Below are 72,089 nucleotides of genomic sequence, written 5' to 3'. Positions count from 1 at the left end.
AAGAACTGCTGACAGTAAAAATGATAAGCCCTAAACAGACATGAGCTACGCTGAAGCAGAATGGGTAGATGCAACTAATGGGATAATCTGAACCCAAAGAACAGATGATAATAGTCCATAATAAACTTGCAAATCAATATGAAAGTAAGTTTCAAATGATCAAAGAAATAGAGAAAACAATAGAAACTGTCAAAAACAGATGATTCATTCTGATTGGCTTGCCCATTCTGCCTGTTGGTCTCCCCAGTGCCCCCACACCCATTCCTAAGAATCCCTTCTTTAAATAAACTAAATGCACACACACACAGATTTTTTAAGAGATTTTTTAAAAAGAGATTCTAGGAATAAAAATATATGATGAATGTAATTTTTTTTAAGTGCTAATGTTTCAGTTCAAAAGTCAGTGCAGCTGAGCAAATGGGTGTCTGTGAAAGGTCACTGAGTGGAGGGCACAGTTACAATGAGAAATGGGCTACATACAGGTAAGACTGGTGCAATAAATAAATATATTGAGGATAATGGGAGTCAGTTTCCTCACTGTTGGAGAATGTAGTGGCAAATGCGGAAAGAGAATAAAATAAAATGTATTGAAAATGAAGGTATCAGTGACTCTTTGGTGTCAATATAGACAATTTGGGAAGTAAATACAGAAGTATGTATACATATGTTGATTTATGTACATGGAAAGACAGAGAATGAAGACAGAGAGACAGAGAGAGAGAATGTGATAGAACTTGGGAATAGTGGCAATCATTATACCTAACACTCAGATCTTAGTTTCTAAATAACCACTCTCCACTGAAAGGAGCCAGGTTCCTTGGAAAAATGGCTGCTTCAAGGACAATGGCAAAAAACAGTATAAGGTGAGTCTGGAACATCTTTAGGACAGAAAGTAAGAAAAGGCTCAAAGAATCATGGGGAAATAACAAAGACAGAGACATCAGTGTAAAGAAATTCCTAGCCAAATTTTGGACAATTTTGACATCAAAATAAAGAATTATTGCAGTGGATTATAATCCACAGAATAAAATAAGAATTCATGAGTCTATACTGCTATAAATAATTGAATATCTAAATGTGGAAAAAAATAAAGCTTTTCCTTACAGTAGACATCCAATGAATAAATGGAGATAGAATAAACAAATCAGCAAGCTACAATTTCATAACCATCAGAGTAATAATTAATTCAGCCAAGAAACATCAATGGCTAAAGCTACTGGGTGTAAGTTTAATGAAGAATGGGGTACGTATATAGTTTCAAAGTATTTCTCCACAAAATCCCTATTAATTACAAAGAGATAAACAGTACCTTAACAGTGGAAAATCCTGATAGATACCACCTTAATCATGATCATGATTCACTAATAACAGGACAAATCAAAACCACTTGCTACCCGATAAGATGCAATGAGAAGAATATGGTATTACTTCTGTGATACTCCTATCAAAATACATATAAGCCTGACCATGATGAAACATCATAGACACAAAACTGAAAGACATTACACAAAATAACTGGACTAGAAGCTTCAAAAGTTTCAACATGAAAGTCCAGCAAGACTGAGGAACTGTTCCACCTCAAGAAGGCTAAAGGGATCTGAAAACTGTACACAGTACATGACTGCACATTCAACCCTTTTACTATAAAGAGCAATTATCAGGGCACCTGGGTGGGTCAGTTGGTTGAGATCCTGACTCTTGATTTCAGCTCAGGTCATGATCTCACGGAGTGTGGGTTTGAGGCCCGCATCGGACTCTGTGCTGACAGCATGAAGCCTGCTTGGGATTCTCTGTCTCCTTCCCTCCTTGGCCCTCCCTGCTCGCATTTGCTCTCTCTCCCTCTCTCTCTCAAAAATAAATAAATAAACTTTTTTTTAGAAGGGCATTATTGAGACAACTGGCAAAACTGGAATGGAGTCTGATTAGATGGTAGTAATGCATCTATGTTAATTTCCTGATTTTGATGGTTGGGTTGCTTGTGATTATGGAGGAGAATTTTCTTGTCTATAAGAATTACACATTGAAATAATCATGTAATACGGTATCACTTACTCGTAAATGTGTCAGGAAAAAAAAGTTCCTTATCCTATTCTTAAAAGTTTTCCCTAGTTTTGAAGTTATTTTTTATTTAAAAAATTGAAATGTTGGAGTGCCTGGATGGCTTAGTTGGTTAAGCATCCAACTTTGGCTCAGGCCATGATCTCATGGTTCATGAGTTCAAGCCCTGCATCGGGTTCTGTGTTGACAGCTCACAGCATGGAACCTGCTTCAGATTCTGTGTCTCCCTCTCTCTCTCTCTGCCTCTCCCCGACTTCCACTCTGTCTGTCTATCTCTCTCTCTCTCAAAAATAAATTAACATTTAAAAAAAGATTTTTTAAAAAGTTAAAAATTGAAATGTTATCAAAATGACACCAGCATTCTTTACAGAGCGAGAACAAACAATCCAGCGATTCATCCCTTATATAGAACACCCATTGCTCATCCCAACAAGTGTCCTCCTTAATGCTCTTTGCCCATTTAGCCCATCCCCTCATCCAAAACCCCTCCAACAACCCTCAATTTGTTCTCTGTATTTAAGAGTCTCTTGTGTTTTGTCCCCCTCCCTATTTTTATGTTATTTTTGCTTCCCTTCCCTTATGTTCATCTGTTTGTATCTTAAATTCCACATATGAGTGAAGTCATATGATATTTGTCTTTCTCTGACTGATGAATTTCACTTAGCATAATACATTCTAGTTCCATCCACATTGCTGCAAATGGCAAGATTTCATTTTTCATTGCCAAGTAATATTCCACTGTATATAAATATACCACATCTTCTTTACCCATTCATTAGTAGATGGGCATTTGGGCTCTTTCCATACTTTGGCTATTGTTGATACTGGTGCTATAAACATCAGGGTGCATGTGCCCCTTCGAAATAGCACACCAGTGCTAAAGGACCAGCCAGTATCCTTTAGATAAATACCTAGTAGTGCAATATCTGGGTCTATTTTTAATTTTTTGAGGAACCTCCATATTGTTTTCCGGAGTGGCTGCACCAGTTTGCATTCCCGCCAGCAGTGCAAAGGGGTTCTTCTTTCTCTGCATCCTCTCCAACATCTGTTGTTGCTTAAGTTGTTCATTTTAACCATTCTGACATATGTGTGGTAGTACCTCATTGTGGTTTTGATTTGTATTTCCCTGATGATGAGCAATGTTGAGCTTCTTTTCATGTGTCTGTTAGCCATCTGGATGTCTTCTTTAGAAAAGTCTCTATTCATGTCTTTTGTCCATTCCTTCACTGGATTATTTGTTTTTTGGGTGTTGAGTTTGTTAAGTTCTTTATAGATTTGGGATACTAACCCTTTATCTGATGTGTCATTTGCAAATATCTTCTCCCATTCCATCAATTGCCTTTTAGTGTTGCTGATTGTTTCCTTCGCTGTGCAGAAGCTTTTTATCTTGATGAGGTCCCAATAGTTCATTTTTGCTTTTGTTTCCCTTGTCTCTGGTAAGGCAGTTGCTGCTTCTGAGGTCAAAGAGGTTTTTGTCTGCACTCCCCTCTGGGATTTTGATGGCTTCCTGTCTTACGTTTAGGTCTTTCATCTATTTTGAGTTTATTTTTGTGTATAGTATAAGAAAGTGGTCCAGGTTCATTCTTCTGCATGTCGCTGTCCAGCTTTCCCAGCACCATTTACTTTATTCCATGGGATATTCCTTCCTGCTTTGTCAAAGATTAGCTGGCCATATGTTTGTGAGTCCCTTGGTTCTCTATTCTATTCCATTAATCTATGTGTCTGTTTTTGTGCTATACCAAATGTCTTGATGATTACAGCTTTGTAATACAGCTTGAAGTAAGGAATTGTGATACTTCAAGCTTTGGTTTCTTTTTCAGGATTGCTTTGGCTATTTGGGGTCTTTTCTGGTTCCATAAAAATTTTAGAATTGTTTGTTCTAGCTCTGTGAAGAATACTGGTGTTATTTTGATAGGGATTACATTGAATATATAGATTGCTTTGGGTAGTATCGACATTTTAATAATATTTGTTCTTCCAATCCATGAGCATGGAATGTTTTTCTCCTTATTCTGTGTGTCTTCTTCAATTTCTTTCATAAGCTTTCTATAGTTTTCAGTGTATAGATTTTTCACCTCCTTGGTTAGGTTTATTCCTAGGTATTTGACGGGTTTGGGTGCAATTGTAAATGGGATACATTCCTTAATTTCTCTTTCTGCTGCTTCATTATTGGTATATAGAAATGCAACCGATTTCGGTACATTGATTTTATATCCTGTGACTTTGCTGAATTCACAGATCTGTTCTAGAAGTTTTTTTGTGGAATCTTTTGGGTTTTCCACATAGAGTATCATGTCATCTGTGAAGAGTGACAGTTTGACTTCCTCCTGGCCAATTTGGATGCCTTTTATTTCTTTGTGTTATCTGATTGAGGAGGCTAGGACTTCCGACACTATGTTGAATAACAGTGTTGAGAGTGGACATCCTTGTTGTGTTCCTGACCTTAGGGAAAAAGCTCTCAGTTTTTCCCATTGAGGATGATATTAGGGGTGGGTCTTTCATATATGGCCTTTATGATCTTGAGGTATGATCCTTCTATCCCTACTTTCTTGAGGGTTTTTATCAACAAAGGATGCTGTATTTTGTCAAATGCTTTCTCAGCATCTATTGAGATGATCATGTGGTGTTTATTCTTTCTTTTATTAATATGATGTATCATATTGTTTGATTTGTGAATATTGAACCAGCCTGCATCCCAGGTATAAATCCCACTTGTTTGTGGTGAATAATTCTTTTAATGTATTGTTGGATCCAATTGGCTAGTATTTTGTTGAGAATTTTTGCATGCATGTTCATCAGGGAAATTGGTCTGTAGTTCCCCTTTTTAGTGGGGTCTCTGGTTTTAGAATCAAGGTAATGCTGGCCTTGTAGAATGAGATTAGAAGTTTTCCTTCCATTTCTGTTTTTTGGAGCAGATTCAAAAGAATAGGTGCTAATTCTTCTTTAAAAGTTTGGTAGAATTCCCCTGGGAAGCCATCCAGCCCTGGACTCATGTTTTTTGGGAGATTTTTTATTACTTATTTAATTTCTTCACTGGTTATGGGTCTGTTCAAATTTTTTATTTCTTCCTCTTTCAGTTTTGATAGTTTATATGTTTCTAAGAATCTGTCCATTTCTTCCAAATTGCCCAACTTATTGGCATATAATTGCTCATAATATTCTTTTATTATTGTTTATATTTCTGCAGTGTTGGTTGTTATCTCTCCTCTTTCATTATTTATCTTATTTATTTGGGTCCTTTCCTTTTATTTTTGATCAATCTGGCTAGGGGTTTATCAATTTTGTTAATTCTTTCAAAGAACCAGCTCTTGGTTTCATTGATCTGTTCTACTGTTTTTTTATTTCAATATCATTGATTTTTTATAGGTTATGTATCGGAGACCTTCTTCCTTCTTTAGGAAGGCCTGGATTGCTATATATTTCCCTCTTATGACAGCCTTTGCTGCATCCCAGAAGTTTGGGGCTGCTGTGTTTTCATTTTCATTGGCTTCCATGTACTTTTTCATTTCCTCTTTAATTTCTGGTTAACCCATTCATTCTTTAGTAGGATGTTCTTTAATCTCCAATTATTCATGGTCTTTCCAAATTTTTTCTTGTGGTTGATTTCAAGTTTCATAGCATTGTGGTCTGAAAATTGCATGGTATGATCTTGATGTTTTCATACTTGTTAAGGGCTAATTTGTGTCCCAGTATGTGATCTATTCTGGAGAATGCTCCATGTGCACTCTAGAAGAATATGTATTCTGCTGCTTTAGGATGAAATGTTCTGAATACATCTGTTAAGTCCATCTGGTCCAGTGTTTCGTTCAAAGCCATTGGTTCCTTGTTGGTTTTCTACTTAGATGATCTGTCCATTGTTGTAAGTGGAGTGTTGAAGTCCCCTACTATTATGGTATTATTATCAATGAGTTTATGTTTGTGATTGATTTATATATTTGGGTGTTCCACTTTGGGGGCATAAATGTCTATAACTGTTAGATCTTCATGGTGAATAGACCCCTTAATTATGATAAATGTCCTTCATCTCTTGTTACATCTTTATTTTAAAATCTACATTATCTGATGTAAATATGGCTACTCCTGCTTTCTTTTGGTGACCATTAGCATGATAGATGGTTCTCCATCCCCTTACTTTCAATCTGAAGGTGTCTTTAGGTCTAAAATGGGTCTCTTGTAAACAGCATATAGATGGATTTTGTTTCCTTATCCATTCTGATACCCTATGTCTTTTGATTGGAGTGTTTAGCCCATTGACATTTACAGTGATTACTGAAAGATATGAATTTAGTGCCATTGTGTTGCCTGTAGTGTTGGAGTTTCTCATGGTGTTCTTTGGTCCTTTCTAGTCTTTGTTGCTTTTGGCCTTCTTTTGTTTTGTTTCATCTTTTCTCCCCTCAGAGAGTCCCCCCTAAAATTTCTTGCAAGACTGGTTTAGTGGTCACAAACTCCTTTAGTTTTTGTTTGCCTGAGAAACTCTTTATCTCTCCTTCTATTTTGAATGACAGCCTTGCTGGATAAAGAATTCTTGGCTGCATATTTTTCTGATTCAGCATGTTGAATATATCCTGCGCCTCTCCTTTCTGGCCTGCCAAGTTTCTGTGGATAGATCTGCTGTGAACCTGATCTGCCGTCCCTTATAGGATAAGGACTTTTTTTCCCCTTGTTGCTTTCATAACTCTTTTCTTGTCTGTGTATTTTGTGAATTTGACCATGATGTGCCTTGTTGATGATCGGTGTTTGCTGAATCTACTGGGAGTTCTCTGTGATTCTTGGATTTTGATGTCTGTGTCTTTCCCCAGATTAGGAACGTTTTCCACTATAATTTGCTCTCATAAATTTTCTACCCCTTTTTCTCTCTCTTCATCTTCTGGGACTCTTATGATTCGGATGTTATTCCTTTTTAATAAGTCACTGAGTTTTCTAATTCTTGTATCATACTCTTTTGCCTTAGTTTCCCTCTTTTTCCCTGCTTCATTATTCTCCTATGATTCGGATGTTATTCCTTTTTAATAAGTCACTGAGTTTTCTAATTCTTGTATCATACTCTTTTGCCTTAGTTTCCCTCTTTTTCCCTGCTTCATTATTCTCCATAATTTTGTCTTCCATATCGCTGATTCGCTATTCTCCTTTGTCCATTCTTGCCACCATGGCAGCCATTCGAGATTGCATCTTGACTATAGCATTTTTTATTTCATCTTGACTAGATTTCACTTCTTTTATCTCCACAGAAAGGGATTGTGTTTTTTTTTAACCCCATCTAATTCTATTTCTAAAATTCTTAATGCTAAGAATTAAAAATTAAATCTTAATTCTAGTTCAGACATCTTGCTTATATCTGTGTTGATTAAGCCCCTGGCTGTCATTTCTTCCTGTTCTATCTTTTGGGGTGAATTCCTTGATTTTGTCATTTTAGAGGAAGAAAAGGAATTAATAAAATTAAAAATCAAAAACAACACAAAAATCAAATAAAGGAAGCTAGATTCTAGGTGTGTTTTCATCTGGTTGTTGAAAGAAGCTTGATAGAATAGAGAAAAAAGTGGGGGGGGAGAAAGAAAAGAAAAGTAAGAGAAAGTTTAAAAAGTAAAAAAAGCATATATAATAAAATAGAATAAAATAAATGAAGAAAGTGAAAAAGAATAAAAAGATTTACAAAAAATAAAAAACATAGTAAAAAGAATTTTTAAAAAATTTTTAAAGAAAATAAAAACAAATTTTTCTCTTTCTGTATCCAAGAAAAAGGGGAAAACAACATTTAAACACAGAAGCAAAAACATGGGGAAAAAAACAAAAACAAATAGATGAACGAGCAAATAGAATGAAACCCAAATGAAGTTATATCCCATTTCCCCTAGAACCCAAACTATAAAGCACTCTACACTCCGTACACTAAGGAGGTGGAGTGACTTGTGCTGGTCTTCTAGGGAGATGTGCTTGGAGGTAACAGTTGGGCGGGGTTTGGTGTAATGGCTCCCTTCTCCACTAGGTGGCACTGCTTAGCTTACTGGAGTGGATCTCTGTGGCGTGCATGTACGTGTGCGGGAGTGGTGGAAATGCCTTCACTCAGCACCCTATTCCCTGGCACAGGAACTTTGCGTTCTCACTGACCTGCAATCAAGCACCCCAAGCACACCTTCTTTATCTCCATCCATTCCTCACTTCTATTCTATCTGTGTCCAAGCTGTCAGCCTGCCAGGTGAAACCTTCCTCCCGAATTCTATCTCAGATAGGGCTGTGCTTCCAAACCCCTCATCTCAGAGAACTTTGTGGCTTGGACCTGCTCCAACTCTCTGGGGAAGGGTCTCACTAAGCAATGGCCTGGTGCCAGCTTGCCCCAGAAAACGTTCATGAGATCTTGCAGCAGCATAGGTTCAGAGATTATGGTAAATCACAACACACGGCCAGCACCAGGTTTCACTGCACTCTGGTGCCTTCGTCCCAATACCAGCAAATGTGGCTGCTCTCTGGGGTCTGCTGGGACCTTTGCCTGTGGTGAGGCTGTATGGCCTCTACCAAATGCACTCCAAGCAGGGGAACATTTCTCCCTGTGTGGCCCACGGACCCTCAGACCTCACTGCCTGCTCCTGGGGATTTGCTCCTCAACAGTGCACCGTCAGGTATTGCGCTCTGAAATTTCTACTCTGTGCTCCACCATTTATAGAATCTTAGTGGTATTGAAACCCTCTCCTTTCTACCCATCAATGGTTTTCGGGAACAGACCTCTTGTTCAGTCCCTTGTGAGTGTTTCCACTCTTGCTCTTTCTCCCCAGTGTTTTTCCTGCATGAACCTGGTGTGCTGCACCCCCCCTTTCCCCTTTTTCTGTCCTCTCTCCAAAAATAGCTCCCTACCCTTCATGGCTTTTCTCCCCCAGTTCACCAATCCATACTGCATACCTGCCCAGTTCTGTGGCTCAAGTTATGCAGATTATTGTAGACACAATAACTTTTGATGCATGAATAAGTAAATTAAGTTTTTACTTTACAAACTATTTTTTTAAATTTTTAACTGTATACCTCTTAAACTCTACTCTGCCATGCCCCACCCTATGGATGATGCCCCAGCCACACTATTCGACTAGCTCCCAAAACATGTCAACCTCTCTCTTGTCTGAGGCCTTTGCATGTGCTGTTACCTCTGTAAACTGGTCTCTCACTGGTCTCCCAGTGGTCTCCCCACACCCCGTTATAAACACACTCCTTTTGGCCTTCCCACAATTGCCACTTCCAGAGAAGTTCTTTCTTAATTCCTCTCTAGGTAGCCTCTCGCAGAAGATCAACTCTCAGATGATAAGCTACACTCTGCAGAAAACTTTCTACAACTTTCTCTCCTAAAACAGAAGTGTAGTGTCACCTTCTTATGTTAATTTTTATAGCAAAGACTTTTTCTTTTGACACATTATATTCAATTTTTTTCTTTCATAAACCAAGCTGCTAAGTGCTACTAAAACATATAATAAAAAAGGTAAATGGCCTCTGTATTAATCTTAAGTACTGCCGCCTGTAATATGATTTTTAAAACTATATTCTCAAATTATATAAACCCCGTGGGGCTGATTGTCAATGTCTTTCATACATAAGAAAGCCTCATTGTGGCTGTCATACGTCATATGCAAAATCTGTTTTCTTCTCTTAAAAAAAAAACACTTTGTTATAAAGAGACTTTTGTGAAATTAGTGCAAGTGAAAGAGCCACACTAACAGTGTTTGACCATAACCACAGAAGAAACACTTTCTTATAGCACTGATATGCCTCACATAAACTTCAGAATATCCACAATTTTCCTGTTAACAATCATCTAATACTGGTGAAAGTTTTTGTCATCCATTTTTTTGCCATTTCCAGTAGGCAGTGACCTGGACTTCCACAAAGCAACCTGCTATAATGGTCCGGTCATGGCTGCCAGGCATGAGCTGGTAAATTATTCACATTACCAGACGTGACTGTCGCACTTCAGTTTTGCAGAGTGTTTTACAATCCTTTTTCTTAGTCATAACTCATAGATTTGTGAAAGAGGCAGTTTCTGTCATTTTTGCTTTGCAACTTGGATGCTGATCCATGGAAAGGTTAAATAGCGTTTCCAAGGTCACCAAGAGTTTTCCTGACAGAGCCTACTTAAGCATTCATTGCCTCTGACACAGGGCTCTGGGGAGAAGGAAACAGACGAGGTGAGGAAAAGCCCTGGGCTACGATGAGAATCCAACATCAGAAGCATATCACTGGGGACAGGGCTTCTCATAAACTGCTAAAGACAACCATACTACAAATGCCCAATTATGTCCAAACCTTGCTAATTTTAAATAACATCCTCAAAATTCCTGAAGCACAGCAAAACTATAAATTGAAGTATCATGAGAAAATGTTTGAAAAAAAAGTAAACTGACTTTTTAAATATGTGCCAAGCAAGATACACTATTTATTTTCTATTTATACCATGTTGGTACTAACAGGTGTAGTTTATATTTACAAACACTAATGCAGTCTTGTTATATGTGCTTGGAAGCTTTAGGCATTGTTTGCTTTTTCTAAGGGTCACAATAGGACCTTACCGTCAAAAGAAGCCTCTCATTTTTCAGAGCAGCGCACTGTGTTCAGAAAAGTTAAGTGCCTGTGTAACATCGCGAAGCTACCCACTGCATCCTGCCCTCAACTCAATGCTCTGTCCCCAAGCCACACTATTTCCCTCTGGCCTTCCTCTGTTGGACATTACTGATGTCTTTATATATGTGGTAAACAAGATCCATGAGGACATTTCAATTTGGGGAACGGCATGAGTAGAGAGAATCAGCAACAAGAGCTACTAATTAACTACAGGGAATTTGGTGAAAATGCTGAAAATACCCTGAAATCACATGATCTGAAGACTTTTAAGGAGAGGAATTCATCCTTGCTCAGTAATCACCAATCCCTGTGTACCATATCCTAAGAACATGGACAAAGAGGAGGCTGATATCCCAGATTAGCTCTGGAGGCAGGCTATGACTCCAAGCCTAGGTTCTTAGTCCTCAATTATTTGTTTAATCAGTCTGCCTTTTGCACAGTGAAAGGTGCAATAATGGCTATTTCTCACAGAAAACAGAGTAAAAGTATACAAATCAAATCTCTAGACTTTACTCTGTTTATCTCCGATAGTATTTCCAGTGCAATATGGTTCATGAATACATTTGATCATAAGAACTTGGCAGCTCTTGGGAGTTAATGTTGCTTAACCTGAAGTAGAATGGATGTCAAGGCAGGGCCTAGAACTACTCAGCAGACTGGGACCTTCAAGAAATTTCTTTCAGTCACACCAACCTCAAAGCAGTCTTAGCATGGCTAAGACTTTTTACTCCTGCCTTCAGCAGCAAGCCACAGACTTCTCACTGTGGGATGTGGGAATTTGGTTTGTTTTCCCTTAGCCCTGTGACTATGACTTTCCTAGTGAGTAAGTTCACTGCCTCTCTGCTAAGTTCCCCAATTGGTCTCCACAGAACAGATTTGGCACCCAAGGCAACACAGTTAGGCAGACCACAAAGTCTCCAGAATGAGGAAATGTTGGAAGCAGATAATATATTCAGCTGAGCATTCTTCCTGGCAGTGTGAGCAAGAGCCTGATTTGGATCTTAAAAGCTTGGTGGCAACAACAAATGAGCATTGGCCTGGAAAATCTGCTTCCTCTTAGGCAAGACAAGGTAGGTAATATGAAAATAAGTTTAACATATTTGCAGAATCCATCTGCATTTTAAGGGGGGGGTGTGATACTACCATATAGGCTACTTTCATGGCATCATTCAGCTCTGCATCCCTTGTGTGTAATCCAAAGCTCTTTGCATCTCTGACTGTTTCCCAGTACCTGAGGGTCAAGCATCCCACTGACAGCTTATAAATAGAAGCCAAAAAGATTTGGAGCTGGTGTGGGTGACTGTCGAGCACAGATGGCCAGTTATCAATATAATCTGTGTATCTGGGAGGCAAGTGCTGTAAGGAGGCAGCTGCTAAACCAAATCAATCAAACCATAGTTCTTAAGAAGAGAGAGTATGTGTATTGGAAAAGGACAGAAGTTATGGATGCATGCAACTGTACAAGGCTATGATCTATGGTTAAAAATCAGGATTATATGCACTAATTAATTGAGGGTTTCCCAAAGGGCAACCCTATCTTATGGAGGGTCAGAGCAATAATCCATTTCCAGGGCAGAGGCTGGGGGAATGTTGTGGGGAGTCATTTTGCAAGTTTAGCTTCAACTGTCTCAATCCATCGTTTTCCTGGTATGCCAGGGTATGTTACATCACTATTGATGCTCTGTGCTTTGGGATAAGACAGCAGGTCCAGGTTTAAAAGAAGATATTGACCTGCCATTTTCCAAAGGAAGGTGAGCATGGAATGCTTTTACTCCATTTATTGATCACTTAGCTCTGTGGATTAATCTGTACAGCTGGATAAATTCTGAATTTTCAATCTATGGTGTAACCCATAATGTTAGTAGTGGAAAATGAGCCAACATTACTTTGTTCTGGCTATGTGAACAGCACTGAACTCTAATTGTGTTGCTCTATCTAAGCCCCAGAATGGAAACTGCCAAGATCAATTCATTTTGATAAATCAACTGTTTCTGATGGCCATCTACACTGAACTACAGCTGCTATGGGTTTTTTTTTCCCCCTAACAAAATGATTATGAAGCAAGCATGTTCCAACTATTCCTCACATTGTTTTACTGAACTAATGAATTGCTCTGGGAAGCCTCTTATGAAGACTTTTGATCAATTATTGCATACAAACTGGTTAAAAGAAAATACATCATCATTAGGCTAACAAATCTGCTGTGATGCTGCCTCTCCTGATGAATGAAATCCTTGGAGATGGGGAAGGGGAGACACAGAGGGGCATTTGAAGTTTTCTATTTATTGATTTTCATACTTTATAATATGATGGATTAACCAACACTGGCTCACAACTGCTCTTTGTCCAGAGTTTAAATGAAGAAAAAAAAATACCTTTTGGTTCCTTTAAAAAAAATCTTCTCCTAGACGTGTGAGAGGAATAAGCATATGGTCTCCAGCAATACTACTGAGAACATTCACGTAGATCAAAATGAGGAAATGCATTTCAGCTGTCACTACCGTGTCATTACAGCCCCTCTTCAACTGCATTTATGTTGCCAACAAGAATCCTCACCAGATCAAAATGATTGGAATCAGGCCCAAGACAGCTGTGGCCTAGATAAAGCAAACCAAATGATTTTCGGTCTCCTAGATACCAAGAAACAAGATATGTCATCGATGGCCAGTTAGTGATCTTGTTCTACACTTCAGTACTGCTCATCTGAGCATGACACTTTCGGTACAGTCCTTGGACTATCGTTGTTGGTTACGGTTTAAAGAGAAAAAAAATAATTCCATTTTATTTAAAGCCTTTCACTGGCAAAGTTGGGGACTCAGACACCAAGTGGCACAGAGAAAAATTCAGGAGCCCATAAAAGGACCCAACGATCTAATCAACTAGAATGTCCTTTTTTCTAATAATTTCATTGTTCAAAAATTGAGGAGACATTGGCCGCAAACATTTTCTAGACTAGAGACGACTAAGTGACATCTGGAGTGTGACTCTGGATTAAAATTCAACCTTACATATTACATAAAAAGGGGGGAGGGAACTACATGAAGAGAAAGTCACCAAACCTCTCACAAAAAGTTTTGTGCATTAATAAGAAATTACCCCTTTTGTAACTACCTATGTTTACAGAGACTGGTAGCATTACGCTCTATGAGATATACAGATTACATGGATAACTGGCCATCTGTCCTCAACAGTCACCCACACGAGCACCATGTCTGCTATAATTGAGTTGAGATGTCTTCAGACGACCAGAGTCTTAAAAGAGTGAAACCACTCTTTAGTAATTTAGATCAGTGTTCCCCAACCTTTCTTATGTCATAGTATACATAAAGTTAATGTTTGTACAGACAAGGCTGTTTGAGGACCTGCCACCCTGGAGACTGAGAGCATAAACATCCCAGGCACGCTATGAACTATTCACGTGTGAAGTTTTCCTGTACAGCAGAGATTTTTAACCTTTTTTGGGCCATAGACCCTTTTAGTATCCAGTGATGTCTATAGACTCAGAATAATATTTTTAAGTACATAAAATAAAATTGAAAATGATTGAAAAGGATACTGATTATATTGAAATACAGTTATAAAATATTTAAAAACCTAATGTATGATATAGTATATGTGCTTTTTATTAAAGCATTAAAAAAAGAAGATCTAGGCAATTCTAGTAAATACTGTAATTTCAAAGTAGTTGAGAATGTAAGTAGTATTTCAAGATATCTATAATAATTCCATTGTGATATGAAAATATTTGTTATTTCTATTAAAGAAATAACATGTTGCTAACACTACAATGATTTCTGGCGTATAGTCACAGTTGAGGAAAATGCCAAATTTCAGTGGAAAGTGAGAGAAAACGAGGATGTAATTTTTTCAAATCCCAACTCATGAACCCCTTGAAATTTCTCCATGGTTCCAAGGTTGAGAATCCTCATTTAGAAGAAGAAAGGTACAAAAAAACGAATCTTCTCTGTTTCTTTCTATTCCTCCCTTTCTCCAGACTTATTCTGAATCTCTTAATCCCCTTCTCTGTCCCCTTTTCCTACAGTTTCTATTTTTTCTTAGCCTGTCTTTCCTTACTATCTCCTCCCATTCTCTTCCTGCACTTCACTTTCTTTTCTCACTTTCCATAATCCACTCTCGGTACACTCAGCATATGATCAGACTCCCCAGGAACAGGCTCTTGAATTGCTCTGCTCATAGCAAACAGTGGAAGTTTGGGCAAAGAGGGAAATGCACCATGACCTGCAGCCAAAGTAGGAGATGGATACAGCTTGCTCCAGGCCAGGCCTCCTCATCATAAGTGAAAGAAAGAAAGCAGCACACAGTTCAGAACAAAATCAGCAATCGTTTGCTCACTTTGGTCAGTATACAACCAGCAAAGTTATCCAATCTCCAAAGTAGACTATTTACAAGCATAAGTTTTATCACTTAAATATCAAGTTCTTCCTATGAAAACTGAGGTTGCATTAGTTAGTTAATCCCATGTCATTATAGAAAGTGGTATTAGCAAACCTAAAAACATTTCTGGACAGTCAAAAAGACTGTAAGGAAGCTCAAACACTTAAAACTATCATCCATATACCTCAAATACACAACTATACACTGGCACTCAAAAATGTAATCATATTTCACATACATACTTGCCACCCTCCTCCTCAAATAATAGTCTAGAAGCATCTTATATGGTTATTCTCTTAGAGGCCACTGAATTATCTGGTCGGTGTTCTGGACCACTGCTGAGTAATCTAGAAAACCATTAAGTCCTCCAATAAGTAGTTAAATTAAAATACTGAATAAACAAAGAAACAATAGGAAAACAAGAGACTCATAAATGAAATTTATTTTTAAATTGTACTGAATAGAGTTACCAATGAGGCAAGGGAATTCATTAAATGTTAAATATTTCACTTCAATAAAGCACGTGTAACATTTCCTGTAATTTTGTATAAGACCATCTGAACTAATTTTGCAACAAAAAAATCAGCCACCTGGGTAGAAAACTGAAAAAATAACAATAATTTATAGGAATGCCAATTGGGAAAAAGCACTTAATACTATGCCGTCTAGCCAAAAAAAAAAAAGAGAGAGAGAGAGAGAGATTGAGAGAGAAATATTCCAATTACTTCAGTGTTCTGACATGAAGCATTCTGCATTATCTTGTTCATAATTCCCCATGAAGAAGAGCCAATCAATCAGGAGGCAGGTAGAAAGAAGCATCTGTGTCAAAGTCACACCTAATTTTGCACACTTCTTTCTCATATGACTCATCCCTTCCCAGACAACACAAAGTCTTCCTGCTTGTTGTTTCAAGTTCAAATAAACATGATGTCTCTGATTCAAATCTTGGCTCTCCTGACCAATTGTGTGACCTTAAGCAGTTACTTTTCCTAAGCCCCAGTTTCTTCAAATATAGAGTAATTCAAAGAGCAATTATGAAAATCAATATAAGCAATCCACATTAATTTCTTCTATGCCAGGCTTAGAAGAAATTCTGGCATAGAAGAAATGCTCAATAAATAATATGATGAGAGTTTGTATCTGACCCACTCAACTGACAAGATCATATTTTCAAACTATGAAAAGGAAGCAGAGCTGAATTTGGTATAATATGGAATGCTGTTTACCTGTATCAAAATCTATTTTGTTCTCCTTATACTTAGTGAAATACATACCAATGGTGTGCCAATGCTGTGCTATTTTTCATACATCAAAGTTAGTAGAAGTATGATTTTAACTTCAAGTGTAAGCAGCTCTTATTGTGCCTAGGACTGTAGCATCTGCCTTGATACACAGAAAGAAAAATCACATCCATGTAGAGGGAAAACAGCTATAGCATTGTTTCTATTAGAGAATAAGTTAAATTTTGTAATTTCTGTAATTTGAAATCCTAAGCATATTGGCTTAGCTTGAGGATTTCCAAAACAATATTTTTTAAAGTAATAGTAATCTTTAAAACTGCAAAAATGTTTAAATTCCCATCTCCTTTATTTAGCCCATTCAAATATGATATCTATAAAAGCTTTGTGTTGTGGTAATAATCCCTTACTATTTCCTCTCTCTCCTTGGTCTTTTCATTTATTCATTTCCCATTAATCGTAACATTGAAATAAAAAGAGAATGAATTTTTTAAAGTCACTTTCCATTCTGGAGCTTTGTTAATTTCTTCTAAGTGCACTTTAGTGCTGTTTAATTTGTATCTAGGGGTAGCACACTATGACTGCACTATTTGCTTATTCCTCCAGACAGAAGCAATTAGTTGGGCTAGCCAAATCCTCCACCTGGCCACCATCAGCATATGCACAGCACCAGGAGAAAACAGGAGGCTGAGTGTTCCTTAGGGCCTGTTTCCTTTGGTATTCAAAACCCCCACTTTCTCCAATGGGCCTGTGGTTGTAGAGGCGTATTTATGGAACTCCGATCTCTCTGATCCTAATCCCAGAAGACGATGAACATAGCTGTATCTCTATTCTAATATTTCAGTACCAAATGCAATTTTTTTTCTATTTAAAAGCTATACTGACAAATAAGGAATCTTTAAAGCGCAATTACTAGTTTGGCACTGGTTGATATTTCTGATGTGTGTGTGTGTGTGTGTGTGTGTGTGTGTGTGTGTGTTGCTAATACCACCAAGCAATTTTCTGTGACACCAGCTGGGTGTCCTACAATTTAACTCAATTCTGACACTATCTACTTGGAGATAACATCAGATCCCACTGTGGTCCTAGGGGGCTAGAACCAAGGCTAGGTTAAGGGCTCAGCCCCACAAGATTGCCCCACACCAATTCTAAGTCCAGGCTCTCACCTGTGCTTCTGGCCAACTGGCTATAGATCACAGGTTCCTATGCCTTTCTCCTTGGGCTCAATTAATTTGCTAAAATGGCTCACAGGACTCAGAGAAACACTGTACATACTAGATTATTGGTTTGTTATAAAAGGATATAACTCATGAACAGCCAGATGGAAGACATACATAGGGCAAGGTATGTGGGAAAGGGATCAGAACGTCCAAGCTCTCTGGTCAGACCATTCTCCCTGAATCTCCACATGTGCTCCAAACCTCAACCCTTTGGGGTTTTATGAAGGTTTCATTATAAAGGCACAACTGATTAAATCTTTGTCCATTGGAGACTGATTCAACCTCCAGCCTCTCTTGCCTCCAAAAAAGGTCAGGGAGATGGGACTGAAAGTTCCAACCCTCTAGTCAACCCCCTGGCAACCAGCCCCCATCCTTAGGTGCATTCCAAAAGCCACCTCATTAACTTAAATTCAGATTGAAAGGGGCTTGTTTTGAGTATCAAGACATATTTATCACCCTTATCTTAGGCAATTCCAACGGTTTAGGAGTTCTGTGCCAGGAACAGGGACAAAGACCAAATATATATTTCTTATTATAAATCACAGTATCACATTACTGGAACTTGATGTTTGTTAATGTTATATAAGAAAAATCTAGAAAGAAAAAGTAAGCTGCTAAATACCAATCACAGCTCAACCATGATTATGTATGTCAACACTTTGGAAAATACATATATTGTACTATGGTAAGACTGTTTTTGCAAGGTCACTGGACAACTCCATACCCCTTTGAATTAGAATTTGTAAGTCTGAAGTATAACTTGATAAATACCTATGTTGAAAATTGCTTTTCTCTTAGATGATAGGATCATTAGTTTCTAGACTTTCTTCTCAATACTTAAACTAGCATTTTCTCTAATTTATAAGAAATTTCATTCCATACTTGTCATGTGATTAGTGCTCATTGTGATTCAGGAAAGTCTGAATTTAAAAATTAAATCATGCCTCATCTGGGAATCTGGTACCCAAGCAAGTAGCCTTTTTTTTTTTTTTTTTTTTTAATTTTTTTTTTCAACGTTTTTTATTTATTTTTGGGACAGAGAGAGACAGAGCATGAACGGGGGAGGGGCAGAGAGAGAGGGAGACACAGAATCGGAAACAGGCTCCAGGCTCCGAGCCATCAGCCCAGAGCCTGACGCGGGGCTCGAACTCACGGACCGCGAGATCGTGACCTGGCTGAAGTCGGAGGCTCAACCGACTGCGCCACCCAGGCACCCCGCAAGTAGCCATTTTTAACTAAGTAATTATCATATCCCATTCAACTAAAGCAAACATTAAGCATCTTGTACTATATCAATAGTGTGAGAAAATGTGCAAGAATTTTAAATGTGTAGGACACAGCACATACTTTTTATTCCATATAAAGTGCTTATAATTAATCTAATATTTTTATTTTGAACAATATTTACACCTTTCTACTTGGGTTTTAACAAGAGACATAGTGTTCAAAAGAGCTCCTCTTGGAGGTCTTGAAACTCTCACCTTAGAGAATGATTCTTCTAGTTCTTGGGTCATTTTTTTCCTAGTTTTAGAAGCTGCTAAATACCAAATGCACAGGTGATTCAGGAAAAATACCCACCAAGTTATTCCAACAAACAAGCAAAGGGAAGTCCCAAAGATCTTTAAATCAATTAACCAAAAGTTGCCATTTCTTCTCCTAAAGCAAATTAAGTTTTTTTTAATTAGTTGTGAAAATCATCTGCTAAATAGCTTCTTTCTTTACCATGTACAATATAAACCTGTTCACATTTGTCATCTAGGTGCCTAGCTCAGTGCCCAGAACATGGTAAATGCTACATAAATATCTTTGGAAATAAGAAAAGGCTAGTTTAGTGATGAATGAATGAATGAATGAATGAATGAATGAATGAATACCATATCCTAAATCTTAAATCGCTCACTACCTATTTAGTAGAAATGTCCTGAGAAGTATTGTTGTTCTTAATGTTATTTTAACATTTGTCATCCTAACATTTTCCCTATTCATACTGTCAAAAATGTGCAAATGTGGAATTATGCTCTACATTGCTCTGCAGTGTATGAAGGCAGGAAACAGAGCAAATCAAGATGAGGAAATTTTTCCAATCTCTTAACTTCTCTGGTAAATTAATAAACTACCCTGAATGTTGTTCTGAATTTAGAAAGGTTTTAAAACAAATTACTTTTTTCTTCTCGGCCCCTTTAAGAATCAACCTACATCCCAGTTTTCAAATGTGAAATGCCCTTCAACCATAAAAGGACAAAAAGAGAAGGGATGAAATGATACACTCAAGGACACAGTTTTAAAGAATTAGATTGCTACATCACCTCACAGCAGACAGTCTGGAAATGACAATTGCTAGGCTTTTTGATGGTATTAGCAGAGTAGTAAATATAATGTATATGTCATTTTTATTCCAGACAGGAAGACTGGAGGTAGTTACCAGTGAATGACAGTAAATTGTACCAGATGCCAAGTAAATTTTAACAGCCTTTTAGCTGCACTTCTCATATTCACATACTCATTAGTATTTTAATTTTTAGGTATATAACTCAAGGTCTCAATACAACCCCATGTAAAAAGAAATTTTCAAAGATGTCTATAGAATAACATCCTGCTCTTGAGACAAAAATCCATAGTTTGATCAAGATATTATTGTGTTGGTACCCAAGAGAAATGAAAGCACATATCCACATAAAGAATTAAATATGAATGTTCTTAGCAGCATTACTCATAATTACCAAAAAGTAGAAACAATCCAACTGCCCATTAACTAGTGAAGGTATAAACAACATGTGGCCCATCCAGACAATAAAATATTACTCAGGAATAAAAAGATATGAACTAGTCATAGATGATACATTATAGATGAACCTCAAAATCATTATGCTAAATGAAATAAGCCAGGTGCAAAAGACTCATATTCTATTATTCCACTTATTTGAAATATCTAGAGAATAAAAACCTAAGAGATAGAAAGCAGATCAGTGACTACCTGGAACTAGGGGTGGGAGCAGGGATTGCCTGCAAAGGAACCTAAGAGATCTATCTAGGGCAACAGAAAGGTTCTAAAATTGAATTCTGGTTACAGTTACAGAACTTTGTAAATTTACTTCCTCATCAATCCTTAGTTTACATGACCTCTCAGCAGTTTAGGTCTTAGGGTTGATGCTATAATGCATTGAGACTTGGGGAGTTATTGGAACGGGTGAATAGATTTTGCACCTTCACCTCTCCAAAGCCCCCATCAATTCCAACTGCCTACTGCACATTTCTACTGGGATAACACCTTGGCATTTACATTCATAATGTATTTCATCACATCTAAATCACCATCATTTATAAAATAAACCATTATTTTGTATACAAGAAAAAAGTCACCAATTTGATGACATTCTATTCACTGTAAGAACCCCAGTTAATTGAGACATATGAAAAGGGGGGGGGGGCGAGGCGCTGGTTTGCAGGGAACACTGTGTCCTGGGTTCAATGAACTCTAGTAAGGAGGTAAAGGATTGTTTCAGCTGGAATTCAGAAAAGAAGATATTTCAAGCAGCTGGCAGAGCTTGAACAAAGGCACGGATGTTTGGACAACTATGGCATCTGGAATGACGAAAGACAACTTGAAACAGATCTATTATCAAAAAGATATGAACACTTAAGCAGGCTCCCAACAATTATCATAATCTCCTAACCCTTAAATGCACTTCAGCATCCACACTCAAACTCTCACCAAAGCACAGTCTTGTTCTAAATGAAAATGCACCATTCACTTCATTCCTGAAACTACCCTCTTTTAAAATCACCTGGTAAGGAGTTACACGTTTTAAGAATTCTATAACTCAGAAATTAGCAAATTACATTAGCTTTTTAAGATTGTTTCTACTTTTTTAAAAATCCTAAATAAAGAGAGGCACCTGGGTGGCTCAGTCAGTTAAGCATCCAACTCCTCATTTTGGCTCATGTCATGATCTCAGGGTTGGTGAATTCGAGCCCCACAATGGGCTCTCTGCTGACAGCACAGAGCCTGCTTGGGATTCTCTCTCTGTCTCTCTCTCTCTCTCTCTGTCCCTCCCCCACTTGTGCGCTTGTGCTCGCTCACTCTCTTTCTCTCTTTCTCTCTGTCTCAAAATGAATAAATATAAATTCTAAATAAAGAGTTTTCTTTTAAAAATATGTGTTAAGAATGAAAGAAAAAAAGCACATCAATAAGGAAGAATGTCTAGTACTTGCACAGGCAGGCCAAAGTCCAGAATGTACTACAGTCAATGGGAAAATGTCAAGGATAACAAAAATAATTTACCTGGATCATAAAGTGACAAGAATTAGCAAGAAATGAGTCCCTCTTCCTCACTTCACTTTTGGGAGATAGTATCATCACTAAATAACAAAAGAGAAAAAAAAGGAGACATAAACACACAGGCCCTAGTTCCTCCTGTTCTAGTTTGTCTTCACCTGGAAAGAATAGAGGGACTCGAGCTCAGGAACGATGAGGAACAATAAGAAGCATCCAGCCCATTTACTATGGTCACAGCCTCTATTCTCAGCTGGACTGTGCAGGGAATTCAGTTTCCCTAAGGGCCTGAAAGCCCTTGTATATGTTCACAAGGAACAAATGCATGGAACAGTAAAGAAATCAAATTACTTCTATTCAAGAAAAGCCCCTCCCCCCCCCCCCCCCCCACTTCATAACTGCTGCCCTCTTTGTAGGCCACTTGTCACACCTCAGCTTCCACTCCTCAAGCCATGCTTAAAATTTCTTTTGTCCTGGGTAAAGTTGTTCCACTTCATCTCACAAAACTGCAGCTGCCTACGAAGCTGCCAACCTCTCTGTTCTGCACAGTTCCAAAGAATAATCTACTGGAGCAAGCATCGTTTTCATGCTAATATCATGTAAGTACCTTATTGTCGCTGACACCATCTTGCTATTTAATGCTTTATTGGCTCTTACGTATGCGGACACAGACATCAAAAAGCCAAAACCAATGTCTAATCTAAACCTACTACACATACGCTTTTTTCCTGATTTGCCTCTCCATCTACAGCCTTACTAAAGTTCAAGTAAGCCATAGCTAGATTTGAAAGCAAGCTAATCCCATCAGTGGACCCAACAGGAGAAATTTAGCCCTGAGGCGACATTACCCAATGTCTGAAGACGTGTTTGGTTGTCAGAGGCAGTAAGGGAGATTACCACTGGCATCTAATCAGCACTGTCAGGGGAAAGTGCTAAACATCCTACAAGGCACAGGACAGGCTGCACAAGAGACAGTTATCCAGCCCAACGTGTCAACAGTGGTAATATTGAGAAAACCTACAGTAGTCTACAAAATGTTACCAATTCCATGACTATAAAGCCATTTTTCATTTGACATGTATTCTTGGTATATAGAGTTACAGTATCTGCCTTCAAAGATTTAACAATGAATGAGCCAGAATGCCTGTTCTTCATACCTACCATGCATACATTTAACCACGTTCAGAGATCACCAGCCATCAGATAAAATAATGCATGTTAAAAACACACTGACTTTTTTTATTATTCCCAAAACACATGTAAGCTATTAATGTGAATAAATCATTAATAAGTCATTTAATAAATTCATGAAAAAGCAGTCACTAATGGTTCCTATGCATAATTTTCATTTATCTGCATTAAACATGATACCTGCATTAAACATGATATCCCCTCACCATAACCAGAAAGAATGTATGGAGTCTCTCTTTTACATCAGGAGATCTGAGCCACAGACCTGACCCTACATGGCTGGAGTATATATTCTGGATCTGCCTGATGCCCATTATGATGCTCCCACACCATGCTACTGGTTTATGTGAACATTTTGTTTGTTGGATAACATGCTAAGTAGAAACATGACCAAATGCATGGTTTCGAAAAGGAAAAAAAAAAACTAGGAATAAAAAAGAGAGAGAAAGAGCTTTTTTTTTTTCTTTTTCCCCAATCATCACTGCTTATGCCAGAGATGTTGGGGATGATTATTTCAGCTGTGTCCTTCCTGTGCCTCTGAGGCCCTTCCATTGTCCACAATTTGTGACCTGATCCTATGTTTTTGATCAGCTTGTCTGTCAGTTAAAATTTGCCATCAAACAAAACTTTTACCAAATGCTACCCTTATGCCCATTGGACTTAAACCAGCTACTCTTCCCACATTTTATACTCTGAATTAAATTGTGTGTGAAAATTACCTTTTATTGACTTTAGTGAGAGCCTTATACAAACTGAGGGCAGATTTCAACTGCCCACTGCCAAAATAGCCCTCTGTCCCATCTGTTGGATGCACATATCATTAAGACTTTTATTAGCCTCAGAAATAGAGAACTCATTTTATGGTGTTAGCTAAAAATCTACGAAAGTCCTTGAAAAGCAGCTCTTACTGGTCCTGGTAACCACTGAATTTCAGCCAATGCTGCTAGAGAGCCAGACTAGCCATAGACATCAAAAGTTTAAAATGCATGTAAATGATAATACCAAAAGGTAATTTCATTGGCTATAAATTCATACTTTACACTAAAGTGCTCAAAGAAAGTGGAGACTTTTCAAAATTTAATTTTTTAAGGAGTATTAAGAAAATTTCCTCAGAAACTCGGGAAAAAAACATAATGGCTTACAGAAAACACTGTGAAGTAAAGACATGGCATAAGAGTCACCATCAGAAGAAATCAAGAACTTTCTTGGAAATGAAAAAGTTGTAAAAGGCTTAACCATTAGGGGCCCAGGGAGAAGTAATGACCTTTTACCAGAAGAAGAGAATAAAATCATGGAAGCCTAATATGGCTTTTTACAGTTCTGCTTACAATTACGCATTAGACAATTTACCCCTTGTGGATGAGTTCCTAAAGCCTGCTGAGATGTTGCACTTGGAGAAACGAATACATGCTGTTTTTTCTTCTGTTGTGGTTCATTTTTATTAAAACAAGAAACCTACAACAACTAAAAGAATTTTTCACTTTTGCTGAATTTTACTCTTTCCAAGAAGACTGACAGCATGGATGAACATTTGTCCAATATTTGTAGTAAGTCCAACAATAAAAGACAATGGCTTATACATTCATGCCCAGTCAATGTCCTATGGGCTAGAATTCATAAAACAAAGGCAGCAGATGGCATACCTAAATTTAATTTGCTATTTGATTTATCCTTGCGTTACCATTCTGAAATGCAGACACTGAATGTTTTCTAACACCGTTAGAAAACACAAGATCATGCTTTGAGCAAGTTTATCATATAATCTGATACTGGACCATCAATCCTGAAAATGAAAACTGTAGCCCATCCACAGAGGCAGTCTTCTCAGATGAAGAGGGACCTGTCAACAGCCAATATTCCATGTATCGGGGATGGCATTTCATGCAGTGTGTAATCACCACTCATGGCAATAAAGCAATACCAGACACCATCAAAAGGAAGAATGTGCCTTTGATACTGCTGTTCGGATTTGAAATTAGGAAGGATATTTTCATGTGTTTCAGCCTTACCTCCCAATGTTTCCTGAGAAAAATGATGTTTTCTTGGGTTGATTAATGTGATTACCTTTCCTTGTGGCTTCTTCTCTTGAACACTTTGCTACCATCTTTGACTGCCCATTAGCATATATACAGATGAATATTCTGGGCTACCACATTCTAAAATGAAAACTTCTTGAGCCTTATGTTACTGCTTCTGGCAGCTGTCAAAATAATTCCTGCTGACATCATGTTTAACAGACTTGCCTCCAAGTCAGATCAATGTTGGGGAACAGCATGCAGTGCTGCAAAATTAGGTCATTAATTGTGAAGCAACTTCAACCCTCCTTGTGTTTGGAGACCAAAACTTCCAAGGTAAAAGGAAACTGAACAGTCATAGATTCTGAATCTTGTTTTAAATCTCAATCAAGGTGTCAATTTAGCTATTTAATTCTCAAAAGTCTTTTGAAGGATCTTATTATTTTAAAGTATGGTGATAAAATATCTAGTTCTTCAAAGGGACCGTAAAACATTCCAGCGTTAAAATATATCCCTCCCAAAGGGTGAACATCCAAGTGCTAACATCCATTGTACTCATCATCTTTTAAGCACTTAAATGTCAACTTTTTCAAATGACTCGAGGAGAATCTGTGGTCAACCTGTTACCTTCAACCATGTCAACCAGACTGGCCATCATAGGTTAGCCTATCAAATGACCTCATAGTAATATAATAAAAAGCACAAGAGTCTCAATGAGTCAGAATCTGAGGACAGAAAAAACAATCTGGTGGTTAGAAGTAAACTGCCAAATGACAGCATCAGCTGTATTATCTGTGCGCCTGGAGGTTGCCCTTCCAAGCTAATTTTAAGAATAAATTGAAATTGAACTGGAGCCATACAAAGTAGAACACAGACCTTTTTGAAGATTCATATCAGGTAAATATTAAACAGGTTGTCAGAAAATATCGGCATTTTGTTTTTTGGAATTGATTTTATGCTTTTATTTCTCTACCCATACAGAATTTTAATTAACATTTATTTATTAAAACCTGCCCTTTTCTCAAAAGGTTTTAAGCAATTTGATGTTTTGTTACGGCATGTTAAGAATAAAGATAATTCCCCACTACCTTACAAACTAGCAAAAAACAAACATTTCTCATATTTGAATTAAAGATATAAATGTACGTCTTCTTACAAGTTTGTTTCCAATAAAGTAAAGATGTTAATATGGAAATATAACATTTAACTTATTCATTTAATAATTCAAAATACCTTGGATTTTTTTCCTAAAATCCATAATCTAACACACAAATCAAGTATCAAAATATTAAGATAGATGGCCTATAAGAATTAACAAAGATAAATGTAGGTACAAAAACAGGTTGATTTATTTGGCACCATTCCAATCTACCTCCCTACTCTTCTGTCCTGATTAATTGCCCTCAGCAAGGAGCTGGAGCCTAGTTATGCTGTTTTCTTAATTCCGGTTGATGGAGTGTTGATACAAGGATAGAAGGAGAACCAACTGCCTTCAAACTAACCCATTCTTCAAGAGTTAATCAATCACAACTTGTCCATTTTAATTATCTCCCAAATTCCAAATAGAGATATGTTTGCAGTTTCCAAATATTTGCTTGATTAAAGATGTTTTCCTTGTTTCAACAAGGAACCTCAAATTGATGAGTCAGGTGGTAAGATTTATGGGGTGAAGTTGTCCTGTTTATCTTCCAGCTTTCAAAAATACTGGTCTACAATTCAGTAGTAAACAACATTCCCCCAGAGATATGCAGACCACATCCATTAATGATGATAATCATGTTTAAAAACATATGTATAAACATACATCAACATCAGTAAATGCCAGAAAGAAAAACCAGCCAAGAAAATGTTTACAAGCCTCCTTCTTCACATCCATAAAAAAAAAAAACCAACAGCTTATTTGCATATTAAATATAATTACACAAAGCTAACAGGCCATTGGTGCACCTGGATAACATTTTCTGGTTGTTTTTGCCCTCCTTGGAGCAATACCAACAGATTGGGTCATCAATCAGTTACACCCATCAAGTTATAGGGAAATTCTGGCTGCCTCACAAACAACTGGACAATTCAGTTAAGGTAAGGATTTGAGCAGAATTTTGACTGAACTAATCATTTCTTTTGCTAGATAGAAACAAAAAAAAAAGCTAACTTTTCAGAAATAATTCTCCATTTAGGAGCTTCACCTCTATCATCTGAAATCCTATTGTGTTTTTAATATCAGAATCAAAGCCCCAAAGTTCTCCTTTCATAGTAAATGGTCTAGCAATTGATGATAGAATATGATGATAATGATGATGATGATGATGATACAAGATTTACGAACAAATAATTTTTATATAAAATTCCTCTTGTTCTGGGGGCGCCTGGGTGGCTCAGTCAGTTGAGCGTCCGACTTCAGCTCAGGTCATGATCTCGCGGTCCATGAGTTCAAGCCCGCGTCGGGCTCTGTCCTGACAGCTCAGAGCCTGGAGCCTGTTTCAGATTCTGTGCTCCCTCTCTCTCTGACCCTCCCCCGTTCATGCTCTGTCTCTCTCTGTCTCTCTCTGTCTCAAAAATAAATAAATGTTTAAAAATTTTTTTAAATAAATAAAAAATAAAATAAAATAAAATAAAATAAAATAAAATAAAATAAAATAAAATAAAATAAAATTCCTCTTGTTCGATATCAACAGACACAAATACATGTACAAAATACTTGAACCCGTCCAAGTCATTAGAACTATTTTCTCTGATTAAACAGAAATTACACATTCCCTAATTTATCTCTCTTCCCTTATATCATTTTGTCCTTAACAGTGAAGAAGAGCCCTCACCCACTAGTTCTATGTAGCACACAAGTTGAGAGAACAGTTTACCCAGAATCATCCATTGACCCAATTGTTAAATCCACACTCTAAAACAAAGAAGGAAGAGGTCAAGAAAACTACTCCTTTAATATTTGTGCCTAACCACTTGCATGTCTGGCACAACAAGGCTTGAAGAGCAGAAATTAAGTCCCTTTCATCTCTGAATGCTCCATAGCACTTAGCCTAGTGACCTTAATGCTGAAGTCACAATAAACTCTTTGTCCTTGAACAAAACAGACTAAGAATCCACGAAACCAAACTCTTTAGTTAATGTGATTCCATTTGTGATCTCAGTCTAAAGTTTCCCAAAATGTGTTCCCAAAATCACTGGTCCTAAGTGATGCTTTTGAAGAAAATGTACCACAACCAAACATACCAGAATGCAGCAAACGTCCTAAGTCTTCCAATTTCAACCAGACTTAACCAACCCAGTGCTCTACTGTGAGATACTTGGGGAAATGCTGTCAGAGCCCCCTTTTTGATGATTTACCATACACATTAAAGACTCTAAGAACCCTACACTAAAGGAGCTTGTTTCTTTTAGCGTAAAGCAAACACATCTGACCTCAGAACCCCTTCCTATTTAACACCATGGAATATGTTTGGAGAAACGCTTTTCCAGAAACTGAGACCTCATATAGAATGAATTATAACACCATGGGGCAGTTTACACACTCTCCCAAAATCTCACACCGTTACATGAAACACAGACACAAAGGTGCTTTGGGACTTATTAGTCACCAAGCTGTGAATAAAAAATAAGAATTTAAATGTATAAACATGAGATAGGAAGCAGAAATCTCAATATCTACGGACAAACTATTACAGCTAACAAAAAAAATTTTAATTACTAACTGGAAATCCTAATTGCCCTCTACTTGCATTCACAAAGCATCAACTGAAATAAATTCTCTAGTATGTTTAAAGTTCCAAGTACAACACCACAAGTCATCCACAAATGATTATGCCCTCCTTTAGTGTATATCTGTAATTCTTTTTAACTGTCCAGATCTGAACTGCTTCTCTAAGTTTGTAGAATACTCTAGCTAAAGAGCCATACAAGGCTCCCACTATGAAAGTTAAAATTGAGAATCCCACTTTCCCAGCCTCTCTTGAAACTGGGACACTGACCTAAGATCTTGACTTTGGCTTGGGAACTGGTGACAGATACAAGTGAGGACTGCTCAAGATTCATCCGGGGAAGGGTGGCAATGGCAGCAGTAATAGCTGTATTAGAAATTTTGCATGGGGTGTATGCCAAGATTCTAGGAGTGGTCAAATGACTTAGGCCTGGCCAATCAGCACATCTCATCATCCTGACCACAGAGTTGCTTCAAATATAGGCAGATGCATGTGCCAAGTAAGTCCACTAAGATTCAATATGAAAATCTGGGTTAGATTTTTGAGAAGAAACTACCTTTCCAATAGAACTGCCAATTCAGTAGGATGTAAAACTGAACCTAACAGTGGCCTGTTATCACATGGCAGAATTCACCAAAAAGAAAGACGTGTAAATCATCAACTGAACTTGTGAAGCCAGCACTACTGCTAAACACTTCACTTGCATGAATGAGTTTTCTCTTGCATTTAGCTAGTTTATTGTTTAGACCAGGGTTGTTATGCATGATAGAATTCCCATAAACTCCCTCCTTGCAGGCCATGATAGAGTTTGTTCAGTAGTTATCTGTTGTCACTGTATTATTGCCTCAGGTGAAGCGAAACAGTCAATACTGAAATTGAAGAAGAAAGCCACCTGGCTTTCTAAAGCAGACATTGATGGCTTATGGAATTTTTTCAGCTGGTTGGGTCTCATACCCTGGGGAGGAATGGCTGAGGTCAATGTTACAGATTGGTTTCATCATGCTGCTTAGAGTCCTGTGGATATTAACCTTAATTAAATGCCACATTAGATAAATTGAATGGATTTGGTCCTAGCCCCTGTCAGTCAGATTGATCAGAGTGACCAACAGAGTAGCATACTCATGAGGAAATTCACCAGAAATCAAGAGGGTATAGAAAAGGGTAGGTAATGAGAGACAATTCTCCATGGATCCCTCTGTTTCTATACATCCCAGGACAGCTCTTATTCTGGACTATCTTTTCAAAGATGTTTAAATAGCAAACAGCTTGGAAGACAGAAGTGACATCTCCCTTTGTGGCAAAGGAAAGTTCTGTTTGCCCTCCAGGATAATAAAGCAAACGTCAAAGGCAAAAGTTGAACAGATTTGCTAGCAGGCCCCTCATGAGGTTGAGAGTTTCCTAAACTCAATATTCCTCAACTGTGACACAAACCTCTGTACCCAGCATCCAACTGGGACACCTTCACATTTCCCTATGGGACTGGAAAATTAAAAGACCGATACAACCATAAAGTCTATGCCGTCTGCTATGTCATGCATAATAATGCCCTTTGATTCTGACCCAGGAATTTCATGTCTTCTGCCAGCCTCTATGAAACTGTGGAAGGACAGCTTATCATCTTATAAGTAGGATAAAATTTCAGACCCTTCCGTTTTTTGACAAAGACCCAGATTAATATACAGAGATAGCATGCGTATAAGTTCAAAGTCTAAATATTATATCAGTTCTCCCCAAATTGATCTATAGATTCAATGTAATCCCAATCAAAATCCCAGCAAGATTCTTCATAGAAATTGACAAGTTGGTACCAAAATATAAATGGAAATGTGAAGTATTTGGAATCAAACTTAGAAAAGAATAAAGTTGGAGGACTTATTTCATGTTAAGACTTACTATAAAGTATAATAATCAAGACATTGTAATAGTGGTATAAAACTAGACAAGATCAATGGAATATAATAGAAAGTCCAAAATTACACTCCACATATATGGTCAAATGCATTTTGACAGAGAAACCAAAGTAATTAAATGGGGAAAGAAGTCTTCTTAACATACAGTAATATACTGGAGATCCATATTTTAAGTTTGTTGATCCATACTTCACACCATAAAACCCAAATGACAAAGCTCTTTTAAGAAACATAGGCAAATATGTTTGAGACCTTGGGATAGGCAAAGATTTGTTGGAAAGAATGTAAAAGGCATGAACTTTAAAAGGAAAACGTATATAAACTGAAGCTTCATCAAAATTTAAAACTTCTGCTCATAAAAAGATAAAACTGAGAAAATGAAAATGAAAGCCACCTACTGAGAAGAAATACTTGTCATACATATTTCTAACAAAGGACTTCTATGCAGAATATATAAAGAACCGCTACAAAGCAATAATAAGCCAAATAACCAAATTTTTTCAAAAAGGCAACTGACCTCAATAGATGCTTGACAACAAAGAATTATAAATGGTCAATGCATATATGAAAAGATATACAACATCATAAGTTTCAGGGAAATAAATACAAATTAAAAGCACAATTAGATACCAGTGCACACTCACTCGAGCAACTGGATACTGGTACAAGCTTAAACTGGTACAACTACTATGGGAAAAAGTTTGGCAGAATCTTAGGTTAAACCTTCACCTACATTATTATTTAGCAATTCCACTCTTAGATATTTACCTCCCCCAAGGTGAAAACCTATGTCAACAAAAAGGTCTGTAAAAAAATTTTTACGACAGCTCTATTCATAATAACACAAAATTGGAAACAACACAAGTATCCATCAACAAGAAAATGAATAAACAAATTGTCGTATATTCACACAATGAAATATTACTTGGTATTAAAGAATAACAAGCTAATAATGCAAACAAAAATACTAATATATCTCAAAAACATTATCTTCAATGAAAGAAGCCAGACACAAAGGAATATTTATGGTATGATCTCATTTATATGAAGTTTTAGTACAGGCAAAACTAATGTATGAAGCTAAAAATCCAAATAGTGGTTGCCTGAGGGGAATACAGAAATACTAGAAAGTTCTCAAAAGAACTTCTTAGTTATTTTGAGAGTTCTGATGAAAATGCTCTAAACTTTGATTGAGATGTTTGTTACATGAGTATATATACATTTGTCAAAACTCATCAAATGTTACACTTATATCTATATAATTTATTACATATAATTCTCAATTCAAAATGAAGAATATACTACAAAAAATTATAAAATATATTTTTTAATTTAAATTCAATTTAGTTAACATACAGTGTAGCATTGGTTTCAGGAGTAGAACCCAATGATTCATCACTTACATAAAACACCGAGTGCTCAGCCCAAGTGCCCTCCTTAATGCCCATCACCCATTTAGCCCATTCCCCCCCACGCCATCCACTTTCCCTCCAGCAACCCTCCATTTGCTTTCTGTATTTAAGGGTCTCTTGGGGCACCTGAATGCCTCAGTCTGTTAAGTGTCTGACCTCAGTTCAGGTTATGATCTCACAATTCGTGTGTTTGAGCCACACATTGGGCTCTCTCTGCTCTCAGCATAGAGCCTGCTTCAGATCCTCTGTCCCCCTCTCTCTCTGCCCCTCCCCCACTTGGGCTCTCTCTCTGCCTCTCTCAAAATAAATAAATAAACTTTAAAAAAAATGAGCCTCTTATGGTTTGCCTTCCTTTCCATTTTTATCTTATTTTTCCTTCCCTTCCCTTATGTTTATCTACTGTGTTTCTTAAATTCCACACAAGTGAAATCCTATGATATCTGTCTTTCTCTGACTTATTTCACTAAGCATAATATACTCCAGCTCCATCCACATTGTTGCAAATGGAAATATTTCATTCTTTTTGATCACTGAGTAATAGTCTGGTGTGTGTGTGTGTGTGTGTGTGTGTGTCTTTTTTATCCATTCATCAGTTGATGGACATATGGGCTCTTTCCGTAAGTTGGCTACTGTTGATAGCACTGCTATAAACATTAGGGTGCATGTTCCCCCCCTCCTTAAAATAAGCATTTTTTGTACCCTTTGGATAAATACCCACTAGTAGTACAACTGCTGAGTTATAGGGTAGTTCTATTTTTAATTTTTTGAGGAATCTCCATACTGTTTTCCAGAGTGGCTACACCAGTTTGCATTCCCACAAGCAGTGCAAAAGGATTCCCCTTTCTCCATATCCTCGCCAACATCTATTGTTTCCTGAGTTATTCATTTTAGCCATTCTGACAGGTGGCAGGTGGCACCTCATTGTAGTTTTGATTTGTATTTCTCTGATGATGGGTAATGTTGAGCATCTTTGCATGTGTCCATTAGCCATCTGGATGTCTTCTTTGGAAAAGTGTCTATTCATGTCTTCTGCCCACTTATTCATTGGGTTATTTATTTTTTGTTTGTTTGGTTTGTAAAGTTCTATATAGATTTTGGATACTAACCCTTTACCCAATATGTCATTTGCAAATATCTTCTCCCATTCCATCAGTTGTCCTTTAGTTTTGTTAATTGTTTCCTTTGCTGTGCAGACGCTTTTTATCTTGCTGAGGTCCCAATAGTTCATTTTTGTTTGTACTTCTCTTGCCTCCAGAGATGTTAAGAAGTTGCTGTGGCCGAGGGCAAAGTAGTTGCTGCCCGTTTCTCCTCTAAGATTTTGATGGCTTCCTGTCTCATATTCAGGTCTTTCATCCATTTTGAATTCATTTTTGTGTATGGTGTATGAAAGTGGTCCAGTTTCATTCTTCTGCATGTACCTGTCCAGTTTTCCCAACACCATTTGCTGAAGAGACTTTTTCCCATTGGATACTCTTTCCTACTTTGTCTAAGTTTAGTTGCACATACATCTTTGGGTCCATTTCTGGGTTCTTTACTCTGTTCCATTGATCCATGTGTCTGTTTTTGTGCCAGCACCTATGTCTTGTTATTACAGCTTTGTAAATCAGCTTGAAGTACAGAATCGTGATACCTCCAGCTTTGGTTTCTTTTTCAGGATTGCTTTGGCTATTTGGGTTTTTTTTCTGGTTCCATACAAATTTTAGGATTGTTTGTTCTAGCTCTGTGAAGAATGTTTTTGTTATTCTGATAGGGATTGCACCGAATGTGTAGATTGCTTTGGGTGGTATCAACACATAAATAATATTTGTTCTTCCAATCCATGATCATGGCTGTTTCTCCATTTCTTTGTGTCTTATTCATTTTTTTTCATAAGCTTTCTATGGTTTTCAGTGTCTTGATTTTTTACCTCTTTGGTTAGGTTTGTCCCTAGGTATCTTATAGGCTTTGCTGCAATTGTAAGTGGAATAAATTCCTTGATTTCTCTTTCTGCTGCTTCATTATTAGTGTATAGAAATGCAACTGATTTCTATACGTTGAATTGATATCCTGCAACTTTGCTGAATTCATGTATATCAGTTCTAACAGGTTTTTTGGTGGAGTTTTTTGGGTTTTCCACACATTCATGTCATCTGTGAAGAGTGAAAGTTTGACTTCTTACATGACAGGGATGTCCACTCTCACCACTGTCGTTCAACATAGTACTAGAAGTCCTAGCCTCAGCAATCAGACAACAAAAGAAATAAAAGGCATACAAATTGGCAACGAAGAATTTAAATTATAAAATAGATTTAAAACTCATTTACCTCCAAACTATTCAAGGCCTAACATCCAAATTAAATAGGTTGAACTTGAGATTATTTGCTCTGTATCCACAGGTGTTGAGAGAGATATCCTCTCAGACTTTACACACCTACCAAGGCAACAATGCCAGGAAAACCATTAATCAAGATTTGATAGTGCCTATCTGCAATCAGAAGAAGAAAACAAACACCACCTTGGATTATAAATGCAGGTGAAACACACCCAAAGGACCAAGTCAGTCACAATGTTGGCGCTCTTACTTCTCGTGACTGTGGCCCTAGCATCTGCTCACCATTCTGGTGAGCACTTTGAAGGGTAAGTAAGCAACTCCTTATATGAGCAAGTCCTCTTCCTTGCTATCCCCCAAATTTGAATGCATTACCAAATTTTACATTTTCTCTTCTTCTTCTGCTACCTCGCCATTCAGTGAGAAGGTGTTCCGTGTCAATGTTGAAGATGAAAATCACATCAGCTTACTCCATGAGTTGGCCAGCACCACCCAGGTAAATAATGATCCAATACTATAGGTTTGCTTCACAATTACTTTAAAATCTTAGAGTGCACTGTGATTCCATCAAAGGAAGAATGACTGAAATATTAACTATAGCAAGAAATAAACTGAAAAACATTTAATGCCACAATACCTTTTTTTTCCCCTGCCTAAATTAGATTGCCATAGCCCTATAGTATTATAAATCCATGGTAACTTTTGAAGGAGTTGACAGGACATGACAACTGGATGAGTTGGAACAGTCGCAAAGGTCACAGAACATCTAATGTACAGTCACTTCCCTTCTAAGGCAAAAGTGAAAAATGATCAACTTGGATATTACTGAAAAACTGGGCTTCTGTCCAACTTGAAATTCATTTCCACATCCCATGTATCATCTGTTCCCTTTGATTTTCTTTCATTCCAAATCAAACAGCTTGAGTTTTCATGACCTTGCTTCAGGTCCTCTTAATGATATGACATGAAGGAGTTGGGGGCAAAGAAGGTAAAAAGCCATGAATGATTTCCATACTTTTCTTTTACTTTCAAGAAACCAAAATCTCTATACTACTTAAAGTAAATCCACTGAATATGGGATGAGAACTGATATTTTTAATTATATATGTAGTGTAGCAGGAAGCTATTGTTGACCACAAATAGCTCACTTGGGCCAAAGTTGTTTCTTCATGAAATATAAACCAAAATAATTTGCTAGACCCCTAAATACCTATCTATCTATCTATCTTTTTATAGGGTTTTTTTTTCTTTTGGCTTTTAAGTTATGGACCAAAAAAAAAAAAAAAAAAAAGAAGAAGAAGAAGAAGAAGGTACAGTGTCATAATCTGAAATAGATTCAAAAGTTTAATATTGAAAGAAAATAAGTAGTCATGTATTCCGGCCTTCCACTCAAACTGGAATTTCCTCCATAGAAATACCATCTCTGATTGCTAGCCTTAATAAAAACTGTTTGAGAACTTTTAAGGATGGAAGGAATGCTGCTTTTCAGAGTAGCCCATTTGCCTCACAAGTCAACTGTTACATGAAGCTGAAAGCTACCTTCTCTAACTTTGGCCCATTGGACTTAGTTGAGCCAAATATTGTCTTACATGTAAGATTTACCTTTTCCAGGCCTTCTATCATTTCTCTTAGCACTCGTTTACACTGATCATTCCTGGTCACCTTTGGATATAGCTCAATCTGTCTGTATTTCTTTTTTAAAATGTAGCTTTCAGAATTGGCACTAGACTTCTAGGTATGCTCTGATTAATACAGTATTAGATACATTAGATTAATACAGTACTAGATAATAGGACAATTGCCTGTCTTCATCTGTAAAACAGACATTTGTTAATGGGGCCTGAGATTCTTTTAAACATCTTGAACAGTTAAAGAATACTCTTAGTTTATAATAAGCCTATGGCCAATAGAAACCAGTAGATTATTCTTTTTTCACATGAATCATTCTTAGACAAGGTATTATTTCTTCTTGCCTAATTTATTTTTTACCTAAATGCAGGATTTCAGATTTACTGTGTTAAAATTCATCTTTATAGTTTATTTTCAGCATGATGATATCATTTAAAAAACTAATTCAGTCATCCATGGAAATAATTCTTCCCCCTAGCTTTGCATCACCAGCAAGTTTGACAAGCACTCCTTCCCAACTTTTATCTTTGTCATTAATAAAGATAAATATTAAGTCAATCAGGGGTCAGCACAGAATTAGAGGCCTCCTTCATGGTTCATTCATTCAATACATATTTATCAAGAGCTTCCAATATGTTAAGTATTGAAAGTGATTCATTAACCAACTATCCTCAGATGTTTGCTCAATTACCCACATTACTGGGGTGTCAGCTCCAGCTAACACTGTGCTTTCCAGCTTGTAAAGAAGAATATAAATGCAGAGACTTTACAAATGCTTTGCTAAGATCTAGATTCAGCATTATATCAGGCTAGTGGTCTCTTTCAATAAGAAGATGAAGTTAATTAGGCCTGACTTACTCTTGCTTTAAACTATGCTGGCTCCCAGGGATCACAGCTTCCTTTTCTGAGCATTCACAATCCATCTGCTTCCAGTTTACTCCACAGCTTTGCCAGAATCCATGCTAAACCCCACGAGCTCCTGCTTCTGGAATTCACCTGTTTTCCTCCTTATGAAATCCAAGATTTACCCCCTCCACTCCTCAGTGATTCCTTCAAGCTCTGATTCCTCCAAGATTGCTGAAGAAGTTCTGCAATCACATGTGCTTTATTATTTTAGTTACCTAAAATTCAGCATTTTACAATAGTCAAGAGCAGAGAATCTGGACTCAGACTCCTAGATTCAATTCCTGGTTCTACCACTTGCTAGCTGGACTTTAGACATCTCTCTGGATCTCAACTTTCTCATTTGCCAAATGAGATGAAAAACAGTATTTACCTTATAGGATTGTTATGAGATTTAAAAGACTTGATATCAGTGAAGCACTTGGAACATAGTGATAACTATTTAAGAATTTGTTATTATTATCATCACTACAACTGGAATATAAATGCAATTTACATGGCCAGTATAATCCCCTGTCTCCTCATCTATCTTGGGCCTCTATGTTCTCTTTCCAAAGAAGGCATTTCTACTAAAAATCGTAACATGTGAAAAATTCTTTACTTATGGCAATTTCATCTCTCAGTGGAAGCAGAAGAAACAAGAAATGGTATACCCCCTCGGAAAAGTCAAAAGCCAAACAACAGTTAAACGGGAAAACTTTCTTTTCTTCCTGCTGCAAGCATCATGCTTTGTCTCTAAGCAATGGGACTGCACATTTCTTCTTTATTCATTTTGTTTCCCACATGAATGAAAAGGAGATATTTTTTTCTCCTTAGCAATCTGCAAGTGCAGCATATTCTGTACTATAGCCTTCCTGATAAGATCATTACAAGGGCATCTAGTCTTTGTATTCATCCTTGGCCATGTGTCCTTCCTCCCAGCTTTTAAACATATCTTCTCACAAGTTGAATACACTAGAGAGATCTGTGATGACATAGGACTCTAGCAGCCTCCCCTTTTCATCTGTAATTATATACTAAGGGGTTTATTTTATCTCCTTGTAATCAGAATTGCACTTTTTCCTTTATTGCAGGCACTAACCATAAAACCTATCCTCTTTGCTCTGTGCTTTCTTGAACTCTGTTTCTCTATGATGAGGTCCATGTTCGTCTATATGCCCAGAGTAACATGGTTACAGTCTTCCAGTGTTCTCCTCACTCCCACTATACTACTAAGTTGCTCCCTACTGTCTGGAACTATGCCTGGATTAGAAGTCAACCCTCCAAATAGGAAAGGAAAATTCCATCAAGATAAAATAGTCTATCAGATGTTCAACTTATAGTCAAATGCAACGTGAAGAAACAAACTGTGTAAATTTGTAAAGAACCAAAGATCTCCAACACCACTATTTATTATTTTAAAAGCCTAAAAGGATTTACAGTGGACATACTTAATCTTGCTTTTGTGTTGGTTCTATAATATATTTTAAGAAAGACTCTTCAGTTATTAGCCAGCTGGCTGATTAAGTTAACATTCCCACTGTGCTATCATTTAAAGATATTCCTTTATCCTCCAACAAATGCTCTTTACAGTTTTTTTTAACTCAGCTTCCTGGATTTATAATTTTATAACCTCAGTTTTACAATTTCTTAACATATAATTCAATTCCCCATATCTCACATCATATATTTTACTCTATTTCCATATTTCAGACATAGATCTCACTCACATGGTCTTGGTGATTACTGAAATGTATATTTATCTCCTTGTGAGAATATTTTGAGTTTATTAATTTTATCCATACTTGATACATTGGTAAACATCTATGAGGCTATAGAGTTCTTCCTGATTTTTGGTTCCATTTCTCCTAAGAAGCACTAGCAACTAACTCCAGTATAGTAAGTCTGCATCACAGCTGAAGAACTTCATAGCGTTGGATGCTGGTATATTTGCTGACAAATTTTCCCCATGTCAGACTGAAATTTATAGTGCCTCAGGTTAGGTCTTCAAGTTTTCTGTGAAAACACATTCATGAGATTTCTCTACCCCCATTTTAAAGAATCTATCATTCTCACTGCAGAATCTTAAAAGTCTCTATCTCTCTCAGTCTCGATAGACAGACAGACAGATAGATATAGAGATATAAATACAGACATATAGATACAGATATGTGTGTAGATAGGCAGATAGAGAGAGAGAGATCTCCCAATATTTCGGAGAGCCAAGACCAATGAGTAAGAAGTAAGAGATTAGGAAAGGCAGCTTTCAACTTAATATCACAAAGAAAACCCACTCATAAAGCAATTAGGCTATTCTGAATTGGCACTGAATGTATTGAAGATTGTATCAGAACCATCACCAAGATATCATACAGGTACATGCTGCTCTAAGTGAAAAGCTAGTGTCTTAATATAGGTTCCTCAAAGTAGAATCTTAGACAAAGATTTGGGGGCCAAGATTTTGTTTGGGAAGTACAAGGAACACTGGTAAAGAAGTGAGGAGTGATGCAGAGAATGGAAGGCAGACAACAAAGGGGATACTATTAAGACAACTACCATAGACGATGATTAGAGCTTACTCCTACAGAGAAACTCCAAGAAAGGGTAAAATCGCCCACCTCAGAATTATCCCACCTAAGAAATGAGAGAATTGGAATATTTACACATCCACTTCCCAGGCTCACTGTTGAGTGCTTCTCTGTAAAGAGTTATTTCTTTGCCACCTCCTGGCTGCTGCAAGCTGTTAGCTTGGCTTTTTCCAGTTCCAGGGGAAAGAGCCTTCACAGAGATGAAGCTCGGGGACGTAAGGGGTCCCCTGAGTACACTAAAAGGTCCCAGCATTATGTGTGGGTGGGGCACTGTCAAGTTCCCTACTGATGTCTGGAAGACTTTGTGTGCTTTACCAATTCAAAACCTCTGTATCTATAATAAAGATACACATCCCTCTCCCATCCCACCTTGGAAGGACAAGCATTCTTAGGAACACAAATTCAGAGTTAACTTTTAAAAATATGCTTTCTCCTATAATGTGCTTGTCTTCATTGCCCTTCTCTTTACCATGTTGGCTAACTAGAATTCATCACCAGACCCTTGTTTTCTCTGTTCTTATCATGGCATGCCTTTATACCTCCTCCCACTATCTTTTAACTTTCATCTTTATTTTCTCATCTATGACTCACTAGATCACATTCTGTAGCTAATCCTTATCAAATCATCAGTACTGTCTCCTTTCAACACCTTACTGACAATCACACTTTTCTTCTGGAATCCCTTCTGATATTGTCCTAACGTCTCTGCCTCCTACTGCCCTGACACTCCCTGTGGTCCTGACTCATGACTCAGCACCCACTAGATATCTACAATGATCTCAAGATTACCAGGACAGGATATAGGTTATTGGATTCTCCATAGGCAAGTGTACCTGAAACTGAGTCATGTTAATATCTTACCTAATTAGTTTCAATTGAACAACCTCTAAGTCTTGCCCAAACTCCCTTCTAAGTTTCCAAACAGTGATCCTAAATATCACCTGCCTCAGGCTGGAGACTAGCTCATAAACATATAAACAGGGACTGGGTGAGACGCAGGGGCAGAGAAAGACCCACTGTCAGGATCACCTCAAGCTTCAAGGTCTTTTCTCAACTCAAGGAAGAAACAGGAAAACAGACACCTGAGAGAGGCAACACATCCTTAGTTAATGTTTTTCCATGGGGGAAAAAAAAAGGAGATTTGAAACCATACATCCAAAAGAGAAAACATTAGAATTCTCAAATATGTCATCCTGTTATTTTTGTGCATAAATGTCTCTAAAACCTTCCCGGTAAAGACAGAAGCTATGTTTGATTCGCTCACTAATGTATTCCTAGTTTCAGGCACAGAGCCTAGCACATAATAGGTCCCTAGTAACAGCAGATGAATAATTGAATGAATGAAAATGTCTGGATCTTTGAGAGCACTTTGTTTCTGGCCATGATGCCAAGATGACCACTGTGGAAAGAGGCATTTTTCCTCTCTGATATATCCTCCACAGGTCAGAGATGTAGATCTTGGTTCTACACATTACAGTGGCAAGAACAGTGCTGAGTTCCAAGTACAAATGAACAAAATACATCAATTCAAAAGTAAAAATGAAAGCTCAATCTCTTTCTATTAAATTTTGTGGTTCTAGTTAATTCATCATCATTCATTCCAGCACATTTATCCATTACCACAAACACCACTATCTCAGTAAGAAACTGCTCCAGAAAATCAATAAATAGAAAAGAACCATTATAGAAAACATTGCAACTAACTAGCATTATGGGAAACAATTACATGTTCTTCATGTTTGATGATAATCAGTTAAGGCCATGTATGTATGTGTAAACATTGTTATTAACATCTAACTTTTGGTTCCAACTTGTTCACTCAAAGGAAATGTTTTTAAGAGATTTCATGGATGATTTGAATTTAAAAATAACTCAATGGAGTAGAGTAATAGCGTGCTTGATGATAATTCACCCACTGAATTATAGGTGTCAAATACAATATATCTTACTCTTTATTCAGATTGACTTCTGGAAACCAGATTCTGTCACACAGATTAAACCTCACAGTACAGTTGACTTCCGTGTTAAAGCAGAAGATATTTTCACTGTGGAAGATTTTCTGAAGCAACATGAACTACAATATGAGTAAGTTTATGTTTTATAACTATTAAAATTCTCTCCCACGTATGTTCTCATCTTAGCCTCTGAATAACCCTGGGAAGGCAAAACTAAGACCAAGAACAGGCTTCCCTAGGGCTCCAAAAAATAGATCATGGCAAAACTGGCCCTACATTCCAAATCTTAAGACTTTAAGCCCAGTAGATTTTTTTTTAGTTACTGTTCTAATAAAAATGGCTTTCACTTTTGAACTCCAATTCAGCAAGATACCTGACCTGCTACTGGTTTACAAATGATACACAGACTACAGGTCAAATCATGAACACTCTATTATCAATCAGCTAGACAGTTTTAGACCTAAATTACATCAAGCCTTCTTTCCAAGTGAGAAGTCCTTATGAATTAGGACTCTCATGCTCCTGACTTCTTGTGTACGCACACTGGACTCAATAAATATTTATTTCAACTTAACCAATTATTCCTATTTTATTATCATTTTAAATTTCTTCACCATGAAAAGTGTACTTCTTAATCCCCATCCTCTTTCTTCCCCATTCCCCCACCCATATCCCCTCTGGTAACCATCGGTTTTTTTCTCTTTAAGAGTCTGTTTCTTGGGTCACCTGGGTGGCTCATTTGGATAAGCAACTGACTTCGGCTCAGGCCATGATCTCATGGTCCATGGGTTTAAGCCCCACATCAGGCTCTGCGCTGACAGCTCAGAGCCTGGAGCCTGCTTTGGGTTCTGTGTCTTCCTGTCTCTCTGCCCTTTCCTTGCTCGTGCTCTGTCTCTGTCTCTCAAAAATAAATAAACATTAAAAATTTTTTAAAAAAAGAATCTGTTTCTTGGTTTGTCTCTCTTTTCTTTGCTCATTTGTTTTGTTTCTTAAATTCCAGATATGAGTGAGATCATATAGTATTTGTCTTTTTCTGACTGACTTATTTCACTTAGCATTATACTCTCTAGCTCTGTCCATGTTGTTGCAAGTGGCAAGATTTCATTCTTTTTTATGACTGAACAATATTCCATTGTATACATACACCACACCTTCTTTATCCATTATATCGAAGTGTATGGACACTTAGGCTGCTTCCATAATTTGGATATTGTAAATAATGCTGCAATTGAAAAAAAAAAAGAGGTGCATGTATCCATTTGAATTAGTGTTTTTGTGTTTGAAGGGTAAAGAGCCAGTAGTGTGATTCCTGGATCATAGGGTAGTTCTATTTTTAACTCTTTGAGAAAACTCTATACTGTTTTCCACAATGGCTGCACCAATTTGCATTCCCACCAGCAATGCAAAGGGTTCCTTTTTCTCCACATACTCTGTGAGCACTTGCTTCTTGTGGGTTTGTTTTTTTTTTTTTTTTTTTTTTTATTTTAGCCATTCTGACAGGTGTGAGGTGATATCTCATTGTAGTTTTGATGTGCACTTCCCTGATATGGGTGCCTTTGAGCATCTTTTCATGTGTCTGTTGTCCATCTGGATGTCTTCTTTGGAGAACTGTCTCTTCATGTCTTCTGCCCATCTTTTAATTGCATTATTCATTTCAGGGTATTGATTTGTACCAGTCCTTTATATACTTTAGATAATAACCCTTTATCGAATATGTCATTTACAAGTATCTTCTCCCACTCCATATGCTGTATTTTACTTTTGTTGATTATTTCCCTCATTGTGCAGAAAGAATTTTGATATAGTCCCAATAGTTTATTTTTGCTTTTATCTCCCTTGCCTCAGGAGACATCTAGAAAAATGCTGCTATGGCCGGTATCAGAGAGATTACGGCCCATACTCACTTTAAGGATTTTTATGGATTCAGGTCTCACATTACATCTTTAATCCATTTTGAGTTCATTTTTGTGCATGGTGAAAGAAAGTGGTCCAGTTTCATTCTTTTGCATGCAGCTCGCCAGTTTCCCAAACATTATTTGTTGAAGACACTGTCTTTTTCCCATTGTGTATTCATTCCTCTTTTGTCAGAGATTAACTGGCCATGTAATTGTGGGTTTATTTCTAGGTTTTCTGTTCTAAACCATTAAGCTATGTGTCTATTTTTATGCCAGTGCCATACTGTTTTAATTACTACTGCTTTGTAATATATCTTAAAATCTGGAATTGTGATATCTCCAGTTTTTGTTTTTTTTTTCTTCCTCATGCTCCTTTAAGATTAAGGACCAGACTAGGGTCAGACTGATTGGTTCTTCTGTGCAACCTCAAGGCCCCACCACTATCTCTAATGGTAGAAGTCGTGAAGATAAGGACTAAAAGAAAGAAAAGTGATTCCTCAAAGGCCTAATACAGAGTTGGCTAAGCTGATGACCCTATCTCCTGTCTCCAAATACCACACTGGTCCATCTAAGCCTCTCCAGATGAGAATGTCTTCCTAAGTAGAAGCAGTTGTCCACTGTCGATACAACAAATAGATAGTAAATGCCTATATATACCAAGCCCAAAAAAGGACAGATATGGCCCTCCTCCCTTCAGAGGAAAACAGACTTTAAACAAAGAATTGCAAAATTGTGTAACAGCTGTCAAGAAGAGCAAAGAGCTGGATATATAGGGGGGACATGACCAACTCTAGGGTCAGGGAAGGCCACTGGAGGAAATGAGGCTTCAGCTGAGAACTTAAAGATGAGCCAGCATTAGCCAAAGAAAAGAAAATATCATACTCTAGGCAGAGAAAAGATTATATAACCTGTATGTAACCTTATAACTGGGAGAGACTATGCTGACCCGAAGGCATTTGCACTAGAGGGAAGAAAGAAATGAGGACTTTTATCCCAAACAGTTATTCCTCCAGGGAGTGGGTCAGTGAGAAGCAAACAGGCAGTTTGTCAAGCTCCAGTCCTGAACATTCAAATGTTTATCCAAGAGCAGCCTACCACAAGCTCAAGTCCTCATTATATTTTGGGTAAATATACCTTAAAGAATTTCATAAAAAATCTTCTCTTGTTTTGACATTTTAAAAATATAGAATAGTATTTATGCTAGTGAAGACGTAAGAATTGTTACCTATGAGGTCTGTACGTCGTCAGAAGTGGTGCAGCCTAACACAACAAGTAAGTGTTCCATAAAACACAGACCAGATCCAAATCCTGGGTCTGAACCTTCCTGGTTGTGACCTTAGATAATGTGCTTCATGTTTGTGAATTTCAGTTTCCTAATCCATAACGTGAAGATACTATGCCTCTCTCAAAAATCTGTGAAGATGAACAAAACAATACACAAATAAGTTGCAACTGATACTACTATTGCTGTGACCGCTGCTATGGTTTACTATTGTACAAAGAGGGAGATGATACATTGTTTAAAGGTCAACAGAAACTGTTTTGCTTAACCCCATTATCATGGCTCATATAGCTTAGCTATCTGCTTCTGCCTGAGGAAAGTGTCAAAATGTGACCTTAAGAATTGACTCTTCAAAAAAAAAAAAACATATAACACAGTTAAGTTTCAAAATTTGATTAAGATTCATGTCTGTGACTTTTTGCTCTTCTTATTACACTAGGAAGAACGTCAAAAATCCTAACCTTTAGTAGTCCTCAGTAATATTTTTTAAGTGACAGATTCTTTATAATTCCTTAAGAAAAACAAAGGAATATCAGAGACCATAAGCTAACCCTAGCTACCTGAATCATGTCCTAATTCTACCTATATCCCAAAGCAGTAAAATGGCTTCTAATCGCATTCCTTTTATCAGATAGAAAGTTCAATCCTTTTTTAGTGGGTAAACTTTTTGGGAACTGGATGTAAATGTTGTCTCATCTAGAACATAGGATATTCCCAAGAGCTAAGCTCTTGTTAATTTTTGTTTCTGTTTGCTGCTTAGCACATTTGTAGCATATAATTGTCTAAATATTAAATAATAATAAGTCCCTAGAAATCCTGGAGAAGCACACTAGCAATATCCTTGCTGGGGCTGCAAGCAGTCCCTGTGCATCCCATTATTACCTCATATGGTAACTAATTTGTGTTTAGACAGTTTCCTGTCAGCAAGAATTTGTAGCTGTGTTTACATGCGACAGGAACCGGCTACTGCACAACTTCCAATAAAAAGCTTTGCAGATTTTTCCCATGGTTCCAAACCTTCTTCACCAAGACTTGTATCACTTTGGCAGCTTTAATCAGTTTCTGAGTTGCCATGGGAAAAAATTCACAATGTGTACACCAAGAAAAATCACTATTTTTATGCCTATGCTGTACACTTAGGTACAGAAAAACCAGGAATTAGATGGTGCAAATCTCCAACTTTTCGTCCTGAAGCCAGGCTGACAGACCTTTTGGTGAGCAGCCCTTCACAGAATACCTTCCTACAAACTGCAGGATGGTTGTCTTTCCCCTATCCAACCTAGGAAGAAACTGATTGTTACTAACTACCTATACTGCTTTTTTTCTGCGTATTTCAGATTAAGACAGGAACGTCCTTGGATAGCAATGGGTACTTAACAGTGTTCTTCAAGAGCAATGGGCATGTAGTATGGGAACTAACCAAATACTCCTTTTTCAAGAATCTATAAGGGGAAAAAAGTTAGTCGTGTCTCTCCTTCTCAGACATTCCGTTCCTTGTTTTGTTGGGAGTCCCTGTAATCTAATTTGCTTGCATGTTAGTATAGAAGAAGTTGGGTGGCACTATAAAAGGAACATAGAAAAGTACAAAATAGTGTACATGCCCCTGTATTTTGGAGCTGTAATGTAGTCCCTATTACATTAAGAGGCATTATTTTAATCTCCTAGAATAGAAGCTCATTATTTGGTAATAATATTTGTAATACAGCTAAAGTAGTGCTTTGTCCTAAATCTAATAAAATCAAATAATCACAAGGCTGGATAAGATCATTTCAGGTCAATCCCTTGCCTTCAGGCAAAAGTCAGCACCACATTAACCTCATTCTGATGCTCTTTTGCAACTTACTAGAGGGTACTTTTACTCTTGGGTGTCATCTTAAATTTAACAGTTTTTTAATGCTCCTTTGTCCTTAATATTGATGAAAACGTTTAACAGTTAACATAGTAATAACTCTACCAGGATGTCTCATCTAACTACCAAACAAAACACTAATCCATACATAGTCACTAAGTCTTCTAAATAATGTGAATTTTTGGATTAGGTACAGAGAAAGGATAGCCATAGCAGGGGAAGGTCTCTTGTCCCTCTATTCAGAGCTAGTTGCTGACAGACCAGAGCTGGCCACAGTTAAGGTCTTAGACACAATTGTCTATTGAAGGTCTTGAGGCTGTGGAATGCCTGGGAGCATTTCAGTGATGATTTCTTTTCTCTGGGCACCCACTAACAAGCCATGTGACCTAGATGATATTGTACTCGCTCACTGACGATGAAAAATCTTATTACAGTGAAAGTAGATGCCATTTACGGTTTCCTCGTGGAGTTTTAGCTTTGCCATTCAGTCAGAGAAGTTCATCTTTGTTACACAGGATGTGTTCCTTTAAATGGATGATCTTAGAATGGAATATAGATGTTTTCTTAAAGGTTTTGGCCAATTTTATTTTTTGTTTTCAAGTTTTTGTTTTGCTTGCTTTGCTCTGGTTTTGTTTTTGGTTTTTATAAATATTATATTTGAAAATCACTTTCCTAAACTATCTATTTTAAGTGTTTTCCTGGAGTTATGAAGGTGGTAACTGGCACTTTTAGCTTAATTTTTTTTTTTCATAAACCTTGAAAGACATCTATGACCAAGGCCTATGAGTCCAGTCACTGCATTTTACAACTGAAAAGGACATTAATACCGGCTAATCAAATGCCCCCTTCTCAAAATTATGAAATTAAGGCCCAGATATTAAATAATTTTTCTGAAGTCAACTTACAAGTTAGTCAAAACTATGATCCCTGACCTTTTGATTCCTAATTCTGGATTCTTGCTACTTCTGCCCTATCCCTTAACAATCCAATTTGGGTGTTGAATATAATTATAGAACATACTATAAACATTATTAACTGTAGCAGGCAGAATGATGGCCCCCCACCCCAAAAATGTCTACATCTTAATCCCCAGAAGACCTGAATATGTCACATTACATGGCAAAGAGGAGTTAGAGTTGTAGATGGCGTTAAAGTTGCTAAACAGCTAAACTTAAAATAGGTAGATTATCCTAGATTGTCCAGATAGGCCCAACATGATCACAAGGTCCTTACAAGCGTTAAAGGGAGGCAGAAGAGGAGGTCAGAGTGATGTTACATGCAGAGGACTTGAGCTGCTGTTGCTGGCTTCAAAGTTCAAAGACAAGGGCAAACAGCCAAGGAATGTGGGCAGCCTCTAGGAGCTGGAAGGGGCAAGGAATCAGATTCTCCCATACAACTTCTAGAAAGAAGCACCTTGATTTGTTGACACCTTGATTTTAGCCCATTGAGACCGGTGTTGGACTTCTAACTTACAGCACTATAAAATAATAAATTCATGTTGTTTTATACCATACTACATTTGTGGTAATTTACAGCAGCCGTAAAAATGAGTATACTAACAAAGTACTGAGGGCTGCTCAAAGAGAAACTTTCTTTCTGCAAGCTAAATTTTTAAGTCTGCTCCTTTTCCCTTTTCTTTTCAATACCACCTTAAGACAGTTAAGACCTTAAGATAGTATTTGCCTGGGGGCACCTGGGTGGCTCAGTCCTTAAGCATCTGACTTTGGTTCAGGTTTGTGAGTTTGAGCCTGGCTTGGGCTCTATGCTGACAGCTCAGAGCCTGGAGCCTGCTTAGGATTCTGTGTCTCTCTCTCTGCCCCTCCCCCATTCTCTCTCTCTCTCTCTCTCTCTCTCTCTCTCTCTCTCTCTCTCTCAAAAATAAATATACAAATAAACATTTAAAAACATTTTAAATGACAGTATTTGCCTCTTGCTAGGGAGCAAATATTATTTAGTATTAATTTATTGCATTTTCCATAAACAGACACAAGTTCGTTCCCAAGTTAACCAAACGAAGAAGAGACTAAGAGGGAGGTTCAGAGGATGTCCCTGACACACTTCATCAGAAAGCCCTTGGAGCAGCCACAGGAGAAGTAGACTTTTTGATATGTGGCTGCAATTCTCTGTATGTCAGATAAAAACATTTCAAGGCTTCACTGTGGATAATACAAGTTTCTGCAAACTAGCTTCTGTCCATAATATTCACAGTGCTGTGATCAGGACATTAATGCTCATAAAATTTTGTCCTTTCAGAACATACTTTTTACATTCAACAGTAAGTAGCAAAGACAAATGAAGTCACACATAATCCACACCTTCCAGCCTGCCTTTTATAATAGGAACTTTCACCTGAACAATCATTTACGGAAATAAGCAGGCCTCAAAGGTCTGTCACCAATTTTCATAATACTTTGCTACAGAGCCATTCTTTGATTACTTTAAACCAACCAAAAATAGGCAAGCAGAAACTAGTTCTTCAACCCCAGAATTTTTTGCCTAATAATAAATTTTTAGTTTATTAATATTTCTGAATTTCCACCCATCAAGACATTTTTCTCAAAACCTAGAGAAAGGCCCTCAAGTGACCAACTGTCTCAGTTTACCTGGGACTGACTGGTTCCTGGGACATGTGACTTTTAGTGCTAAAACCAGGCAAGTCCTGGGGAAGAAAGACCATAGATAGGGCTCAAGTGCATACTTTTGTGTGGCTGCCCAAGGCCCTGATCCAGAATGCCCCAGGTGCCAGGGGAAACCATTTTCTGAATTTAGAGTCCAAGGAAATGTAAATATCTCAAGTTTGGCCTGAGAAAAGAGCCTGCCTTACCTGCACTCTCCAACGATATGTTCACTCTTTGTGATGAGCAGCTCTGCTGAAGGGCATCAGGAATGATCAGAGGACACATGCGACTCCGTGGAGAATGTACTGCACCATTTACTAACACAGTGACTCTAAGTTTTTGCACATGTTCAATGGGAAATACTCGTATGTTCACAGGAGCCTCCCCTTTGGTTTATTGCAGGGTATTGATAAGCAACCTGAGATCTGTGTTAGAAGGCCAGTTTGACAGCCAGGTCCGTGCCACTGGACACAGTTATGAGAAGTACAACAAATGGGAAACGGTATGATGTGCACATGATTTAGACAGACATTGTTTTGGGAACTGAACTAAGAATGGCACATTAATCCACAAATGGTTGCATTGGTAGATAGAGGCTTGGACTCAACAAGTTGCCACTGAGAATCCAGGCCTCATCTCTCGCAGAGCCATCGGAACCACATTTGAAGGACGCACTATGTATCTCCTCAAGGTAATCATTTTTAACCATGACCTTGCCATGTCTGAGGGCTTTAAATCAACGAGTTCTAACACATTAACATCTGTTACACAGACATGCTCATCCCAGCATTGTTATAACTCTTTCCCTGTCTATATGCCCCAGGGAATCAAACAGATTCCCTAGCTTCTTTTATCATATGTGGATTTTTAAATCATTATTTTGATTTATTCGAAAGGAAAATGCAATAAAATAAGAGAAGTCCTATAAATTTAACCACATTCCTGTAAGCAATGTAAATGATCACCTACCTTGATGAAATTCTTCTCTCCCAGATGTTGTTTGCAAATCCATTTGCTAAAGAGGTTCATAAACTTCACGTCTATCAGGCAACATTACAAAGCGTAGCAACAATTTGTTTCTGTCGTCCTCTAATGCCATTTTTGTCATGTAATTCTAATGAAGAAAATAAAAAGACAAGGAGTAAGTGGGAGAGAAAGAAAATTCTTACAAGATTAGCAACAATCATGATTACTTCTAATTACTCATCCAGTTGTCTTGGTCATGTCACCTAATAATAGCAGCTGAAAATAACCCCCACGTGAGTACAATTAAGCAGTGTAATCAGCATCTTCTGAAAAATATGAGCTTGTCAAGCTTAATAAAAATAATAAACAGCCATGTAAGCCTTCAGTTCAAACACTGTGAGTGTCTAGAGGCAAGAACATACTGTGCTAGTATTGTGTTTTAATTTAATCACAGGATATATCTCTTGCTGCTGTCAAGTTTCACCTGTTGAATCCAAAGCCCAGACGGGTAGTGAATGTTAACCCCTGAATGTGATGAATCACCGTTTCCCTTTTTCTTTGCTTGCAATAGGTTGGCAAAGCTAGACCACATAAGCCTGCCATTTTCATGGACTGTGGTTTCCATGCCAGAGAGTGGATTTCCCCTGCATTTTGCCAATGGTTTGTGAGAGAGGTCAGTATATAGAATGATTTTGGGCGGAGGGAAGTAGAAAGTGTTTTTTTATTTAACAAAAAACTTCAATTTCTTATAACCAGGCTATAATAAGAGTAGTAACACAGAAAAAAAAAATCCTAATTACAAGTTCCCAATTTTAGGGAACATTTATAAGGTAAAATTTTAAGTTTTTGTAAACTTTTGTAACTTTATTTATTTTGAGAGAGAGCACACAGAGGAAGGGCAGAGAGAAGAGAGGGAGAGAGAAAGAATCCCAAGCAGGCTCTGCACTGTCAGCACAGAGCCCAATGCGGGGCTCCAACTCACGAACGAACCGTGAGATCATGACCTAAGCCAAAGTCGGACATTTAACTGACTCAGCCACCCAGGAACCCCTGTAAGATTTTAAAACAGTTATCAAATTTGATTTATTTAAATTGGACTCATCAGAACTTTCTCACCCACCTTTGGTGGAGAGACTAACCGGTAGTATAATGGAGAGGTCATTTAAAAGTAAATGTGGATAAACCACTAGCTTCGTCATTATCTTTTGGACAATAACTGTCGTATACTTCACAAAACAACAACAACAACAATGAATAGTGGTCCCTACTCTAAATGATACTGTTTTTCACTCCTTGTAATTGTAATAAGATATATGTGAAATCCCTTTAACTGAAATTTTTTAAATATCCATGAGTCCATATTGATATAAACAAATTATTCAATAAATATATAAAAGGGAAAGAAGGAACAATCTTTCTTAAAGAAGAATTATAACTAATGGATATACAAAGGATGGACAAAAGAGAAAATTACCATTAGAACACCACAGTAATAATCATTTCATGAAAATCTACGTATGGATGCAAAAATTAGTGAGTAAACGTTTAAAGACAAATAGGACATTTGCAGTTTCAAAGTATCTCCCCAAAAATATGTATTAAATTACAAAGACAAAGTTTACAGTAGAGAAACAGCAGAAACTATTTAACCAAATAGTGATCAAGGTTACCATCACTGGTAACATCATCAGCATAAGACAAAATCAATATCATGTACCACCGGGTATTATGTACGGAAAAGACACAATGTCTTTATGGTATTCTTCCTAAAAATGCATAACCTTCCTCTAATCATAAAGAAAAATTGAGACAAATCCAAATTGAGGGGGCTTCTGCAAAGTAACCAGACTAGTACTCTTCAACAGTGTCAAAGTCATAAAAAACAAAGACTGAGGAACTCTCACAGAGAAGAGGAGACAAAGGAAACATGACAACCAGCATAGTGTGGGATTGTATATTGGATCCTAGAGCAGAAAATAATAGTGGAAAAACTGGCGAACTCTAAATAAAACCTATGGTTTAACTTATATTACTGTGTCAATGTTAATTCCTTCACTTTGATCGCTGTACCATGATTGAGTTAGATGATAACATTAGGAGAAGCTGAGTAAAGGGCATACGGGAACCCTTTGCATTAGCAACTCTTCTCTAAGTCTGAAATTATTTCAGAATTAAAAGTTTAAAATATTGAAGTACTTTTAAAATTAAGAATATAATTATATACAATATACGGTCTTTTGTGTGAAACACTTGTGTATATATTTGTCATGGTCTTGGTTTCTAGACATGTTATGTATCCAGTTGTCACCATTTAACTTCAATGGGTATCTTGCCATCTGCCCTCTGGAAGGGAAAAACTTTTATTATTACTTTGGTTATCTCTAAGATTAGACCACTAAAAAGAACACGGTTCTGTAGCTCCTCCAAACTAAACATCACATATTTTATCATGTGTTTTTATAATGAATATACATGTGTAGAGTCACAAAAAGTATATTAAAACTATTAATACATAGAAGCCTTAACTATTTTAAAGTCTACTCAAAAATGCCTAGGGAAGAGTTGAATTGAAGTTTAACATGACACTGTGGCTGAGGAACTATGACTAAAAGAACATAATTAATGAGTATGAGGTCCTTCATTCATAGAGGAATGTCCACATTACTTAGCAGGGGTAGCTAGTCCCTTAACAGGGTTCCCTTCTCAATACAGAGGAGTAAGAAGGAGACTTTCATCTTTATGCAGGCTTTTGTGAGAGCCACCCAAAATCTACCAGTGTGAGCTCACTTCATAAAGGGGGGCTTCTTCATTCCTCTTCCTTATTGGACATTCTCTCCAGTGAGACTATCTACAGGAGGTTTCACAAAACTTAAATAAATTTCTAGATGATAGCAGAAACACCCATAGCCACCCATAGACATTCCTTACTTACTAAAAACAGGTCTTACCTTCATATCCTACTCACTTTGAAAAAAATTTACTGCAGTTACTATTAGAAAATGAATATGTTTTTTAATAGTCTAGTTTTATTAAATCTTTGCTCATCTTTAAAGTGAAAAGTTAAATAAATAATTATTCGAGTTATATATGGATGTAACAGAATGTCCTGGAAACAGAGAAGAATTAAAAACTATTTTAATCAAAACTATGGGTAAAATTTTGCTAACTGCCTTTTAAATATTAAATAGCTACCTCAATAGGTAGATATTATTACCAAAGTCAATATTCATACAGTCTATGTAAATTTCACACATTCCATTTTTCCATGAAATTCTCTTCCTAATTCATACACAGGCTATTCGCACCTATGGACAAGAGAGCCACATGACAGAACTTCTCAACGTGTTAGACTTTTATGTCTTGCCTGTGGTCAATATTGACGGCTATATCTACACCTGGACCAAGGTATATGAACCAATACTGAGAGGGGCTGATGAAATTAAAACCAACCCACTTCCTATTATACTTGACCTAACCACACAATCCACTTTCAGAACCGAATGTGGAGAAAGACTCGCTCCACCCAGATTGGAACCACCTGCATTGGCACAGACCCCAACAGAAATTTTGATGCTGGTTGGTGCAGTAAGTATCTAGCTGACCATTTTGCCATGCATCTGTTGAAAAGCCTGGGAGGACAAACAACATAGGAAAACAAAACAGTGTCTAAAATAAGAAAAAATGTCAAGGTTTACATTTTAGAATTCTAGCTTTCTGAAAGCACAGTTTATCTATTCACTCAAAAAAATATATTGTGTGCTGTATAGTGTTCCCAGCTGTGCTAGATGCTGGAAACACAAGGCTGAGCAATCCAGACAGAATTCTACTACTTTGAAATGTATCATCTAGAGGAGACAGTCATTAAATAATTATTTAAATTAAAATGTGATATAATTACAATTTTGTGATTCAACTCTCAGAAAATGATTACAAGTAATAAGAAAATTTCTCATGTATGTTAGTTTCTCCCTTATTAATTTTCGTGCACTATATTGAGATTTCATTGTATAATACTACACAAAGACACACTGATAATTTCACATGCAACTTTTTACCCCATTAGCTTAAAAACATAAGACCCTAATCTCATGACTAAATGTATGTGCATGCCTTATATACCTACATGATCACGAGGGTGCCTATAAAAACAGCTTTTCTTTTTCAGTTTATTTATTTATTTTGAGAAAGAGCATGAGCAGGGGGAGGGACAGAGAGAGAGAGGAGAGAGAATCCCAAGCAGGCTTCACACTGTCAGCGCTGAGCCCAACGTGGGGCTTGATCTCACAAACCGAAACAACGAGATCATGACCTGGGCCAAAATCGAGAGTCAGGCACTCAACCAACTGAGCCACCCAGGAGCCCCAAAAACAGCTTATTTTTAACTCTCTAATTTGGAAGTTTGAAACATGCTTTGTAAGAACTTTAGTAGGTGACCATTCCATTAATGACATGTTTTTGTAGAAGTCGGAGCCTCTCGAAAGCCCTGTGATGACACTTACTGTGGACCTGCTGCAGAGTCCGAAAGAGAGACCAAGGCCCTGGCTAATTTCATCCGCAGCAACCTCTCTTCCATCAAAGCATATGTGACAATCCACTCATACTCCCAAATGATGCTCTATCCTTACTCCTATGATTATAAACTCACAGAGAACAATGCTGAGCTGGTAAGTAGTTGTGGTAGTAAATATGGTATTTCACTGTTGAAAATTTTTAAATCCTATTCCTGAGAAAAAAAATATATAAAAACAATTTCTAAAAGTTCCATTAATTTTCGGCAGTAGAAGCAAAGAAAAAACTTAGTACAGATTTATAAGGAATCTGGAATTGGCTGATAAATTGGCTAAAAGAGATATGATTTTAATGGGGGGAAACAGTTCCCAACATTTAAACCAGTTTAGTCGCTAATTGTCAAAATGACAATAGCTACACTTACTCCTGCTTCACCACAGTACTAACTACATGATGATTTCAGATGCATCTGGGATAATCAACAAGGTTGCTTCATCTCACACACAAACAGAAAGTCAATTCTGTCAAGTTGCCTTGAGCTGGATCTGACATAGGCAGAGCATGGCAGATGTCATTAGGAATTTGGCATATTTGGTTGATACTGGGTTAAGTGATAAGATCTTAAAATTGCTTATTCCACTGTTTGATTATATGAGACACAGTAGTAAAGCAATCAATGAATGAATAGTATGAATGGGTACTTCCTAGATATAGGAAATAATGCAAAAAAATATTTAAGTGTCTATGACACAAAAAAACGCAATCTTGTTAGAAAATCATGATATAACCACATGAAACGTCAAATAATATAAGAATTTTATAACATTCACATTAACAAATATCACATATCAATGCATAATTTTTTAAAATCAGCAGGTTTGAATCCTTCAAACAATATTTTCTAGTTTATGAAACATCTGGCTGCCATAAGTTGGGAACAATGACCTTAAGAACAAGTGTAAGATTTAAAGCATTTGAGTTATGCCAAAAAATAAAGGGGAGCGGGGGGGGCTCCCACTTAGACAATGACATAGATATTTGGCTTACCTAAATGCATAAATTTGAAGAGCCAGTGACTTTAACAACTGGAAACTGTTGTTTTGTACTTTCAGTCTTTCAGAGACCAAATAAAATATGTAATACTATAAATATTTTGTGAAGAGCAAAACGGGAAAATAACTCAGCCTCTTAGAAAACTACGTCCTTTTCATTAAAAAAAAAAAAAATCTATTTTTCAAAAAGCTTCCCATTTTCCCTGTCCACAGCCAAAAAAACAAAGGAAAACATCATTAGCTGGAACCATTAACTATTTCAATTTTCCAATTATGCTCCATCTGTTAAGTGTTCCCAGTGGGTGCTCACAGTCCTGCTATCCCAGAGATGGGTGTGGTCAGATCCTCATTTCAATCCCAGATTTCAGTCCCTGAGGAAAGAAGGTGGGGCTATGTTGTTTGCTTTATTCATGTGAATATGTTTAAACTGTGCCACATCAGAAAAGAAAAAGACAAAGCCATATTAAGTGTAACAATAATCAATATATCCAGTTTGCTTAATATATCCAGTTTTAAACCCAAATTCTAAAAGACTAATGCTAACAGAAAAATTTTAAAGTGTTCTTTGGAAATGAGCTGCTTCACAAATCATCAATACTTTTTCTTATTGGGGAATAAGTTAATTCTAATTAACAAAGAATTGGAATAAACAGAATTATATCCAGTAAAATATTCATAATCTGGATACAAAAATACAAACCATAATACAAAAAATACAAACCATAAAATAATCTTATGTTGGATGTTTACTTTTATATTCACGAAACCAATAAATTCAAGAAAAAATATATGCTACTTCTTACCCTTTCTGAGCATGACAAGATAGGTGGCTGACCTGCAAATTTAATTGTACTTATATCACAGTAATTGATTTAAAAGTTACTTTAATTTCCAATCATTTTTTTCTATGATTAAGCTTTTGCCTAGCGTCTTAAAAGAAATACTTAAGCGTCACTAGTAAAATCTAAAGTGAATGTTAATTTGATTATTTGATTCATTGGGAATCTGAATTTAATCCAGCACCCCAAAATAACTTAAATCTTTTGAATAACTAGAGATCCTTTCCATCGTTTTCTTATTTTGCATAATTCCAATTCACTAACTTCTTAAGTACATTCTGCTAGAGCAACTCACAACTGTAGTGTTAATGAGTAAATACACATAGCCAAAAAAGAATCTGAGTTTCTCATAAAGAAAAATGTTGGCTTTTTCACAGTTTTTATTTGTAATGAGGATATTAAGAACAAAAAGTAGAAGTCTTGATCTGGGTACAGTAAATGTTCCATCCAAATCTAGTGCTTTTAAATTAATTCTCAGCTAGAAAAAAATGTGATCCTGCTGTAGAAAACTAAAGGTAGGGAAAGATTAACAAGATGAATTCTTGGCATACCACATTATAAATAACTTAGAATTTCTTAAAGTGGACTTTGTCTTACACAGAATTGAGTGCATAGATATGGATATGATTCTTATTTATCTTTACATTTATAAAACCTACAAGATTATATTTGTAGCAAAAAAAAAAAAAAAAATGCTTCAAGGAGAATAAGACTGTAAACTGAAGGAAATTATCCTGCACCTATATTAGAATTCTCAGCGCAAATTTAGGACACACGGCAATCTTTGATACATGAGTCATGATAAAAATGTGGCTTCATTTCTGAAAGATGTTACATGTGATTGCCTGACAATTATTCATATCATGAGACAACCTTCAGAGAATGCACAAGACCAATGAAGTAAAAGAACAAGAGAAGTAATAGCATGAATTACAAAGAAAGCTACCAAAAAATATGTCTACAGATCAGTGAAAAATATGAAGAATCATAAAAATATCTTACATGTATAATGCTTTCCACTTTGCTAACTGCTTTTACACATACTACATTATTTAAAGAAAGAATACAAAGTGCACTGTGAGTTTCCAATGGCTTCATACACTATCCAGTTCCTCGGTGTTGACTTATTCAATATGAAGCTATCACTATCATCAGAAGAAGTTTTAAGGCCCACAAAAAGAATATAATTACATTTCCAAAATTCTAAAAGATAATGAAATGCTGGATCGTATGACCTCTTTATTGTCAGAGTAAATAAAAACTAGGAGAATTAATTGAAAAGGTTTTCAAAACTATCTATATCTTTGCATTTACTGAGCAGGGAAGAAACTCCAAATCTTTGGTCCATCTTCCCCGCCAAAGGGCCTATGTGGCACTATTAATAATAATTATTATTATCATAATACCATTTCTAAGTCCAAAAGCAGGAACCCAGAATAATAACTGGTCAACTAAGTATCTTGACCCGTTCCCCAGACTGACCAAACTGGAAACTGATATGCACCACACAAAGGTGCCAGGACATACCTCTCACACCACGTTTCTACATTAGAAGCATGGAACTTTACAGCTGGAAATCTTGAAATTTCTCTGGTTCTGCTTTCTCATTTACCAGCTGCAATAATGAAGGTTTTGCTAAGCCAACACCAGTAGTAGAGACAGCCTTGGGCCTAGAGCTATTGGATCCTGAAGGACTAGACTGCCCCAATTTCCAGAGACACCCACACATTGGGTAGCCCATGTAGCCATTTTGCAGAACAGTCATCAAATTGCCTTTCTTCCCACAAACACATTATTACCTCTGTGCCTGGATACTGCTAAGGATTTACACTGGTCAGCTGAGATGCCTAACTTCTCAGGGCCCAGGCTTTATGACTCTAGCCCATACTTTCATGGGCATATACTCTCTAACCAGGAGAAAGATGACGGTCTTTCTGAAAAATTATTAAACTTGACTGAAAGAGAAGAATCCATTCCTAAAGCCTAACACCTTCTAGTCCAATGGCACTTCACTACCTCTTAATTAAAGTTTTAGCTAATGAGCTACCAAGATAGAAATCCAATGCTCCACCCAAGCATGTGAGCACAAAGCAAGACCATGATTAGAGATAAACATAAAAATCAGAGGGAAGAAACGCTGTGATTAGAAGGTGGATAATTGCAGGCCCATGTGCATACCCAATCACAGCTGTCCCCACGTCCCTGCCTAATAACAAAAATGACAAGGATATAGTCCCACTGTCAGGCAGGCCACCAGCAGCTAAGGCAGACCAGGACCTGAGACACAAAATATTCACTTCAGGTATTTTCTCAGAACTTTTAAATTTCACTTATAATACAAAAAAAAAAAAAAAAAAAAAAAAAAATTTAGATGACAACCGCAGAATTTATTTAATTAGAGAAACTGGTTGTTGTTTTATCACTATATACTTTAAGTGACTTCTTGGCCTATTAAAGTTCTCCTACAGAGGCCTGGTCAGTACATGGCTCATCAGGTAATTACCAAAAATTTCACTGAGTACCTATCAAGTGCTCAGCGTAAACCATGGTTTTTGCTATTAGAAACGTCAGATCTTATTGAAATGTTAAGACTCAGATATCAGAAACCGTACAAGAGAAGTACAGAATGTGGAGTTTCAAACTAAGCACAGTAGTAGGAATGCAGGGCAGGAAAATGGTAACATGTGATAAAGCTATTCAATGAAAGTTATAGAAAGAAACAATTTATTCTGGGCCTTGAAGGATGGGCAGGGTTTGGGTGACAGAGGGCTGAAGAGAGCATTTTAGGCAGACAGAAGAGCCAACAAATGTGCAAGAAGGACACTGAAAAATGGAGAGGGATGAGAAGGATCAGCCTGTTTCAAGTGTTCTTGTGGAGGAAGAGCGGGAGTGAAGTAAGGAGATTTTGGAGGGACTTAAACGTCACAATGAGTCCCGTGTCATAGCAGGCCCTAGAGCCTGTAACCTGGTAAATATGATTGCCAGCTGAAATACAGGACTCCCAGTTAGATTTGAATTTCAGAGAAATAACAATTTTTAGTGTACATATCTTCCAAATATTGCAGACTTATATTGAAGAAGTATTCACTCTTTATCTGAAATTTAAATTTAATGGGGCATTCTGTATTTTTTGCTAAATCTGGCAACCTGGCTAGTAAAGTGATATTTTAGCAGCATTGACCTAGCAGCAGTGTTTAAGAGACACTTATACCATCATCAGCAAAGAAGATAGGCATTCAGAGAACCTTCAAAATGGTTGTCCTCCTTTTCAATTTTGTCTCTAAAATACACTCGTGTTTACCATAATTATGTCTTTTATCTGACTTTCCTGTAAACTAGTTTTGCGCCCCCCCACCCACCCCCCCACCCCGCTGCGGCCGACCCCCTAGGAGACATTTGGCAATGTCAGAGAGGCACTTTTGGTTGTCATAACTGTAGGAGTGCTATAGGCATCTCGTGGGTAGAGGCCAGAGGATGCAGATAAACATTCTACAATGCACAGGACAGCCCCCACAACAAAGAATTATCCAGCCCACATGTCAAGAGTGCTGAGGTTGAGAAACCCTGCTTTAAAACTAAGATAAGAACAAAGTCACATTCCTGGCTCAAGGCCCCTGGCTTTCACCCTCCTCACAAATAGTTTATAGTGTTCTGCAAATCTGAAGTGCAAAAGATACAGTACGTTCTCATTATACAGCATTTATTTTTTAATATTTATTTGGAAGAAGTACCACCTACACACACACACACACACACACACACACAAATACTCTAGACTTTGCAACTTCAGCTGACTCACCTTTCACATTTTCCTTGATTTTAAAGAGCTGAAAAGTATGTATGTAGATCAGCCAAAGAAAAAACTGCTTTACATCAGTGCAAGCATTCCCACTCTCCCCATGAGCTCTGCCAAGACGGGCAGGCCCAGCTCTCCCAAGCCAAGCCTTTCCCCTAACTCCTTGCCTTTCTCTAATCTCGGGCTTCGCAACCAGAGCCTGCACTTGTTTACCCTCCTGTTTTTCTCAGAAACATGTTTGTCTTTTCAAGTCCCAAAGGCCTTCTACTCAGTGCCTGCCTGTGGGCCTTGCAGGCTTCTCCTCTTGCATCAAAATTATAAAAGTTAAATTCCTCATTGGTCCCTTGGTGTAAGTTACCCATTATCACAGAACAGAAGGAAGGAAACAGCAGTTAAAGATCATTTTGATGCTTCCATTATCACATGTATTCACCCGGAGGAATAGTTAAACTCAGAACTTCCAGTTAGAAACAAAGTTCTGGAGAAAATTTCCTTCGAATTGGCTTATACCCCATAGTCAGTTTGGAACTTTTGTTTCCTTGTACTGGAATAATGGACCAGCGGAAGACCCGAAGAGGCAGCCCCCCGCCTCCCATGACTCTGGCTTGCAGTGAAGACCATGGGCACAGCCATGAGACAGGGGCTTCCTGATCACATGTTATCTGGGAACGCAGGTCAGTGGAAAAGAACACCCTTGCCTTATTCATCTTACCAGCCCCCTGGAGCTCAGAGCCTGAGAAACATTACACTAGTTGGTCTTTTGTCTCTTGGGCTTTGAGTTAGATGTGACACTTTAGACTCTCTCTGTCTTTTGCTCTATGACCAAGGCCTCTTTTTAAGAAAACAGGTGACAAAAGAGAACATGCATAAGACATGGTAGGAAACTCATATCTAAGGATTAATAAAGGCTGGCCATGTTTGGCCTTGACTGAAAGCAAAGTTTTCTCTGAGGCTGATTTATATTTAGCTTCCTTCTGTTCTTTACAATTGGTAAAACCAGCTCCAGCAACACTTCTTTTGAAGTATTCGAAGGCCACAAGGAGAAGTGAAAAAGAGCACAGGATTTAAAGCAAGAAGAACCTAGCTCAAGTCAGCCACTTATGGGGCTGCATGCCCTTGGGAAAGTTCTTTTATCCTCTCTGAGTTTCAGTTCTTTTATCTGTAAAATGGGGATAAAAATATCTAGCTCTTATCAAGAGCTCTTTGTAAAGTCTAAGGTTTTATGTAAATGTTAGTTCTTATTTTGAACCCATTGAGCAAGGATGTAAGATGTCCCTCAAATAACAGGTTGTATAGAAAGAGTCTTTAATTGGAGTTTCAAGATGTGGATCATGCTTTCTGATGTGCCATTGCTTCTGCGGGTCTTTCGTCAGCTGTCTTAGTCCCTTTTTACAGAAATGTACAAGGGAAAGGAGTTACCACTCTAACATTTTAGCGAATGCAGGAATTATCTCTCTTTTACCATTCCTGGCTGGGGTCAGTCACCCAGCTTGGTTGGAACATTCCCACTGAGCGTGCTGCCCCACGTGGCATTCCATTTTGCTAGAAAATTCTATGCTGATGAAATGTGGACAGATAGTGTTGGAAAGATAAATGAGTAACATTTGTGAAAGTATTTGAACTCTTCAAAAGAAAAGACCCACAGTGATTCCAGGGATTTTTGTTAAGATCATTGGAATTTAAAATATGATATTTTGGTCAATTAATGTCTGTTCTGGGTTTTTGGTTTTTTTTTTTGTCTCTTAGCTTTGGAGAAGCTGAGAGAAAGGGTCCACACACTTCATTTTTTTTTTAATTACTGGAAATAAGTAAAATGCACAGCAGACGTATCGTGTAATTGTGGCAACCCATCAACTATCACTACATGGTACCACCACCCTCCCCACAAACATCCCCAATCTCTACTCACACATGTCCCAGCCTTCACAGAGCTCAGCATCCTGCACACCCACCCAAATCAGGCCCATCTGTAACGCCCCAAAGTCCGAGGATAAGACTCAATCAACCAACCATGTGCTAGATGCTATACAATCTGCTGCAGATACAAAGTAAATAGCCAAGAATCCCTTTCCACAGGGGGGCTTGCCTGAGGGGTGGGGCAAATAGATGCAAAAAAACAATTCATTATAGAATAGAGTGACAGGAACTCTGATAGTGGTATGAGCTTTCACAAAAGAGGGGTGAATCAATGCTCTCTAAGAGAGTCAGGGGCAACTTCACAGAGAAGGTGACACTAAAACTGAATCTGGAAGGACAACAGTAATTCTCCAAATCAACAAAGATGAGAAGAGAACTTCAACAAAGGGAGAAGGATACCCAATGTGATGGGGGTAAGAAGAGGCAGGCATGGGTAAGAAGTAGCTCAAGGTAACCTAGCTCGGAAGGAAGAGGAATGCACAGCAAGGGGTGCAGACTGGGAGAAGAGGGAGGGCCTAGCCCGCACTCTATGCCCAAAAGGAGGCCGGACTTCAACAGAAGGTGAGAAAGCCACTGAGAGATGTGGTGATGAGGTGACACTCAGAAGATGAGTGATGAGTAGGTATCAAGAGGTTAGAGCAACTGAGGACAAGGAGAGCAAAGGCTGACACAAACTAAAGGTTCCTGCAATGTGCACCAGTGGCAGGAACAAATTAACATCCTTTTTAAACTAACATCAATCTGAGATATTGGGGTCTGCAACAAAGGCAGAACAACCACTTCCAGAAGATGCTTACGAAGTCTTAGAAAGCACTTGGTTATTATCACTTTGAGGAAAGGCAAACTGCACGGTTTTGTGTGGCCCTAATGGTAGTTATGACTACAATGGTAAGTTGATAAGTCAAAAGAGAGAACAGATCACAAGTAGGCCCCTTCGGTTTTGTCAGATAACTCAAATATTATGTCATACCAATAACCTTATTAAGAGACTTGAAGGTCAACAGGCACTCAGGAGTTTAATAGATAATGACAGTGACCTTCTTGTCTTAAATCTCCTCTAGTCTTCATAACTGTTCATGTTTGGAACTAATCCTGAAGAATCACACTTCTTTATTTCTCCAGCTTTATTGAAATATAATTGACATATAACATTGTATCGGTTTAAGGGGTACAGTGTGTTGATTTGGTACACATATACATTGGGAAATGGACACCACATTAGCTAATACATCCTTTACTTCACATAATTATCATTTTGTTGCTGTTGCTATTTTGTTGCTTTGTCGTTATGGTGAGAACATTAAAGTTCTATTCTCATAGCAACCTTCAAGTACAATACGGTACTGTTAATCATAGTCATAATGCTGAAACTGAGACCCTCAGAACTTCTTAGAATTGTATCTCTAGCTAAAAGTAATAATTCAAGGCTTAAAGACAGGGGAAAAAAAACCCAGAACAGATGAAAAGCCTAAGAAAGGTAAGTAGGGAAGGAATAAGAGTGCTTTAGGATCCGAGGTTCTGCATTACAGAAAAATAACTACAGATATCCTCAGATGAATGCAAGTTAATGAAATTACAGAAGAGGAGAAAATACACAATTTACTTACTAAAAATAATTAGTACCTCACCATGTTTCACATCTGTAAAAGATGGTTTCAAATCTATTCTGAGCATTATGCAATTGTGAATAGATTATTCTCATTTCAGTCTGCAGCAGGCCCTGTACTAGAGGGTAGAGACGAGACCTGGCTCTAGTATGTTGGTCAGAATAAGATTCAAACAACAGGGCTACACATTTAGACCACAACAGTGAAAGATTCCATGCAGTAAGAGAAAGCATATATTCGTTTACCAGGTGGGGAAAAAAAAGGGAAGTAAAACCCTACAAGTTTCAAGTCACTGTCCCCAAACTCTGAGAACAATAAATTAGTTCCAAGAAACTGATTACCCCATTTCAGTGGACCAAACCAGAAAATCTAAAAAAATAGAATTATTCTATTTTATAATTCTTTTTAAATTTTCCAATTTACCACTTGGTTGATAAAGCATTAGCAATTTAGGAGCTGGAACCTTGAAGTTTTATAGCCATGCCCTGGTCAATTTGACATAAGATACCACGAAACTGGTTTTGATATTAGAACAAGGACTAAGGGAAGTTCCTACTTTGCAATACCCGGAGTATTTTGATTTCATCACCAAACTCACAGCTTTCCAAGCATATGTACGAGACATAATCATGATGCCAAAGTATGAAATATGGCTAGTTTCACAACCAGAATGAATTATGGCTAATTCTGTAGTAAACAATCAGATTCTCAAATCTATTCCCAAGACAGCCAAGTCAGGCCTTCCTTTTCAAGTGATTCATTTAAATATGCAGTATGTCAGTGGATGTTAGGGAGTTAGGGAGGATTGGGGGTATAGAGCCCTTGCCCTTGAGTAGTTGGGTGCAGGGGAACAGAAAAGCAGTGGATCCTTGAAGAGAACGATGCTGCTTCTAAAACACACACACACACACACACACACACACACACACACACACACACGTTAATACTTGCCACTTTTTTAAATTCTGGAATTCGAATGTTCTTCATTTTGAAATAGATGTTGTCTAATTCTTCAGTCTAAAAATCTTCAAAGCCAGAACCACCCTCATCCCTGGAACTGCCAATTCCTAAGAATCTCTATGATGGCAGCAAACACTATATTGAATATCCAATCGTTCATATGTGTAGTTTTTAATACTCTTACCCCAGCTCATATAATACTATTTCATCTTGACTTTATAACCTACCACATTTCCAGGTAGTTTTTGTTTTGTTTTCTTTTGTTTGGGGTTACTTTGTACATATTTGATTTGTTTGTTTGCCTGCATTAGGTAGACAACCTCTTTGCACAACCACAAAGACCTCCTTGTCTCCAGTTTTTCTCTTTGTACAAGCACCAGAGACAATACAGATTTGCCACACTAATCCTCAGACATAGCCTAATTCTTAATATACAGTGACATTTTACTGTATCAATGAATGTGATATCTGGGACAGTTACAGATTACTGTAGCTTCATTTCTCTAGCCTGAACTAAGGTTTAAAAAAAAAAAAAAGTTTAACAAGTCTAAATAAGAATACCTGGGGGAAAAGACACACTAAGTTCTATGTAAATGAAAAAGAAAAGAAAGTAAAAGATTGTCCTCCGACTAAAATAGAACTTATTGCCGGTTACTGCAACAATGATTTGAAATAAATGTAAGGACCTAATTCTTAAATAAGAGGGCAAGAGTGCTAATTGTCCTCAGAGTTCCAACAATTAGTTCCTGGACAACCACTAAGTGGTAAGCCTTGGCCTGGACCCTGCAGACATGGAGATAAAAGACAGAAAAAAATCACTGAGAACTCAGAGGCCAGCAAATGGTATTGCCACAACACAACACGTTCTGTGTGGAACAGAGGGAAGCTCGGAGTGAGTGCCTGGAGAGGGCATGAGGTAAGACATCCTCACCCAAGAATGACTTGGATCACGTGACTAGGTCAGCTAAAAACTCAGAATGGGCCCTGAGTAAGTAGAAAACTAACCCAAACTGTGTCTTGTGTCTCTTCAATGTCTTAAAAATAATGTACAGATACTTGTTTGTTTGTCAGTGTGTGCTTTCACTTATTTACTGACTAACTGCTGGTTCTTTTGCAGAATGCCCTGGCTAAAGCTACCGTAAAAGAACTTGCCACACTGCATGGCACCAAGTACACATATGGCCCAGGAGCTACAACAATCTGTGAGTCTTGGCTTCAGAACTGTGCAAAGAGACTGCATGCCTAAAAAGGCGACAAATGGTTCCCAGAGACTTTCCTTAGATCATCTGAAGCATGTGGCTTTTGCCTGACAGTGAATTTTTTATACAACGTGTCGTCAGTTTTCTGTTCGGAAAAAATATCCCTTTCAACCCATAAAAACATTTGCTCTCTATAAACATCCATTGAGCTCCCACTACTATGTGCCAGGCCCATACTAGGTGCTAGAGAAGAAAGGAAGGATGGAGAGAAGGCAAGAGAGAAGGAGAAAGGGAAAGGGGGGGGGGGGGGGGGGGGGGAGACCAGCACAGTCTTCTAAGAACCCACAGTAGGGAAGCAGGAAAACTAAACATAGGGATGCTAAGTGCTAGGACAGAGGATGAGCAAAGAAGGAGCACCACCTAGGACCAAATAGCCCATCCCATGGTATCAGGGATGACTGCCCAGGAGAATGACTCAGAAGCTTTACCTGGAAGGACAACTGCTGGAGATAAGCATTAAGAAGGAGTGTTTCCCTGACTAAACAGACTGCAGGTGTGAGGGCTAATTCGGGCTCAAGCCACTTTCCAGGGATAGATGTGAGCCCCTCTGACCAGTCACTCAGTGTGTTAGAGCAAATGTCAAGAGACACACAGCAAGAGGGTTCGGTAGGGGCTGGACCCCAGAGTTCAGATTTCACTTAGATGCTACAGAGTTTGAGTGTCACTAGGAAGGCACATCCTGCAGGCCCCACTTTCCACTTCTACTTCTATTTTCCTTTGCCTGTGCATGATTTCTTTTTGCCCCAGATCTGAAAGGACTAAAAATACAAGGGAAAAGGGCCAGTCCTGTCATCACAGGGCCTCCTGTGCAGCTGGAGAGGCTCCAATCCTGGGTTGTTGTTTTCTTTTAGGTTTTATGTTGAATACAGTTCTCTGTACTCTTGGACTTTTTTCAACTGCTCTGAATCATATGGGGCATACTGTTTTCTTACAGGGTTCCAACAGAAATAGCCCACTTAGTCATATATTGTGAATTTCTTGCATATTTTATTCAGACTAGTTCAATGAAGGTTCTTTTTCCATTATACCATAAACCTCGGAGGGCAGAAGTCACATCTTGCCTCTATCCTGGCACCTCCAGAGTACAGCCCGTGGCCTGCTGCCCAGTGAGGGCTGTACAACTGTTGACGGAATAAACAGATCAAAGAATGAATTAATGAATTAATCAATGAATGAATGAACAAATGAGCTAATGACTGAATAAATATAAAATCCACGTGGCAGTAACATCATAACTGTTATTGAATGAATAGCTGAATAAATGCCCAATCTATGCCAGACCAGATGCCAGGCCCTGAGGAAACCAATATAAAGGCACAGCACTGCCCTCAAGATGCTCCAATTTCATCATTCAGCCCTGTTTCCTCGGGATTTGGAGTTCTCGCCTATCACCAGTCATCACGAAGCTTACCTTATTTTCCCAGGACACAAATACTCTTTTTCCAGAAACTATATATATTTTGTCAACAAATTACATATGTTATAGTCTACTATAGCATACAAGCACAGTGGGAAGTTTATATTATATTATAAATTACATACTTCCTGGAGTATGAAACATGTCATTCCCACTATAATTAAGCTTAAAGGTAAGATTGTCCTGAGTTTTTAAAACACCCCCATAGCCTTTATAATCCAGTTTTCTAGAATATTTTTCCCTGTAAAACAGTTGTAATTACAAATTACCATCTTTCATTTGTGTGTTTTTTTGTTTTTTTAATTTTCTTCCTGGATTTTAAGTTTTTTGGTTTTTTGTTTTTCTGTTTTTCTGCTGTTTGCACATTGCAGATCCTGCTGCTGGGGGCTCTGATGACTGGGCTTATGACCAAGGAATCAAATATTCTTTTACCTTCGAACTCCGGGATAAAGGCAGATATGGCTTTGTCCTCCCTGAATCCCAGATTCGGCCAACCTGTGAAGAAACGATGCTAGCCATCAAGTACCTTGCCAGATACGTCATGGAACATCCATACTAGTAGAAAATGCTGACAGCCTTATTTCCAAGTTCTCACTCTTCATTTATTTCCAATCCTGAGCTCTTATTTTTGTTTCCCTGTAAATTTTCCAGATCCTAATCTTTCTTTTACGCTATCGGTCTATTAAACTACTTGGATCTTTTAATACTTGTAATAATAAAAGTGAATCTATTGTAATTATAAAACCTGGCAAATTGCCTACTTCTTTAGAAAAAAGAAATGATGTGAACAAATGACTAAGCAAGCCACACAGGGTGTTGATGAGGATCAGCCATATAGGAGTTAAAAGTCCTCAGGGTATTTGCCAACTCTGGAAGACTGCAGACATGCACAGGTTATAATGAGGGCATATAAGGAAGGAGAAATATAAGGGGAAATTTAAGAAAACTCAGTTTGGTGAAAGACCCCATCTTCGTTTAGATTTCATCTCAGTTCATTTATTTTTTTCTAAGTTTATTTATTTTGAGAAAGAGAGGGAGAGAGGGAGAGAGGGAGAGAGGGAGAGAGGGAGAGAGGGAGAGAGGGAGAGAGAGAGAGAGAGAGAGAGAGAGAGAGAGAGGAATCCCAAGCAGGTTCCACACTGCCAGCACGGAGTCCAACATGGGGCTCAATCTCACGAACCGTGAGATCATGACCGGAGTCAAAACCAAGAGTCAGACGCTTAACCAACTGAGCCACCCAGGTGTCCCTCAGCTCATTTATTTTATGAACTGTCTACTACATGCCAAACACTTTGGTAAGCAATCAGGGGCAGAGCAATGAAAAAGGAAGGCATTTCTGCCTTCAATGGACATTTGGGAAGACAGACATGAAATAATTACCTATTAAACTAATTATTTAATAGTTCATGATTTAATTTACACTAAGCAAGTAAGTGCTAGACAAATTACATTAAAAGACCATTTAAAAGATCTACCTCCCGGATGGGGGGCGGGGGGAAGGCTCTCTCAGGGAGTGCTGGAACTTGAAAAATAAGTCACAAGTAGCTGGAGGAAGGGAGTGCCTCTTCCAAACTCTGTGACTATTCAGAACCTGTAAGAAGAAAGTCAGGGAGGGAGGAACCTAGAGAGTTGAGCGAAGAAGGGCTTGTTCAGGGACTGAGGAGGGAAGTAAAGGCCATAAGGCACAGCAAAGAGGTTAAGGATTTAGAAAAATCAGTATATGAACAATGGGAAGCCATTGAAAACATTAGATTGCAAATGACACGACCAGAGTTTTTAAAACACCAGCCAGCTAAGGTGTGGAAAGCAGGTTGGAAATAAAACAAGAGGGTGTCAGGAACCTTGGGTGCACCTGTTAGGCCTGAAACAAAAGAGGCAAAAATTATTCCATGATTTGAAGTTTCCCAGAAATAGAACTGAACATGGTAATGTTAGAGAGTATTATGCGAAGTTCAAATTTTAAAATATAATAATAGGTATCTAGTTACAATTTGCAGGCATCTCTTAATTTATAATCTACTTTAGTACTCTACTTTAAAATATGAGCTAATTGCTTTCTGTGTGGATTCAAGTAAAATAGGATTCCATATCTGGCAAAATATATTAAAATATTTTTGATACTGCTCTATTCAAAACCAGAACCCTTTGAAGTCACCGAGGTGTGTTTCGAAGTTGTCAAGCCAAAGAATGATTAATTGCATTAATTGTCCACTAGGTGGTAGCAGTGCTGCTGCTACAATTCGTCCAGCAATCCTCGGCAAAATAATTTAGTAATACATCATTTAAAGAAGCAGAGAAACAGACACGTAAGTGCAAAAAAAGAAAATCCCATGAATTCTCAAGCACTACTGGCAGTAATAAAAACATAGATGTAATTTAGCTAAATTATCTTTCCCCCATGTTGTTTAAATTATAAACAAATTATAAAGCTAACTCAGCCAGAGTTACCTAAGTGAAGTTACACTGCTGAAGGTATACCATTCAATCCACAGGTAGTTCCACAAAACACTCCCATAATCCACCTCTAGCAAGTAACACTGACCTCAAACTAAGGGATGCCGTGACCCAAAGTTCAGAAGTCATGTGTGTAAACCATAAAGAGCCCTCCAAGGTCTCTAAATTAAGTGCTTTAAATTAGAAATTGTCAAACATTCCAAGGAATTTTTAAGACAAATAAGGACTAGGAAAGTAAATACACAAATAAGATCTCATTTAAATTCACATGTATCCAAGATTTCTCATACCAGAAACATTTTTGCTATACCTCTGGCTGACTGAAAGTCAACAGCTCTCTGGCTAGGGGTGCCACTTGCTTGAGCTAAACTGAGAAAAAAAACAGAAAGAGATTTCTGCTTTAGACCTTCCCAGTGCAATACCATATGACCTCCTGCCAGGTGGACCAGAAACTGTCCAGGGTTCCTGCCTAAACTGGCCTACCAGAAGCCTCTGGCTGTAAGGGCATCTCTGCTCCTCCCTCCTTTAAATTTCTCCCACACTGAGATCCCAGGACAGGCTCTGAGTCCTTCCTCAGTCCCAAGCTCTCACCCTGCCAAAGCAGCAAGTCTGGAATATGGGAATTCTACGTATCTAGAATAACATCCCGTGTAGTCACCGGTTTTTGCCACATAACCTATATGAGTTGATCAAAAGAAAATTTCAGGCACAGAAGAAAAACAGAAGGAATCATGACAGTCAATGAGGTTATTTGGAGGCCAAATGGGGTCTTGATGAGCCTCTTAGGTCACCTCATTTGAGCAGGTGGTCACTCCCCCTCTAGCCAGCTCTCACACTGCCTGAATCACACACCCACATCTTTGTCCAGAAATGTCACCTTCCCTTCAACGAATGAAGACAAGTATTTCTGCGGCATTTTGCAGGGAAGCTGCAATATTCAATATCCACAATGAAAGGCAACACATTTTTCTTTCAACACATCCTTTATGATATATCTAAAGGTAATCCAGAAGCTTCTTGGATTTGATTTGGAGAATCATTTGAAAGACTCTAGTAAAATCACAAGAGAATCTTCACTTTCATTTTCTAAGATACATCTTTTATAGTGATAATGTTTAAATATATGCACAAAATACATAGTTTAAAAAATAAAGCAAGATTTTAAACTGCAGCTAGGCATATACTACTGCAAAACTCCACGGAGTTCAAAGATCCAGAAGGGTGGAAAATTTTTGTTGTGTGAGGCATTCAACGTTAAATCTTTCGAAAGAGATTAATTTGATCTATGAAATATCACACCACCTTACACAGTCAATCCTAAAATGACACGCTGTCCAATAGCTGTTCATCCTATACCATACATGTGCCAAGATCTTCCGTAAATTTTGAGGCGATAATACAAGATTATACAGAACTATGCCTGCCAAGAAATCACACCAGTTCTGAGAAACAGCTCCAGAATATTCTTGAAATCCATCTATTGTATCTGTTCTTTAGAAGCTAACTAAATCAGGGAGGATTTGGAAGTCTTAAAAAAAAAAAAAAGCATCACATGTCAATGTCCTATTCTAGAAACAGGGAACAGAAATACGTAACAGATATTAAGAAGTCCAAGATTATTTATAATTAGAGTCTTAGCCTGAGAGATGGCAGGATCCTTTCCTCCAAATAAAATACAAGCATCCTTCCTACTTAACCTGAAAAACAGACACACAAGCCTTCTCTACAGTTTTAAAACTAGTCACACACACACAAAAAAATGGCTTTAAGAAAATATATAAGAATGCTAGGATTAAGGGTGATTTCTACCTTCCTTCAAATTTTCTGTATTTTGGTCAATTATTTTCAGTAGGAATTTATTACTTGAAGAGTCAGAAAATAAAACTCCAAAAAGAAAAGCTGTAACATAAAAAAACTTTCCTGAAGTAGCCCCCAGTAAAACAAAAACAGAAAGATATTTCACCTCTAAAAAACACAGCCATCACTTTCACCCAGCACATGATATTTACTGATACTCCAGTTGATAGTGGCCAACTGTAAGTCTTTTTACCAAGTGCTTAGAAGGCACGGGCATATTTTTTTGCACCTACCATCCACCAAGTCCTTCACAGATGGTATCGCATTTAGCCTCCACAGCCTCCTGCCAGAATCCAGTTTGCATCTCCATTTCACAGATGACGAAACATCAATGTTTTTGAGGTTATAGTATTTTTAGTACATTCAAAATATTCTGTGTTTTGATAAGTTACAATGTAGCTTCAAAAACATATTTTATGTTATTAAGGACCAC

At 37.6% G+C, this 72,089-nt stretch overlaps 1 protein-coding gene across 1 annotated transcript; it reads left to right on the top strand.

Annotated features, from left to right (window-relative positions):
• The first annotated feature begins 34,523 nt into the window (after nucleotides 1-34,523).
• Nucleotides 34,524-68,064, top strand: CPB1 (carboxypeptidase B1). The gene is made up of 11 exons (XM_042955102.1): nucleotides 34,524-34,633; nucleotides 34,746-34,821; nucleotides 41,385-41,509; nucleotides 49,426-49,525; nucleotides 49,613-49,714; nucleotides 50,561-50,662; nucleotides 53,284-53,394; nucleotides 53,484-53,574; nucleotides 54,451-54,653; nucleotides 65,787-65,871; nucleotides 67,717-68,064. The coding sequence occupies exons 1-11, from the start codon at nucleotides 34,524-34,526 to the stop codon at nucleotides 67,902-67,904; spliced, it is 1,293 nt and encodes a 430-aa protein (XP_042811036.1). The 3' UTR covers nucleotides 67,905-68,064.
• Nucleotides 68,065-72,089: the final 4,025 nt, after the last annotated feature.

Source organism: Panthera leo, chromosome C2 (genome assembly GCF_018350215.1).
Source record: "Panthera leo isolate Ple1 chromosome C2, P.leo_Ple1_pat1.1, whole genome shotgun sequence".
In the NCBI taxonomy this organism is placed as follows: domain Eukaryota; kingdom Metazoa; phylum Chordata; class Mammalia; order Carnivora; family Felidae; genus Panthera; species Panthera leo.
Note: the sequence above shows the minus strand (reverse complement) of the source record. Positions and strands in the feature narration are given on the sequence as shown.

Bases quoted from the DNA above. Each gene is read 5' to 3' on its own strand.
- CPB1 (XM_042955102.1), top strand. From the start codon at position 34,524: ATGCAGGTGAAACACACCCAAAGGACCAAGTCAGTCACAATGTTGGCG. The intron at 34,822-41,384 runs GTAAATAATGAT...CTCTTTATTCAG, and splicing joins AGTTGGCCAGCACCACCCAG to ATTGACTTCTGGAAACCAGA. The intron at 49,526-49,612 runs GTATGATGTGCA...TTGCATTGGTAG, and splicing joins AGTACAACAAATGGGAAACG to ATAGAGGCTTGGACTCAACA.